The 62,909-nt window shown below is 37.4% G+C and overlaps 2 protein-coding genes across 12 annotated transcripts; one reads left to right on the top strand and one right to left on the bottom strand.

Annotated features, from left to right (window-relative positions):
* Nucleotides 1-2,352: 2,352 nt before the first annotated feature.
* Nucleotides 2,353-14,045, top strand: LOC107270536 (Down syndrome cell adhesion molecule-like protein Dscam2; the record flags this gene model as incomplete). 2 transcript variants are annotated; one of them, XM_015745629.1, is given in 17 exon segments in its annotated part: nucleotides 2,353-2,532; nucleotides 2,989-3,136; nucleotides 5,563-5,861; nucleotides 7,340-7,488; nucleotides 7,662-7,816; nucleotides 8,048-8,229; nucleotides 8,348-8,656; nucleotides 9,084-9,380; nucleotides 9,515-9,656; nucleotides 9,870-9,997; nucleotides 10,646-11,074; nucleotides 11,214-11,498; nucleotides 12,258-12,394; nucleotides 12,470-12,544; nucleotides 12,802-13,060; nucleotides 13,149-13,239; nucleotides 13,334-14,045. In XM_015745629.1, coding segments are annotated over 17 exon segments (3,740 nt in total), but the record flags the coding sequence as incomplete, so codon positions are not given.
* Nucleotides 14,046-15,328: 1,283 nt separating this feature from the next.
* On the bottom strand, nucleotides 15,329-53,572 carry LOC107270534 (tyrosine-protein phosphatase 99A). Of its 10 annotated transcripts, none has more exons than XM_025087899.1 (16): nucleotides 53,420-53,572; nucleotides 41,037-41,224; nucleotides 40,843-40,957; nucleotides 27,933-28,133; nucleotides 27,528-27,808; nucleotides 27,177-27,433; nucleotides 26,156-26,451; nucleotides 25,170-25,390; nucleotides 24,942-25,067; nucleotides 24,650-24,822; nucleotides 24,165-24,456; nucleotides 23,902-24,073; nucleotides 23,674-23,798; nucleotides 23,312-23,589; nucleotides 23,101-23,236; nucleotides 15,329-22,992 (listed from the first exon to the last, which is right to left on the bottom strand). In XM_025087899.1, exons 1-16 carry the CDS (start codon nucleotides 53,472-53,474, stop codon nucleotides 22,543-22,545), a joined length of 3,366 nt encoding a protein of 1,121 aa, XP_024943667.1. In that variant the 5' UTR covers nucleotides 53,475-53,572; the 3' UTR covers nucleotides 15,329-22,542. The 10 variants fall into 10 exon arrangements, with proteins under 10 accessions (XP_024943667.1, XP_015601109.1, XP_015601110.1 ...); XM_015745623.2 differs by having other exon boundaries at nucleotides 24,650-24,825; nucleotides 26,156-26,439; XM_015745624.2 differs by having other exon boundaries at nucleotides 26,156-26,439.
* Nucleotides 53,573-62,909: the final 9,337 nt, after the last annotated feature.

The raw sequence follows: 62,909 nt of genomic DNA, 5'->3' as shown, positions 1-62,909 counted from the left end.
GTTCTTCTTAAGATTCGGTAAGACCGCGAATACAATATTCGCGGCATGGCACATAGCAAAAATCAAACAACAAAATCAGAAATCAACAAATTCGCAACTTCGTTAGCCCTTGAGGTGGTGGTATCTTGCCTGGATTCTTCTCTAATACGCGTTTTCCCGCGTAACACGACAGTTCCCGCCGAGGACCTGACGGGGTAAAATCTACCACGTCACAACATATATCTGAAATGAATTTGAAATATATGTTACATGTGCGTAAAATGTACAACACCTACATACGATATATATTTTTTATATATGATACATTTATTGCATATATACATATACTTGATACACGTTACATATATTGCATAGATATACTTGATATTCGTTAGTTATATTGCATATATACGCTTGATAGACGTTACATTTATTTTATATATATATTATATATGTATATAATATATATGTAAAATAGCGATTAAAAATATTCTGTTTGACGATATGCAGAACCTGGAAAATCAGAATAAATTCAGGGGAAATTGTAATTCGCCCAATTGCATCGTCTACACGAGTCGACAACGTCATGGGTTTCTCACGAGGACGATGGTATTGCTCTGTACAATATTTCCTCCGATTTGTCTGTCTAAATAAAAACCATTTAATTACCTTTTTTCATTTTTATTGGAAACATTTATAACATTATTGTAGAACGTTTATAACAAGTGTTGATAACATTTATAGAATGACATTATAAATTATAGTTAAAGTCACATATTAAAAATCTTATGGGCTTGCAAATAGAACTGAAAAAGCTTACAGCATTTAATGATTGAAAATCGCGGATTGCAAAATTAAAGGTTTATCTTTGGAAGTGTCTTATTGGCAATACTTTTTTTTAAGATCTTTTTTTTCCCCATCAACACTCTTTGTAGTATAATTACTACAATGTAACTTGAAGATAGCCAAAAGAAAAACTCATAGACACTTGAAAATCTAAAAAACAAAACAAAAAAGTACTCTGCAATTTGCCCTACAGGATATGCCTCGAGATCATTTTTTGACACTACAAAGAATCGACGCCTATGTTGAACAGCTGACCTGTGTACGATACTATAAACGAGCTATTATCAATGAGGAAATTATACAGACAGCTCATTATTGTAAAGTACTTTAAAGGTCTAGCAATTTTGTAATTCTGATTGACAGAGAAATATTTGAGATCCTTATATTCATTGTTCTACAAGTAAAAGGTGATCTGAAGTGCTATGCTATTGGAAATTATTACGAACAAAATAATGTGTCTTTGGTAAAAGAGCGCCGTTTAGATCATATGATTTACATTAAACAAAAAATTGATAAATTAGCTGCTGTGGAAGTACCGGCAATTTGAGAAAAAATTACTTTTGTTGAGATCCGTCAAATATATGTATATGTAGGCTACAATTTAAAAAGACGAGGATATGAGTATAAAATATGTATATATGGCATATATCTAACTTATGTGAAGCGTATACGTCACATATATCAAACAGATAGGTCACGTATATGTTGATTTACATTTGGGCAGTATATGTCGAATACTTATAGCGTATATTTAATATATAAGCCTGATATATGATAAAATATATTCACTACATACTGGATATCATAGAAATTGGTTCACTCGTGCATGTATTTGTGCAATTGTGCATATATCAAAAATATTAATCATTTATACATACATAATATACTGCACATACATCTGATGTATGTTGTTAGAGAATATAAAATTACATGTATTCCCCATACATTCTGCATGTATTTCCAATATATGTCTATATGTTTACAACATATATAGATGGATGTAGAATATATCTACATATATTTCAAATATATTGAGATATATTTCACATACAAACAAAATATATACATATATTTCCGTGTGGGAGGAAACAAATAAAACTCTAATATAGAGAATCCGTATGAGTTCCGAGCCCTTCGTTCATATTTATTTTAATTGAACGTCAAGGCAAGAAATGTGCTTTGAAATGCTTTTGTCACATTAATGTCATTTCACGTTATACATAAATTTATATGCATACAAGCGTCAGGGTACATTTTTCACGTTTTGCCAAAGGTATCCGCAGCGTGAGCCTTTAATAATTTCAGCAGTCATGTGCACCCTGCAATTTTTAAAATTGAATCGTATCGCCCGGGCCTTTAAAACATACAAAGACAGATAATAAAATACTTTATCGCTCCTTACTATGCGTCAAGACCGTCAGACAGTGCAAAGGGAAAATGTATAGCAAAATGCCACAAGACTGCCAAATATTAATTCGGATTATCCAACTGCCTACATTCCTTTGACGTTCCATTGGTATGTTCAAGGTGAGACTCCTGGTGACTACAGGGAGCTCGGTTACGGGGGCACAGAAGGTGCTGGAATAGCTGGAAATGGCTCTTTGGTGATCCCACGGGTGTCCCGGGAACATGGCGGCTTCTATCTTTGCCAAGCAAGCAATGGCATTGGTCCCGGCCTCAGCAAACTCATTCGGCTAACAGTCCATGGTAAAATATTCAGCCACTTTCCCATTTACCCCTCACTGCGAAATATATATATCGTGAATGTTCGTGGACCAGGTGAAATACGCATTGTGTTTACATATAGCCAACACAGTTTCCTGACGTGACAAAAAATGGACTATTAACTGCTATGCGAACGTGTACCTACCGCCATTATAATCCATCGAACCATCTATCATAGCATGGAACACATGGTAACCTGGTATTTTGAAATTTTAAAGATCAGTTGGGAATACTTGAAAACAGTTACTTAGAAAGCACTGGCGTAAGTCTGGAATATAAAAAAGACTCCATGGACGTCAGGGTACGATAGCGTTTCATAAACAATATAGAGACTGTAAGGGAAAGGGGTTGAAGAAATATCTCGTAAAAATGTTGAGGTTACATAGATGTACGACTTGTAATTGAATATACATATAATATTTTTATTTTTATTCATAGCTGGACCAACCGTGAGAGTGAGGACTAGACAAGAATCTGTGAGAAGGGGTGAAAGTGTAATTTTACGCTGCGAAGCCGAGGGTGATGCACCCCTTGATCTCAGTTGGCGAGCCCGTGGCAGCAGAATTGACCCCACTTATGACGTTAGGTTGGTATCCAATCCACTCACGTTCCCACTGTGACAGATACCTTCATATATTATTATATTATGTGCTCTATCTATATCTATGCCCATATACTCGTATGGTGTATGATATACATATATATGTATATAATATATTACACCCTGAAACGCCTATTGATACAGTCAGAATCCACTCGGCAAACCATAAATCACGCTGCTGCTTTACTATACTATGAAACTTAATGGGAGGATATTATTATTTTATTTTTTTTATCAATCCCAAGACATATTCGATCAGATTGTTATGGTGGATTATACGTGTATCATTATCTCCTCAGGAATGCTTACATGTATAGGCGGATATTCAATTTAATCTGTTGGTATATACTTGATAGGTATTACGTTGTTAATATCCTATTTGTTATATTATTTTTAGTAGTTTGTTAATATGATTTATGTATTAAATACTGTAATATATTTATGCTAGATAATCTGTCACACTGTACCTTGGTGAAGGCAGGAATGGTGGAGCTTAATTTTTTGAATTATAAGGAAATATATAATTTTTTATAAACTAGGGTGGGAATCTAGTCCCTTGCAGTAAAATCATGCAACTATGCTATGTCTTTAAGCTGTGCAGGATTACGTATCATGGGGTATTGGCTATTGGATATAATATTACTCACGTAAATGTCTGTGCAATGTTGTGCGTTTCGCCAATAAATCTCTATGTATTTTTTTTACATCCTTTATGATTTTGCATAGTGCTAATGATAAAAGCGATTTTTTTTTAATGAAACGCACAATGCATAATATTAAAAGAGACGAACGAGAAAAGGAAATTTATATTCATTTGAAGGAATCGTCGACGAGGAAACTGTAATTTTTTGTAAAAATTATGGCACTTCCTATATAGAGAGTTTATGGGGGTTATTAGTGATTTCAGTATATGTATTACTCTTGATGAATTCTACCTACAATTATATCTCAAGGTATTGAACCATGACCAGCAGATATACATATGTATAAATGTTAACAATAGAAATATATAAAGTCGTTCAGAAGAAAGTAGATAGTAGTATTCCCATAGAATGATATAAACGGTATCAGCTAAGGTATTGAAAAGGTTTACGTAAAAAACATTTTTAATATTATTTGCCACACTTATTTTTCTTCTTGGTCGTCAGAATTCTACTCTGCGCTGTCAAAAGATTCCTGGTACTATTAATATCTTAGCCCTAAAGGCAATTTACGTTCAGGGGTGCACAGTGGATATAAGAAGAGCCAGCCACACGGGTACCGGATAGAGGGAGTATCAAGATAGTCCTTAAACGCATTTGTCGAGAAAACGGTAACTGCGTTATCTCAAATAACTTTAGCGTCCACGTAAACCTACGCAGAGAGTCACGATCTTCGTCTTAGCGATATGTCGAGAACGAAGCTTTTACGCCTGCGCGATAGTCCCTTTATTTTAACAAACTTTGGAAAGTACTTTATTTCATTCCCTATCCAGTTAAAGGACTCAGTTCCCGGCTACCTTTGTGTAATCCCTTTAGACTTGAAACGAAAAAAAAGGTATTATCGCGGAGCTTTTATCGAATTTTACACTGGTCGTTTGCTGAAAAATATATTTATCCCTGAAGACCAGAAAAAAATTCGGACCCGCAGATGTTTTTCTTTCGACGTTTGTAGAACCCAGTTTCACATGAGTTTACGTTCGGTTGGCTTTTATTGCCCGGACCTATGGGACTCCTTCAAAGTGGACCACATCTCTGTATACATTTATCTTACGACTCTGGAAACGCTCGCTCTTCGCCCGAAGATCGACGCCAATTTCCGATTTCATAATAAAGCATCCTCGCGATTTATTCTTATACCGACGAGATGGGAATAAAGTTAAACAAATTTTTTTTTTTTTTTTTTTTTTTTTTTTTTTATAATCCTGGAGGATTCTCAATATTAGAGTATATTTCTGAATAGGAATCATGTAACAAAACATGCTCTTCATTGTGGAAGATTTTAGGTTCCCGTAAAATAGAAGTTGTTTCATTTTATCTAACGGATGTTTCGCCATCACTTATATGGTCAAGTTTATTTCACGTCGAATGCCTCTGGCATTTTCTTCTGAATGAGCGAGGGGAGTGAAAAGGAAAAATAATAAAAATATATCCCATCACGCAATAGGATGTTCCTTCAATCGTAAAACAAGGCATGCCAATGTTATGTCTTCTTGTGGTGGTGGATACCGTTCTTCTGGTTATTACAGCCATAAGTAAACATGGACCATTACGTTTCACATGGCAAGAACGATATTACGTTTTTCATGTTATTTCTAATAGACGTAACGAATACCAAGAGTGACAACGGATAGCATATCCTTGTTATTCCCATTCGCAGTGGCCTCTTACATTTCCTAACTAATGTTCTGCTTATTGGAATTCTGTGAACAGGTACTCTCTGGATAATTCGCCAATCCCGCGTGGAATGGTATCGGAATTGCGAATCAACGAGGCTGGACATGCCGATCGTGGTGAATACGTTTGCGTAGCCGGAAATGCGTACGGACATGATAGAGCGACGATACATCTGCTTGTACAGGAACCACCGAATTTTCCACGTAACTTGCACGTGTCCGAGCAGGGTAGTCGCTCCATACTTTTAGCCTGGATGCCACCGACTGGTGATTCTGATCCGGCTCATCCGGATTCGCCTATAACCAAATACGTCGTGCAGTATAAGGAGGCTCAAGGTATGTTTTTCAAGATGTTCAATGAAACAGATAAATATTTTGAAACTTTAATAATCTATATTTGGCGCTTCAAAAGATTTATATATGGATAGTTGAATTTTTTTTTTGATTTTGATAACCTATCAAGATATTTCATGGCATTTACACTTGGCATTTGAATAAATCGGCTTGTATTCTTTCATTCGATTCATTCCAATCGTTTCGCTTACATTTCATTCTCTGTTGTCGATAATGTGGGTTTCCCCATACGTACTTTTTCGTCTGATCTGTCTCTTTTATTTATAATGTCATCACAAGGACCGTGTGAATTAGGTATTTTTGAATTTATGCCCAGACGAAGGATTTTTATTCAGGACAGTACTGTTTGTTAAAGGGGAATAATATGCCTATGACACTTTTTCGCACTAATAAGAAAACCTATAGCGAATAGCGAAAGTCAGTTGTAGAAACAGGAATGCGTGCCAGACATTTCTTGGCTCTTTGGTCTAGAAAGATTCATCCAGGGTGGTGGTAGAGGCGGGCAAATTGTGCGAAATATGGATGAAATATGTGTGAGAGGTCACGTGAATCTTCTCTAGGTCTAGAAAGGAGGCTATTTTTAACGTGAAAACCAATGGAGGTTTTCAAAGGTGATTCCCGTGCTTTATGGGGGCTCGTAGAGCGAAAGTACTCTACCGTAAGGAAATACACTCTATTACAAAGAAAGCATCGTTTCACTTTTCTTTTTTCTTCCTCTCTCTCTCTCTCTCTCTCTCTCTCTCTCTCTCTCTCTCTCTCTACCCTAACTAAAACGGCCGTGTTGGGGAGAAATTTCTGACGTCCATTGGGTGCGAATACCGCACGAGGAAAAGAAAATTTCTTTCAGCAACCCTTATAGTCATTTCGTGAGAATGGCGTATCCAGGAATATCGAGTGAAATAAGAGAGATTCTCTCTCTCCCTCTCTCTCTCTCTCTCTCTCTCTCTCTCTCTCTCTCTCTCTCTCTACCCTAACTAAAACGGCCGTGTTGGGGAGAAATTTCTGACGTCCATTGGGTGCGAATACCGCACGAGGAAAAGAAAATTTCTTTCAGCAACCCTTATAGTCATTTCGTGAGAATGGCGTATCCAGGAATATCGAGTGAAATAAGAGAGATGAAAATAGTTGGTATGAAAGAAACGCCGAGAGGGAAAAGAGGACGTTCACACAAAAAAAAAGAAAAATTTTGTATCTACTATAGCCCAGACGTCGGACTTATCAGAATCGTCTAAGTTTCTCGAATGACGTATTCTTTTAGTTTTCCCTAACAGTTTCGTATCAATAATGAAATCAGTATACTCACCTGTCTACTGCTTAACACTGTTCTGAATAATATTCGTATGGGCGTTAAAGTGATGATTTAAAGTAAACAGATTAAGTTAATAAAAAAAATAAATATAAAAAAGCTGCGTACATAACAATTGATCATTTCTAAGTCCTGTGTTGTATGTACTGAAAAGATGTGTGGCATGAACACAACACTCAGCAGACGGTCGCAGGGGACAACACGGTAGCCCTGGTATCGCCTCTAAAACCAGCCACAACCTACCACTTTCGTGTCTTTGCGGAAAATCATCTCGGGACTTCAGCCCCAAGCGACACACTTCATGTCAGTATCCTAAAGTCATTAGATAACAAATCGCTTCTTACATTAATCATTCGACGAAAGTCATACATGTAATATAAAAGACATTCCATGCTGTCTCTAACCTGTATCGCTCGCCACCAATCAAGGGAAACATGTGGAAAATTGGCAAACTAGAATTACTCTCGATTACCTAGGCTCAAACTGACGGCGAAGTGCCTAGCGGTCCTCCGAAGCAGATCTCGGTCGAGCCACTGGGAGCTCAACAACTTAGAATCACATGGCAACCACCTGATCGATCCCTATGGAACGGCGAACTCCTTGGTTACACTATAGGCTATCGAAATTTGGGGTGGGTATATTAATTCCTTTGATCTTTATTTAATTAACCGGTCACAATGTATTTACTTAAACCGGTCTTTGCATGTTGTTATCCCATAATGCCAAAGGCTCGAGACGATGTTTAAGAATTTGTTGTCACTAAAAATACACACCTCTTAGGACGATATAACGTGAACGTGTATACAGACAAGATTTATTAGGATGCTTGTATAACTGTCGCTGAATGAAATCTTTCTTGTAGACACGATGACGAGACCATTAATACTACTAGAGTGGGAATTACTGGAAATGGCGACGGTTCCTACGATTACAGACTAACCGGATTACGTAAATACACCCAATACAGTATTGTTATTAAAGCATTTAACAGTAAAGGGGATGGTCCAGGTTCTGATCCTGTTGTGGCACAAACTTTGGAAGACGGTAAATGATTATACCAATAATTGTTAAAATCATATAAGACTGTTATTATACGTGGCTTGATTTTATATAATTTTCTTAACACGCCCAATTAATTTAATTTAAATATTTCTCTATTAAGTTCCAAGCGCACCGCCGCAAAACGTCGCGTGTGCCGCCCTTACCGGACAGAGTATACAGATAACCTGGAAGCCGCCACCGTCTGACAAATTGCACGGTATAGTGCAAGGTTACAAGCTCCTCTACGAAGCTGCCAATGATGGAGCTACTGAAATGCAGGGTTCTCGGGAGACCAAGATATCCCATGCACTTAGCACAGTGTTGCACGGTCTCAACCCTTACACTAATTACACGGTTCAAGTGTTGGCGTATACGCGCGCTGGGGAGGGTGTCAGTAGTAATCCGGTATCCTGCACCACCGAGGAAACGGGTAATTGAAAGTACACTAAGCACTAAGAGCTAGCTCACTATGTGCAAACATATTTTTTGCACGAGCGTGAATAAAGTTCATGCGTAAAGTTCGATTTTCAGTGCGTAAAGTGCTACTTTTCTTCATACTGTGTGTAATGTGAAAAGTACACTTTACGCACTGAAAATCGAACTTTACACATGAACTTTATTCACGGCTGCGCCAAAAAAGCGTGTGCAACTGGTGCGTGACTGTTTTTCACTTTACGCGCTAGTTGCATAATATACTATACTTAAAAACAGCTCATTAGTACAGACTGCATTGCATAATATGTGTCATAATATACCATAAGTTTTATTACAATATTTTGCAGTAATTTTGCGATGGCTGTCTAAGAAAAGAGTTACTGGTACTAAATGCTTGTATTGTTTCTTTTATATTTGAACAGTGCCAGATGCACCTGAAAAACTTAAAGCTGTCGCAAGTGCTGAGGACACTGTAGTGATATCCTGGTTGCCACCAAGACGGCCGAACGGTATCCTTACCAAGTATACCGTTTATATTAGGGTGTTGGACAAGGGCCAGGAAGTAAAGATCATTAAAGGCAGTCTGCCTGCGCAGAATTTGCACTATGATGCGGTGGGCTTAAAGCTACGCGAGTCCTACGAAGCTTGGGTGACAGCCTCGACTAAAGTAGGACAGGGGCCAAGCACATCAGTGATAAAACTTCATCCTAGCACCACCAGTAAGTGATAAGGGACGGAGGAATCCTATAAATAAAGCTAAGGGAGCCATGCTATTCTAAATTGAAAGTTGAACAAGAGCAAACAGAGTATTTTCTGTTTAATAGAATTGTTCTTTGTTTTTTGTTCCATCAAGTTCCGGCTGCCATCATATCCTTTGGCGTTCCTGTTCTTGTACCATGGCGCGTGGACGTGAGCCTCGCTTGCCTTTTTGTTGGGAATCCGAAACCTACTGTTGAGTGGTGGTTGGGCGATGTGAAGTTGCAGAAACAGCAGAGGTAAGCCCCCTATTCCTTGGGGTACAGTCAAGGCTCGTTTTAACGTTAAGGGAGGGAATGGTGAAGGCCGCTTTCTTTCTCGTGAGTCTTGAACTCTGGCTAAGATAAATGACTCGTGCGGTTTCGACTTTGTTTTACAAAATTATAATATATCCTACAATTTACTTATATTGTATATATATTTTTATTAGTAAAATTTGTCGTTTGTTTCAGGTTGGATATAGGTTCTGATAATACGCTAATTTTGCGGAATGTACAAAGGAGTCACGAGGGAAACTATTCCTGTCATGTCAGAAATTCCCTTGGATCCGATCGGATAGATTACATGCTTCAGGTACAAGGTATGTGGGTGAAAAGAATTTCGTCCGGATTGTTATTAAATGTATCTTTCCTTCTTTTTAAATTTAATTAACGAGTACTTCCTACGTTTGATTTTTTTAACGATGCTCACATTTTTATTATAATTTATAACATTGTTGTGCATATCGGTTTGGGATGTCTGCTGAAAATGTTTTCAGTTGCACCAGGACCCGGGAGAAGTCACTGAAATGCAAAGCATCTTTATGTGCTGCAAAATATAGGACAAGTGCTATATTAAAATTCTTGAAACTGTTTCAGCAGTCGAGTTCACTCTTCGAATATAATACACTTTACATTATATAGGTATAGAGACTCGAAGAGGGAGAAAGAGAACAAAAGATGTTGACTATAAGAGTCGCTGAAAGCATTGACCGAAAGACTAAAAGATTTTGTGCAATATGTCTATCCACATAGAACATAGTATAAACGTATAATAAAAATAAAAAAATAATAAAGAAGTGAAAATCTTATGTAAAATCGTCGGGCTGCTTATGGATCATAATCGTGGACTCTTTAACCCTTGCAGTTGTATATTTACTGTGAAAGACTCGAATGATATCTCGACGAAGTATCCGGCCTGTTTTTCCGGTCGAACTTGCAAGTTTCTAATTGGTAAACTTTCAACATAGTTCCACCAACGCCGCCCACGCTTCTCGCAACCGGCACCACGACAGATGCAGTTCAACTACAATGGAAACAGGGAGACAACGGGGGTGCGCCCATTAAAGGATTCCTATTGGCTTACCGGCGAGAATTTGCTGAATGGGAAGAGGTTCTTCTCGATCGCAGAGCTACCACCCACTTGCTAGAAGGGCTGCAATGCGGGACGAGATACCAATTCACTTTAGCCGCTTTCAATCGAATTGGCAGTGGCAGCGCCAGTAAGATGGAAACTGCAAGAACCAAAGGGTCGAAGCCCATACCGCCTACCAAGCAGCATCTCATTAGAGCCAACCTGACATCTGTTATACTGGAACTGGCGTCGTGGCAAGATGGTGGTTGTCCTTTGCTTTACTTCGTTGTGGAGTATAAGAGGTTGCCAGGCGATTGGCTTCTGGGTAATTATATTTTCCATTTCTTTGTAATATGTTATAAAGCCTGATTCTTGTTCTAATAATTTATTTTTTAACTCTCGCCTGATTGAAATCTGTAATAACATCCTAATAGAGATTCTTTATGTTTGTGTCCTTCATATAGTGTCCAATAACGTTCCACCTCAGTCGCGATTCCCAATAGTCGATCTAGAGCGTGGAACCAGCTATGAGCTGAGGGTTACTGGTTATAATAATGCTGGCTCAACTCAGGAGGAGTATTTATTCACTACTTTGAGCCCCAATGGCAACACTAGGATGCAAGAGGGACCTTCAAACGGTATGGAAGACACGCCGCTCTATCTTGACGCACAAGTTCTAGCGCCTAGTGTTATTTCACTCCTTGCCGTCATTCTGGCTGTCGCCGGAGTCTGCTTTTGCCTCAGGACCCGTAAGTACCTTATAATTCTTGACATTGACATTGCCTATTGTGTCTATTTTACAATTGCATTTAGGCAAAGCCAATGCGATCTTATAATCATTACCTACTCCCATGCATGTGCATAGATTAGTAATACCTTATTGGCAAATGATACGTGGTTATCTAACTATGTATTACTGTGCTAATATTCATGAAAAGAAGTATGTTTGAAAGCTTTTCCAAAAGCTTGTTGACAGCATCCCACTGGCGTGCAGTATTGAAGCCAGTGAGAGTTGAGTAAATTTACCTTCGTTAAGTCATTCCCACCACTCATCTACTTCTTGTCGTATCTTAACACTCAAGACGCCGTACTCCAATTATAACTTGAAAGTGTCCTCAAGAAGACGATGCCACCCTGCACTGGGTGGTTACTATGTAAAATAATGTAGCGCTTGAATCCGTGCATAATATTCACGGTGGCGAAAGATTAAATGAATTTACTAAAGAAATTTACACATACCACAGGGGCTATTCAGTAGCTGAAACAGCTTGCAAAACGTTGAGACTTTTATATCATTCACCACCGGTCAATTGTACGAAGCGCTTTATAAAATCTGAGCAACTCTTGGGCAAACTTGAAGAGGGACACTGTTGTTTTTTTCGTCTCAAAAAGGAGTCGGTGCTAAGGATTTTTTTTTGTCTTTGTCAATTTTTATGCACGTGGCAAGGAAATTCGTACTTTATTCCAATTTAAAATTTCCTAATGCTTTGCCGTGTTTACTTTTGAAGATCCAGGGAGATCGGGTTCCGCTAACGATCCGAGTTCCCAAACCCAAGCAGCGCTAGATAACAAGCACAACATGGAACAACGGGAACAGTATTATGCTACTGTAAGGAAACCGGGTCAGCAGTCACCTTGCCGAGAGGTGAGCGCGCTGGAACGCATTCCCGAATATTCCGAAGACATTTATCCGTACGCTACATTCCATCTGCCCGAGCAGGAAAACCTTTCCGCGAACCCGATACGTCAGGCCTTCTTCTACGAGCGTAGCGAGACAATGCTCCAGGGAGCGCAGGTGAGTAACAAGCAGAAAGACACGGTGCAAATAAATTTTCATGCACGTGAACAGATTTACGTCTGTTACGTAATAAAAGATAACACGAATATTTTTCGAACTTTGCCAAACTATCTTTTATGTCATGTCATTGAATTTTCTTGAAATTAATTTTTCTTATGTTTTAGTGTATCATATCTTTTGATGGTTTTAGACAAAGCGAATTAGAAAAATGGAGTAGAGGAGAGTATAAAAAATGTATCAATTGTTTATTGCAGTGCGATGTAGATCAATATACAAAAGTGCGCGGTCGCGCGCGTCGCAAATCGAAGTCATTCAAGTCCGAGTCCGAGGAATACGACACTCTAGGGTCGGATAGCGACACGGAGGTTGGGACGAGTAGCAGAACCGAATCATCTAATCATTTGGATGATTCTGCACCCACTTCGATAATGGCTAGGTCACCGGGTACTAATTCTGGTGGACCGCGCGGTCGGGAACAACGACTTGCCCTGGTGCCGAGGCCGGTTCATCATAGTAAGTTAGTATTCAGTTTTCTGTGTCGACCTAAGCGCAGCTGACAATCCACTAATCATCGTCATCTTTTGCTAATTGCTTCTGACAGATGTCCTGTACCACACGCAAGAATCAAGTACATCAACCGAGCCGTCACCAATTTCTGAAAGGAAGACATTTCCTAGAATGGAGAAGCAGAGGTGCGTAGCAGTCGATAAAGACCAATACGAGCATTACATAATTCCATAGTTTAGAAAAAAAAGAGAGAGACGCTCTTCCCTTTATTGTCTTCAGGAGTCGTGGCGCTGCGCCAGACGTTTCCATCGACCCGGGTCGGTTGGGCATACTGCGACCGGCCCTGAAGCTCTCAGAGTCCGGTTTGCGTGCGTTTTCGACGACAACGTCACCAAGTCATCCGACAACCACGCGGCCAGGAAGCGTCACGTGTGAGAGATCATCCGTGAAAGAGACTGGTTCGAGAAAGTCCGTGGAGTCACTCTGTCTTTTGGAGGAGACTCCTAGGACGGGATTGGTACGAAACTTGAATCGCGTATCTCGTAATGGCAAGACGCGCGGCAGGCTCGAGGATTGGGGTAGCGAGCTGTCGACCCTGGAACTTAAGCCGCCTTCCGGTTTCATGGACGCGCACGAGACCAGCGAAGCTGAGTGCGATATCGACATGAAGCTTAAGGTTCATCGCAAAAAGGGATTGATGGCTGCGACAAACTCTCTTTCAAAATCTCCTAAAGACTTTACCATCACTGTTTAAATGTACTCGAAGAAGATATCAAAATGACGGGAGTAAGAGGTGAGCGAGAGGGGGAGAGGGGGGGGGGGAGAACGATGAGCATGAAAAAAGAAGAAAAATAACAAGGAAAAATATGCATAGATATCTCAATTCGTTATTGCCAATAAGCTCGAACTTTACGTAAACGATGACTGTCTCCATTAAGATTAATTCGTTGATTACTGCTACGTGTACAATAAAGACATATTTTTTTAGCAATATCGTAGAATATTTTTCTTGTCGTCAAACACCATTTTTGTTGATCACGAGTTTTTCTTCAAGATGATATTTATTTAACACGTGTCCAGATATGTCTTGGACTTTTTGGATGCAGCTTTTTTAAGAATAAGGTTTCACATTTTGACTTGTTTTCGTATTACTTTTTTATCTTTCGAGCTGTTCTGCTGGTGGGAAAAATAGATTTTTTCTTTTTTCTGGAAACAGGACAGATCATTCCGGTAAAGTCATCCCGCGAAAGCTCGTACCGGACAAGTTATCCTGATCCCAAATTCGGTCGTTCGCCGACAATTTTCATTTATCTAGGAAACCATCAGAGTCATTGACAGTTAGGGCAGTACAGTTCCAACCTAATCTAACTAAGCCTGGCTATTTGCAATCTCATCACGGCAGTGATCTCCGGGTGGAAAATTTTTATTTATTTAAAACTCCATCCTCGATGAATTCATTCCAAGTGAGAGTTTCAAGAAACAAAAGCTTAATGAAATAAACAGTAGAACTTGTTCGTTTTTCAGAATTTGCCGAAATATATTGAATAAATGAATGTATGAAAAATTCTACATGTATCTCCCCTTGTTTCCTTTTCTTAAACCCTACTTTTTTTTCATTGAGTTTTTCTTTCTTGTGACTCGCACTTGGGATGAATTGAACGAGGTTGGAGTTTTAAATAAATACAAATTATCCACACGGAGATCACTGCCGTAATGGGCTTGTAACTGACTAGGCTTGGTTAGGTGACCTTAGACTAGCTTAGCACTGTATTACCCCAACATAGATAAATACAAATCTTTGACTATCGAGCGCATTCCCAGCGAATTCGGGATCGGAACAAGTTGTCCGGGACGAGATGTCGAGAGTTGACTTTATCGGGATGTCATGACGGATTTTTTTTTATATTATTTAATCATAACTTCTTAATTTTTGTATCATAAGAAATAATACGTACTTTTTCATACACACAGGAACGTACTATGTTTCATGTTATTTATATTTATCTTGTAAGAGAAGCATACCGACACATCAGTATGATTTTTTGTGATTGGGATTACCATTCACTATCTATTTATATTACGGGTAAGTATTTGCATATCATTTTCTTTAGTAATACTAAGCATGTAAAGTATATTCAGTATGCATTACATACAGTGCCTGGGTGTATACATGAATTTCGAAAATGATTAGAAAAATTGAGGCGACTGTATTCATAATTACCGCGAGGAAAATGGGAAGCATTCAGGCAGCCACGAAAAGAATGAATAGAGCCATGACCGTGTTTTATTACATCATTTTTTATTGTTACAAGAACGTAATACGCTGCTGCTGGACCTATCGGTAATTCTGTAATCATTAACAATACGAGAGTGTACATTTATACAAAATGTCGGTTTTCGTACGCAGGGTGAGCATTTTTTTTATTACAGTTCGGTGCTCATGATTGGCAGTCCTTGCTGAATTTCCAACGTGCGTAAAAAGCTCGAGCGACTGTACGTTTTTACATCTCATATGAAATCACCGCAGGATTTTGTTAAGGATGATTGATAAAAATATTCCAGTAAAATTCCGCGCGCTTACCACACGTCGCTCGAAACGATGTTCGTTGAAAAAAGCAGCTGGAAACGCAGGGAATTTAAACGAAATAGTCAGTTCCGCAAAAGCCTCTCGTTTCATCGAGAACTTCGAAATATCTGAATCGCAACGTTATTCTCATTTTAGTAAGAGAATATACGATTTAATATAATTATAATGGCAGGGCAGTGTGTATAGACGGCAATGCGACATTTTCATTTCAATTTTTTTTTTTTTTCGAAATTCCTTGTAACACTGTGTGAGAGGCTCGTCGTTAAAATGACCGCAATGAGACGAAAAGTATATATGAAAATGCACAAGGAAAAATAAAATAATGGGCAGGAAATGACTTATGAAAAATTATTTTCAGTAATTTGCTTCACCGATGAAATTCGAAAAATTCTACTAGTTACACATATTACACCGTTTAACTGCAATGATGCATCATATATTCTCTTCCGCCATCTTACTTTATTCGTATTACGCTTAATGATTAATGCGCGCTGATAGCAGGCAAACGGGGCTCGTGTCGTCACTCGCATTGATTTAATATTTACTTTCTTCTCACACGATACTCCTATATCAATAATCGCGTAGAAGGTGAAATCGTAAAATTTTACGGAATAGCCGATCGAGTTTGAGTTTAGGACTAGTTCGAAAGGTCGAAGGTCACAGAAAATCAGAAACGTCGTTCGGCTTCGTTTGACCGTCGATTGGACTCGATACAAACTACTTCTTATATCGTCACAGACATTCAAAGCCACACGCAGCTTAATTCATCAATTTCTTTTATCAAGTCATTATAATATATATCTTCATATATATATAATACATATATATTAATATATCTTGTATATCGCTTACGAAGTGTGCTCGATCTCTATACTTCTCTCTTATCATTTATTCATTTTCATACAGTTAAATCGTCGTCTTATATATTATATATAAATCGCATCTTGCTTCCGTTAATAATTAGATACTTTAAAATTCTATCACTTTTCTATATCATTCTTTGCTTCTTTTACGTTTTCCTTTCTCCCTATCCTTCATGAAACTCGGCCTCTCGCGCTGTCAGTTAATAATTATCGCTGTCTCTGCATTCCCTGTTTCGTTAATCTTTCACTAAAATGCTCAATGTAATATTTACAATGTCTATTTACAAAATTCATACCGTACTTGGAATGGCAAAAATACCTTCCATTGTTATCAATTGTTATCAAAATGATTATAAATGGTCTCGCGTGAAGATGCTAATCAACTTTGTCTCGATTCTTATTCCCTACGTACGTACGTACACGAATCACATATCTAAGCGTGTATTTCAGTGCACGTATAAATAAAAAGTATAGCAGAAAATATCGCCTAACAAAACTGGTGAAGCTGACAGAATGCACGTGCACAATAATACATATTTAGAAATCGGATCTCCGCGTGTACCCACATAGTTAATAGGACGCAAATAAAATTACAAAACTATTATAGTATAGATACAATATCATTTTCTGCCGGCATCTGTCTCTCGACTGATGTACTATCATAGCTGTCTTTCTTTTTTTTGCGCTCCGATCGTCTTGATATCTTGGCACAGCATAATATCAACAAGTAAAAGATATAATACACATTTTCCGTTCCTCTTCTTATTTTTCTTAAAATAGAATGTTGATGCGATTCGAAAAAGGAATTCTCGAAAGATTTAAATACATTTTTTTTTAGTTCTTTCTCTTTCCCCTTTCTTCCTTACAGACTCTCGCACTCGCGTTCTTACGGATTATATAAAATTGTAGAAACTTGGAAATCATTTTTCGGGTCTCATCGTAAGTTGACTTTTTTTTTCAATTTTCTTGCGAACAATCTCACTCGCATGAACTTAGCTCTTTTCTTTTAAGCTGCGTCTTCCCATCCCCTCTATACCGTCTAATTCTTGTTATATATCGGCGATTGATGTGACAGTAAAAAATTAAGCTACTAAATGCAAAATGGTAAAAATATTCTTAGTCTGCCTTTTGACACAGACCAGATAGGTACAGAACGGCCATCGTGAGTTTCGTTGTTAATCGCTTGCTTTTTCTTGCGATTGTACGCATCAGGAAATAATGGTCTGATAATCATGGAATAGATATATGTGTATATATATTTTTAAATTAAACAGAATTTCATCAGGATGGATTCGATATAATTGCCAAGACTTTGCGTGTCCCCGTTTCCTATTCTCGCTCATTTTCTTTGTTTTTAATGCTAGCTTAGCTTTAATTGGTCGTGACGATTCTGCACGAGAGTTATTTTTACTTAGTAATAGCTGTGGCAGATTCGCGAGTATACAGTAATAAGTGGTCAGGGAAATACAAAAAAAAATTATTAAATCTTGACTGATATCTTCTTCGCTCGTTATTTTATGAATTTTTCAAAATCACGTATCACATGAATGTTAAACATGCAAATAATGAAAAAATAAAAATCCTACTAAGAAAACAGCTTCTCGAAGGTGACGATCATTAGCGTTCGAGGACTCGATACTGATTTAACACTGTTAGGTATTTACAATATATGCTACAGGAGACATAATACGCCAAATGGTTACTTCACATAGACCGTGTCGGTTGATTGAATGAAAAATATTACAGATACTTTTTATTAAAGTTTTAGTCATGATAGTGGGAGAGTGTCTAATACAACACACATATCCTTATTAAAAAATCAAATTGACTGTTTGATTGAATTCTCACTAGAAATTGTATGGTTTAGATATTAATTTTATTATAGCAAGATGCTATTCGCCCGTCTTACGCATTATGAAAAACACCGAATTTCCTTTTGTTTCTACATTTACTTTTTTCTCTTCTACAACTTCGCTGCTTTTCAGTAAGAAATTCTATCAAACGAAACGTTAATGGAATAATTGGTACCTACGTGTTCTGATAATAGGTAAATCTTCTGAATAACGTATTTACATACATATATTCGTTAGTAGTAAAAATAATAAAAAATCATTACGTAATGATAGTCATAATTATAATAACAATTGTCATCCCTTTCCCGACTCGCAAACCGTGTGATACTATACGCGTTGATTTCAGCAAAACACTTGTGTGCACCACATCACAAACAATATTCTCTTGACTAGATCTCTAAGATGCACGTCTACACGTGCCTACAGATAATTTAACATTAAACTGTACTTTTTTTTTCTAACATACGCCAATTTCGTTCTTCTCGTTTACTACTCGTAATTTTATATATGTATATTATACATATAAGGTTTTCCAGGACTATTGCATCAACTGACGTTGACTTCTCATCTATCAGAGTTTTGTCGTACAAACCAATTTCAGGTTATGCAATGGTTCTGAGTGACTCTGTACAAGTATCTTATAAGGTTGTTCAGAATATATTAACTACCTGAAGTTTATGCTTCTATTTGATTCTTCCTATGGTATAGATAACTTCAGGTTGCATATTTTCCACGAATAAGTCATATTCATTAGTAATATAATAATAGTCTATATAGTTCTACTTGACAGAGCTCTGTTTTAACATTTCCTTCTTTGCAGAACAATTGACCAGGTTTAATGCTCACCTTCTTGTCTTTACTTTCTTACGTGAATTTAACGTGTCAATTTTGATGTTGCAGAAATCATGTCGCAACTAATCTACATAAATTTCTCATTTGCGTCTTTCGATTCGTTCGTAACTAGTAAAACATCTATGTTAATTTGATACTAATTATAATATATCATTTTTTTTCCATTATGAATAACCTGTAGTGTGTGTGTTTGCACAGTAATAATAATAATTGTAATAATAATTATGTGTTTGTGTATGTATATGGATAACGGACATGAGTGTGCTTACTATGTACCCAGGATTATCACGCATATACAGTCTTATGAAACACGCGTGATGACATTTAGTTATTTTCTTTTCTGATTAGTTCGCCTTAATTTACATTTTAGTTATCATTCCTTTCGCACTTTTTCCTGTAGTAATCGTATCGTACATGTATATTTGTAATGAATTTATTTATATGTTTTTATATACTCGTTGACAATTATGCGATTTTTATATTTGTTAAGATGATATATTATACAAATGTCCGATGATAAGGAGGGATTGATTGATTAAATCGTTCTTGTACACGCCTAATGAGAAGAATTCGAAATATGTTTTTCGATTTCCTTCTTTTCTTTTTATCCATTCGACTATCGTTTGTTCGGCTCTCTTACTTTATCACGTCTTTTACCCATTTGTTTTAATCCTGTCTAATAATTTACTCGCCTTCATTAGTCTTAATGCTTATCTTTTATCGTAGATAATCTTATTTTGCCTAATTAGCACAATCAAACACACTAGTGACGCACTGGCAAGGAACATCATTTTTGTATTCCCTTATGATGTTGGTGAAACTTAATTATGTCATAGATCTTGAAAAACTAAGTGACACGTTTTGTTTTTAACTGCTAGGAAAACAGGTTTAAGGGGTGAAATCACCCTCTAAAGTTGAGCATGTCATAGAGTGCAATGCTGTTTCAGATAACAAGCTTTTCCATAATCATCGATAAGAATATCGTTACTGATAAAAGTGTAGTCCCGCAGTAACGGTTATTGCCCATTTACTGGTAGCATATAACTAAAAACTGTATTTAATTAATGAAAGGAAATTATTAATCTACAAGAAATAGAAAGTATTTTCCTAATTATTAATGAAATACGTCCAATACATAAAATAACAATCCATGTAAGATGATTAAAGATATTTAAATTTTTAAAACACAAAAAGAAAGGTAAATTCGAGCAGGCAGTTTACCTCTTTAAAGATCGGTAATAGATGGTTCAAGTACAAAATCTTGAATTTGCACTTCACAGAACTATTTTGAATTAATGTAGACTTTTGAATTGTGAGAAAAAAGATTCTGTATGAAAGTCAATGTATTTATATGTAAGAGGTAAAAGTTTACTCTCCTAAACTCGGTTTCCTATAATAAATATGCAATTATAAATACCTCAAATGTAATTTTACTTTCCTTTTTAAATATCGACAGCGTTTCATTTATATCGCTTGATACATTTTTTATACAGGGTGAAAAACAGAAAAATGCAGGAGCTGATCACCCCCGCAACATACTCTTTTTTTAAATTCAATGCGAATATTTCATTGCTTCTCGTGACAACTATTTTAGTTTTTGTTTCACTAAAATTGGTCGATTTCTTCTAGGTGAAATTGCATTATCACCCTTCGACATGCACGACTTTGAAGACTAATTTCATCCCTTAAAAGCATTTTTCCGCAGATAAAAAAATCTACGTCTCCTAATTTTTCAAGCTCTACAATACATATAGTTTAGTCTCACAAAAATTGGAAGGGGACGCCACAGTGATGTTCCTTCGAAGTTCTAAGACGCATTTTCGCACAATCAGCCTTTTTTTTTTCTTCATCCTGCTCTACTAATTTCTAGAGCATTTTCACTCTCTAATATTTATAATAGCAAGAGTTATATTTTTTTTCAGTCTTCAAAAGCACCTCCCATCGTTCGCGAGTAATAATGTCCAACGTATGTCACACATATGCCATGCGTTTCTATGAATATTTCGCATAATAAATGTCGCGATGGAAAGTATAAAGAGTCTGTTGAGAGCGCGGTGATTGTGTGCGAAATGATGAAAGTCGTTTAAAAGGCGTTGGAGAATGGATAAAGGAAACAATAACTTAAAACAATAGCCAATTATTGCGAAGTTCGATGCACAACTTTTCTTTCCTTTTCTTTTCAATGGCGATCGGCAGTGGATTTTGATTTTTCTTTTTCATTCCCCTTTAAACGCAGCAATAGCGAAAAGTGACGAAGTTTTATTCCCTTTTTCGTGCATTCTTTCCTTCCGGTTTTGGATATTTTGTGATAAGATGATAATAAAAACAATTATCCGGCTAATGAATGTTCTAAAAATTTCAAGAACGCGCTGAGCGTGTTCGATGATTTCTTTTGTAAATAAAAATACTTTACATGCGATTGCTGCAAGGAATGTCACGCAACCTGTGCGGCAATGCGTATTTCTGTGTATAAAATTTAAAAAAATTTCATTCCTTCGTTCTCGGTTTCTTCCCGGTTTTTTAAAAATTATTATTATGTTCTATTATTTTAGAATCGTAAAACAAGTCGTCAATTTTTCGACTGTCCCATCACTATATGGGATTCGTATTTTTTCTATTTCGCAGAATTACGAATTATTCAATGAAATTATCATTCCCACAGTACTATACGCTTCCTCTTGGAGAATATTTCACAGCACGTTCAAACGTAGGATTCGCACAGCAGTCATTCATCGTGTATACTATGGTATAGTATAGTGTAAGATCCCTATTTACATAATTTAACATCTAATGGTTAAAATTACAAATTTATCAGCTAACTCTTTGGCAACTAGTGCATTTGGATGGTCCGTACGATTATTTACAATAATATGGGAGAGGAGTTTCATGGTGTCGACTATGAATCTCAGTGATTTTTCCCGTAAAGGAATTATCAAGAAGTGGCTTGTAAATATGATTGTTTTTACCTTCTAAATTCGCAGATTCGTCGCTTTCGCACCAAGAACTTACAAACAAATAAAATAGAAAGTTACAAAAAAAAAAAATCCATCCACAAATATCTCCAGGAATTCATCATTGGAACACTTTCACTACTATATGATCCATCAATAGGCTGCACACTTGAAATGCATTTTTAACTTTTTTTACTCATTTGTTATTAATTGGTACCATGGTTCAAACGTAAACCAAATACCAAATCGCACATAACGTGGATTATAGCAATAATCTATCACCAATTCTTTCCAAAGAATTCCTAATGTAAGTTCAATCGGTCTTTCAAAGAGGTCCAGAATGTTGGGTAGCTTGAACTTTGTAACAGAGAAACGACCTGGATCATTGAGGCGCGATCGCATAAGTTGCCTCCTTACCTTCTGGTGGAATTCTCATATTTCCATTGGTCACATAACCGTTAGTATCGATGGTTACATGACTACCGGCGTGAATCGGATAACCGGTATTGCGTATCGGATTAACGCCACCAGATGGCAGCATGTGTTCAGTTCTTGTTATGCGATTTCCTGTAGTGGTGGCACCAGTCCTATCCAGATGGACGGTCATTGAATAGTCAGGCTCGTAATCGGTACCCAATTCTACTGTTGCATATTCCCTCATTCCTGGAGATTTTATCGCGAAATCCATTGGTACTTGTTCTGTTGTTTGAATCGAATTCGTCTCGTTCATGGTGTTCACGTGACCGTTAGTCATTGAGTACAAATCTGGTTCCGTTCGTGTTTTAGGTGACAGCAGCGATTCCAGACATTGATATACGAGTATATAGTCCTCCTGTAATTCAGTAATTTATTATGAATAGTTCATTAATGGTTCAGATGTTATTACTGGATTTATTCTCCTACTCTATGAATTACTGATATGGCTTTATTAATGACATACCTTTGATCGAAATATGCCAGGCCTCTTCATATATAATAATTTAGCGAACATATATATATCTACACTTTGCTCGAATTCCAATTGTTTATTCAATGTTGTTAAAAGAACGAATAGACCTGCTTCTATTCCGCCGAACCTGTAAAAGGTTTTAACAGTTTTTAATTTCATTGTCTAGAATTTTGTCGATTGGTTTCTCGAATATAAAGCCTACCTATCCATTACGACTATTGGACCATTTTGATAGTCTCTATGGAAGTCCTGTATCACGTTGACAAATACTTTTGGATTGTTATTGTGTGGCCAGGGTCTTTCCTGATTCAATGGTCCCTGCACAATTCTGGCACTGAGCTCATAATCATCTTGCAGAGATCTGACTGCTACTTCGCGGAGAACAATTCCGCTTACGGTTTCCTTGACTCCGCACAAACGAACGCGGAACGTATCCGACTCTAAATCCTTTCCCTCGGTGGGCCAAAATTCTGGATACTCCTGAAATAATGTAATTTCCTATTTATTGACATTATTCCATGTATCAAACTACTTGTCATTGTATACAATTTCTATGGGACTTACTTTATCGCATTGGGTTAGCATGACTATCGTTTGGGCATTATGATCCCACATCATCTGCCAGAATTCCATTATAGTATTCTCCATTGGATGTTGAGTAAGAATGAATTCTCTGTTACGTTGAAATCCTTGATAGACAAAGTAAAAATATGTATCATTGCATTATATTATTAAAATGTTTATCATGGCTACGATTGTATATTATAGATTGAAACACAGGAAAAAACATACCGGAAAACCATGTAGCATTTATGTAGTCGCTGCCATCGATGCCAGGCTTTGGCGTAAGATGCACTCTAGCATTTTCAATTGGCACTATTTCTATATTGCGATTCTTTGCGACATTACAAGGTTTCGTGGAAGATACCAAGTGAAAGTCTTTAGGTTTCCAGGAAGTGACAAGCTATTTTGAGAAACAGGAGGATCAACCGCAATGTCGTTATAGTAATTAATACTTCATTTTTCTGCTTAGAAATAAAAAAAAATGTATTTACCTTATACTGGGCCTCGAGATTATTCCAAGGATCAGTCTTGTTGTTAGATGGGCATAACATATCCTGAATATGCTGCATCAAACGGCTGGACTCGATATTAGTCTCTCCACTTTCAATAGCTTCTTGCAGAGCATCATGAATGAATATGTACTGTTCCTCAGTTTGCACCAAAAAATTCCTCTGCGTACGAATGTGTTTTAGAAAGCCGAAAACATTGATCTCGCCTTTACTTTTGGCTTGCTTTAGCATGGCGTCAATCGCTATATAAGTTCCAGTACGTCCGACGCCAGCACTGTCAAAGAAAATGAATCGATCCAGTCAACTAAGAAGATTCAAATTCCATTACAGCAGTTCAATCAATTCCCGACGGTATCACCGAAACGATTCCATTTATAAGATTCCATTGATAAGATAATTAATTCTATTGGGTATTATTTATACTCGAGGTCAACTGATGTGAATATATCAATCTTAAAATATCCCACCTGCAGTGAACTATTATCGGTCCAGCATCCGGTCCATTAGCGTTTGATGATTTTCGAATGAAACTCAGAACTGGAAGTGGATGATCTGGCACACCATGATCTGGCCAACTCGTATAATGATATTGTAATACTGTACGCTCTCCCATGTTAGTGCCATTTTTCTTCTTCTTGATCTGCTTGAAATTGTAACATTATCTTTAAGTCGTTCTCAGAGAGATTAATTTATTATTTCTTATTCTTGAAGTCGATCATCCATTTCTAACGCGACATTCTTTCTTATTTAGATAAATACCTTTAGATGGCGGATGTGCAAAGTTCGTACGGTATAAGTGGCCATTATATCCTCCCTCATTAAAGTTACTTGAATGTGACCATAGGTTTCGGTCCCTTCCTTTGGCCAGTACATGTCGCATTTTTTCTAAAAATATTAAAATAAAACTCAAATACTTATTTAAATCATTTCACTTGAGAATCAATCTTGTATGTTCATTATGAATAAGAATACTTCATCTGAACTTACACGACCGCGTTCGACCAAATTAGTTATCATGACAATTATGGAAACACGTTGCTCCCAAACCATTCGCCAGAAACCGTCGAATGTTGGTGGCAGGGGTCCTTGAGTCCCAATGTAAGCTCTGGCTCTTTGCCAACCATCGATATAATTTGCGTTTACGTAATCCTGACCTTTTTTAGGTGGACCTCCTCCACATGATAAAAGTTGTACCCTCGTGTGATCGTCTGACAAATAATAAATTAGTTTTATAATCATATCGCCAGTGCAGATGTCAGATATTAACTACATACAATTCTAAAACACAACGTTACTAAGAATATATTATTCTCACTTATAATTTTTAGCATGGCAGAAACTTCTTAGGCGTGACTATGTAAGATTATGTAACAGTTTTATTTTCTTTAATGCGACGAAGATTAATCAAATGAAGGAAATCCTTTTTTTGTAAAACTTTTCATATAAAGAAGGGGGGTAGAAGTGACTAAACAGAGCTATGATGGAAAATTTGAAAATTACGAATTCGTCCTTGAATTTCTATGAGCGACATTATGAATGCAAGGTGACTCGCACTTGACTGTAAATTACATATTAACGTTAACCGTCAGTGTGTAGTATACATATTTACTAATGTTTTTTATGTATTATTGTACGCTGTTCAGAACGGGCAAGATGATGCACGCTGATTCATCACAAGTGTTATTGACAGACAGTCAATGACAAAACACTAAAATTACTCGACTTTAGTTACATGTTTCTCAGAAATCAATGTGACATCTTTATGTAAAAAAAAAGTAAAGACATTACACCTACGAGTGAAGCAGTTGCACATAAGTAAAACGATTTTTGTTCTAAATTACAAAAGTCACATAAGACCAACGCTAAGTCTGGTAATAATATTAAGTTGCAAACAAAAGATAGAGACATCCATATAATGAAACAAGAAATGTGTCTGATTATCTGGATTTTGGATTTCAGTTTCATTTACTCACAAGCAAGTATATTTTGATAGCGATTCTTCAACTTGTTTTCAGCGGACTCCGAGTTTTCAACTGTATAATCACCAGTTTCAGACTGGATTAGTTCGTATTCCTTGGAGAAGCCTATGTCCCCGTCGGCATGCAATGCCGCAACATGTTGTGCGAAATGCTGCACAGCCACAGCTGTTCTCTCACCATCCTGTTCACTGTTTTCCCAATCCTGCAAGGTTGGTACATTGCGCGGCGGATAATCCAGATAGTAGTAAGCGGTGTGGAAGCACTTTCTGAAAATGGGCCTGAAGCACGGCCTTATAAGTACACATAATGGATATACATTCAAGATTAAACTAAATGGCTATTGATAACTCTAAAACTAACAAGTGGCCAGTGTATTTAACGGTAACAATAGAAAGAAAAAAACGAACTGCGTATACGGAATAGCTAATAGCCATTTCTCAATAAATGAGCAAATGGATTTACTAATTACATTGCGGATTTGACACTGATTATTAGATAGATCCCCCAGTTTTCATTATCGGGATAGTCACAACACACCTAACTCATAAAATTCTCTTACGGTAAGTAACGTTGCACTACCCCAAAGACACCATGCGATTCTAATCGAAAATCATTGTCAAAATTCATGACTGATTATTTCCACGGTACACATGTGCCGTTTGAGACGTCGTGCGTAGCATGAACTAGAAACGAATCTCCTCCACGACTAAGCGACGAGTCAAGTATATAAAATATTATTCTGTGTTATCACGCCGATAACGAGGCGTGATAAGAGAAGGCCCCGGTTAAGGAATATCGTACTATACACGTTCGTAGTTGTCTGCTGGCCATATGTTTTATATTGTTGTCGTCTTCAATAACATTAGTCAAATTAAGATTTTCAGGTTGTGTACATAACATTCGCGATTGTAAATATTACGTCTTACGTATGTAATCGCTTATGAAACACTTTCAATTGGGATTTTTTGGTTTGTTTCTTTATTTTCTCTGTCAAATCTTTACTGCCAAATCTCACCTCCATAATACGAAGGATGCTATAGCCAGCATTACTGCAAAGCACGCGCACACCATACCGGCTATTACACCAGCACTGAATTCTTTGCTGCTTCTTCGCATTAACGGTGGAATCTTGTCGCAATTTGGTGCCACAAGTACTTTTCGGGGCACAGTAGGCTCACCCTGAATAATTAGGCTGCTATCGATTGTACTCCTCGTAGCAGCTTGTAAAGTGATTTCATACATGGTGTTCATGGTGAGATTCTCTATAGGTATCTGTAAATCGAACAAAGAAATTATAAAGAATGTCGACATTTTTCACCAAATTACTCAGATCTTCACTTGTTTTATATCTACTTTAAGTACTCACTTCAATCTCGAGCTGCCTTTTGTCGGTTGTTATTTCGACATTTTTATATTCGTTGGAACTTTCGCTTCGATAATTGATATAATAATAATCGATGGTATTCCAGAAAACGCCAGGACGTGCCCATTTTAAATAAATTGCATTCTGCGACTGGCAGGTAAGATTCAAAATGGTGGGTGCGCTCGGACCGGCTACATCAGTCTTATGAATAATGTGATCCGATGGTTCACCTTCGTTCTTCCAAGTGAAAGCTTTCACCCATATATTGTATTCCTGGAAGGGTTCTAGAAGAAAATAAATAATAGGTATTAGATCCGTATAAAATTAATGTTATACAAATTTCATGCATTTTTTTCACCATCAATGATTCTCTGCTATTAAACTCATTGAACTCTATGTTATACTCACTCAGATCACTTAGACTGAATCTAATGAAGGGTGTGCCCGGTTCGTAGATCTTGTGCGTTTTAACGTCGGTATAATTGGAATGCATGTAGTAGACTCTGTAACCATGTATCTCGCCGTTGACTTTCTCGGGCTTCAACCATGACAATTCGATGGTGGAGGAGGTGACACCGTGAACCGTGAGATTCAGAGGTTTGGTCGGTACTGCAATCAATCCAATAACAAGAAAGTAGATTAAACATTAGAAAACGTTATGAAAAAGTTATAGATTAAAATTTCGCGTCGCAATAAGCTGCCATAAATTCATGAAAACTTACGAGGGTAATAAAATTCTTTTTTAAGGGATCGCGAATAAACTAAGAGATTTTACTAAAATTACAGAAATATTTTTACATCTTATACATTGCATGTAAATAAAAAATTAGACAAACATATTGAAAAATTACGGAGACCAAGCCTATTGAGTGAAGGTCCATTTTTTTCGACGGAGACAAACGGATGACATGCATATCGCGGAACCAGTAGTCAGATAAAAAATGTAAGATATGCATTATCTTTCGCATGACTGCAGTTTCCCGGTAAGCCATCGAAATTAACTTGTCAAAAAAACTGGTCAAAAAGATTGGTAAAAGAGGGCTTCAAGTTTGAGCACAAGTACTCGCAAACTCATGTCAACGTTTGAAACTGTAACTTCTAAAATTGTCAATATTTCCTGATGCAATCAGGCTTAAAACACCTTTAAAAAACGTGGCCACAAAATTATGTAAAAAAGATAATTTTTTTGGAGGGTAAATACACTGTTAAGAGATCTTAGAGTTCGAAAATTATCGCATAGAAATACATCGTTAGGCGGGAGTTTTCGAGTTGAATTTTTTGTCTTTTTTCTCTTATCTACCAGAAGCACAACCTCTCAAGCAACTTGAGACGTGAAAACTACAAGGAGATTTTCTCGAGGATGATCTTTCGTGGTTATACGTAGAGGGCGGAGTCTTCGCAAGCTCTGACGCAGGTAGAGATTTCCGTGTATAATAGCGTCGCTAAGGATTGGAGGTAGAAGCTTCTGGCGAGTAGAAAAGTGGAGGTGAGGTCAAAGTGTGAATACTTAATATCCTCTCTCAAGTGACACCGCAGACTCCTCCAGTGACAAAAAGCTCGGAATAGCACAGCCCCGCGCGTCCTCAGACTTAAAGCTGCTCGACGACGCAGCTTCATCCATACTGCGTCAAAGAAAAAACGCTCGACACAGGTATCTTTCTTCTTCGTTCCCCAACGCGCTTTCTTTCTTTTAATAACGATTCAAAAGTTGCGCCTAAGCAAATATTGTTCGCCAAACAGTTTAATGGGTAACAATGAAACGACCGCAGGATATTGCGAATTACTTTAGCCTATCGGTGCAATCATCGTTTTCGAAATATCGTGGTTATTTACAACAGGCCGGAAATGTTCCGTTGCATCGCAAGCATTAATTGTCAATTGTGTAATTATTTAATGCAAATGCACGATGATCTTTATCATTGATATGAAGAATTGCAAAGTGGAGACTGGCAAATTATTTAATTAAAAATATGTATTTTCTCGTTTTACATTCTTCATTCTCAATTCATTGATTTATTGGTTTACCTTATTAAATTTTTCGTAGTTTGGTAATACAATATCTGTAAAAATATGTATTATTCTTGTGCTAGTCTGGCCAAGTCTTCAGGTTCCTTCTAATGGTCTACACCATTAAACCAGGATCCAAACCGTTAAGAGCACAAGGAAGACTGTGCGATCCCACCAGTCTATTTCACGTGGACGTCGGCATCATTGACAGGAGAGGCAGCAGGTGCATCCTAATGAGTCTGGCTTTTTTTTCTTGCGTTACATAGGTCCACTCTGACTCGAAGTGAGTTACAATACGAATTGTTTCAGAGTATATTCATGTTTAGTATAACCTTTCTGAACCTTTAGAGGATTATTATGATTATCAAAAAAAAAAAAAATAATATGCTCTTCTAAGTTACAACCTATAAAATTGTTTTGAAACTCTTTCGGATACACCTTTTATGTATTCTCATGAGTTTTCTCCGGGCCAGTCCTTGTTCGCAATGTAATTTCAAAACATAAAAGGTTTTTACAAGGAAGGACTTCCAAAGAAGAGAACAATTTTGCTATTTAAAAAAGCGAAATGGCGCCTGCTCTTCTTCTCATTGCCATAATGGTCACGTATTATCCTTCATAAAGGTCTGATATAATTTGTAGCTACGACGTGACGCATCGTTTGATTTAGCATTGGCAAAAGACCGTATGTTATTGTATCGCTGGAAGGATAGACAATTTTTTGAACCATATGCACAAGTTTACTGTAGAATATATATTTTTCTAATTGTGTACAAGGATGTAGAGAAACTTGATATTTCTAGTTTGCCCTGTGTCGAATGGAAAGGAAATGGAACGCGACAGACTCGATCAGGAATCGCGTAACGTTCCTTATTGCGTAACGCAGCTATACCTGTGCGTATGTGTAAATGAAATCACGCGCACCACGGAGTATGTCACGCCTTGTTTGAAAATCTCATTAGACGCAATGTGGACACGTGGGTGGAATCCTGCATTTGTAAGACGCGAACGCGACTCCATGCATCACGAGAATTAATGTAATATATTGGCCAATCGAGTTTTACGAGTTGAGATGAATTCACGGCTGCTAACGTCGTCGATCGATACTAAAATAGAGCATTGCCTATAATGGGAAAAATAGTAATTCTTCACTTTGGAGAAAGTGCTTTAAGTTTCTGCAGTGCCGTAACGGTTCTCTCGAATGAAGCAAACATTTGTACTATACGATTTGACTATTTAAAACTCGGTCTCAAAATACTTTTCATCCGGAGAAAGCGTTAATAATTTTAAGATCCTTTCCGTAGACGAATTCCAAAATCAATTCTTTATACAAACGATTTTTAACACTCGCTCCGTACCGAATGATTATTTTTGTCAATACAGTTTCTAACGGTAACGATTATTCGAAAATTAAAGATCGGAGGTTCGCGGTATCCTTATCTAAATTTTATTAAATCTATTATTCTAATTTAATTTAAAAAGATCAAAGAAAGAGTATAAATTGAAAAAAAAATGTTAAATACTTTTACCCCTTGAAAAAACACGTCGGACCTTAATGACCTATCTGTACGGTTTAAGGGTGCACAAAATAGTAATACGGAATAAGAGTTAATTATTTAGCCCAAAGGTGCGACTGTAAGGCTTTGTTAATGAGTAATTTAACGCACTGCTAATTGCTCATTATGCTCGATTTACTTTATCGACCTTTACCTTCAATGATTCCTACTGACACAGAGCATCGGCTTAACTCGCTGGTCATTAAACTTTCCAGACAAGTATTTTCTCTCTATGAATTTAGGAAGTATTCCTCGAAAACAAATAGCTCATTTTATTGTGAAACATTGACGAAACTTCGAGATTGATTGTATTTATTTTCCCATATCAAAGGTCCGAGCGAAAAGTCGACTTACAAATTCTTTGCTTGTATCGTGAGTAAAAATGACGTAATATCCAGAAAAAATACGATTTTTCTTGATACAAATGTCCATGCATCGTGAGCAATTAATTGATTCCTGAGTTACCTTGCGGAAAATCCTGTATCATCTCGAAGATATTATTGTTCATTTTTTTTAAATAAATATATGCGTGCTATTGCGCACAAATTGTTTTAGATAGTCCGCGTGATATTTTCCACTTTTTTTTTTTTCCATGAACACGTCACTCAAGGTTAACTAGTAGCCGTCGCAACTTCATCATTCAGGAAGGTTCAAGGATTCACTGAGAATTCTTATGAAATAATATGGAACGCACAAGATATACATATAGTCATCTAGTTGCACCTATACATTTTTATTAATCACGACGAACGAGTAGCAAGACTTTGTTATCCCACAAAAATCCGTCGCAAGGAAAAAGCTTTATAACATTTCATTATGAAAATGAAAAGTAACTGGAGTAACCCCATAAAGACATTCGATCAGTCTTAGGCTTTCTTTTGGCTAACGGGTTGGAGAATACCGAACCAAAATGACAGAGTTAAACGTACGGGGCGGCACGCGATAGAAATAGAACGTCTTTAATGTAAAGGGTATTTCTTTATTCCTGTGTTCATGCATCGGTATCGCCCTCTGTATTTCTCGCAATTAAAATGCATATACATATATATCTATATATATTTCATATAGATATAAGTAATATGAAATATAAGCATGTACAAATGTATACGGGCAACGCCTAATTCTCTAAACCTACCTCTGAGTTTGTGCATCTTCTTTACAACTACCTAGTACCATTGCCAGTACGTCTACTATTTCAACTTGTCTGTTGTTCTGGCGCTAAGTAGTTTTTCCACTCTGTCCGAGCAAAGCTCTTTGCTTTGTTCGTTCTCGCAAGTCTTCTCACCGCCCAATATCACATTTATGGTATTGTATATCTGTATATCTGTGTAGGTAGTAGTGCAGTAGTAGCAGTAGTAGTAGGCATTGTGAGTGAGGACAATAAACGGTCTATCGTCGTTAGCTATATGTATATAACTATAGTTACTGGTATACTCATGACGCATCCTAAAGTGCTTTTTCATATTTTATTCTACGAGTATATAGTTACTGTAACATTTTATCGAGCCGAACACGTGTAACATTGTGCGAATGCGTAACTCAGCATTTCGGTTGATAGTGATAAAATATTAAAGATAAAAAGAACAAAGGAACCAGTCCTCGTAGTTTGATTTTGCCTATTTGCAAGACTTCGAGAGGTCTTTGAAATGTTTTATATTCTTGTATACGTTGCAAGTTATCATTATTCTTTTATATTCTATTATTATCGTGCTTCTGCTTCTCTGTTAAGAAGGTTAATTTACTCATTTTATTAATATATTCCTGAAGTGCTTGATGTTTTTTTTTTTGAAATTTACTCGATTCTCAAGAGACGATCGTTTGTCAATTTTGTTTTGTAGAGATGCGACGTTTATGATTCTCTTGTTGCAAAAGAAATACAAGATATAGATAAGAAGAATTTATTTCTGGCCGTTGTCGTAATTTCTCAGAGACTCGCGCATGTTGTGACCATCGAATTTCCGTAAGATTATTGTCACGGCATTGTGTCACGGGCGTGGCGCGGAACTTAAATAGAGTCGACACTAGGATGTAATTGTATACCAGAGAGGAATACGGAGATAGAAATTAAAGAAAAAAAGAATAATATAAATAGTTAAAGCGAAATGGTTACTAGCGCCTGGGAGTCTTCATGAATTGAACTGTGACTCAGGTACGCCGAAGAGAGAAAGAGAAAAAAAATATTTTAAGGGTAATCCATTAATGTAAGCATGAAAGAATAACCATGACCCCCCTTTAAATATTTCATTGTCAGTTAACGACCCTAACATCATTTCAGTACTGATGACTAAGATCCTACGGAATGGTAAAAATGCCTAAAGTACTCTTCTATAGATGATAATCAGGGTTCAGGTCCTTTCTGTTTTCTGACCCCTTCCCCCCCCCCCCCCCCCCAAGGAAATTGACCCCAGCTTATAACCCCCTTAGATTTCTTAGAGGGTTGGTGACTCGACACCCTGTAATTGACCTATTTACGCAAGGGGAAGGGAAAGGGGGGCCCCTTCCCCCCCCCCCGCCCCCCAAGGAAATTGACCCCAGCTTATAACCCCCTTAGATTTCTTAGAGGGTTGGTGACTCGACACCCTGTAATTGACCTATTTACGCAAGGGGAAGGGAAAGGGGGGCACGTTAGCTGCTCGCGCAACTCCATTCAATAAATTAACTTCGGCTAACTCGACCAGTAAACTTTCTCATAACCGGTTTACCTGCGTAAACCAAGGAACCTGGTATACAGGTATATGCCAATTTGAAGAAACAGTCGAATTTGAAAATCCAATGGTATTGTGTAATTATCGTCATGATGAAACGTAAAAAGAACGTTCTATCGAATATCCCAAGTAGCAAGTATACCATGTACCTAGTCTCTCTCCCATCCGTCCAATAATTTCAATCAACCCTCGCCACGTCAGAATCCACCACGGTAACGCCATGATTACAGATATCCTGTAGGAGGACTGGCTGACGAGGGCACAGAAATGCCAATTCGAAATAACGGGACAGTCGTTAAACGTTAAACGTGACGTTTATCCCACGAGTGGCTGATACTAGGTACGTGCACGGGATAATGAATAATGAGTGTTGAGTCCCCTTAGGTATGGGTCTTATCGGCACGTGAATCGCTCTAATAACCCTAATCTTCTCTTTGATCCAGATCGGAAAGTGAATCGGTACTGACGGATCTGTCCCATGCACGAGTGGAGACCCGAGATGCGATTCTTCCTTGGTTCTACTCTAATCACGTGCTTCACTTACTGTACCATATTGTGGGTGTTGTACTGTAGTATATTATAGTATAGTGCATTACGATGCTGCTGCACCGTTTCGTCCACCTTCTCTTGCTCTTCCTATACAACACGGGATTACCTTTGACTGGGGCTTAATGTATCTATGCAATTGCTTTCTAACGGTACTGAGGTGGCATTTATCTCCGAAGCGAGGGCCCAAGTTAAAAAATTGAAAAAAGTCACGTGACATTTGTTAACGGAAAAATTATTTACTATTTTAATGCTTTGCAACTTTAATGCTAGCAAGGTATATAGCATTGAATTTTATTTACCGAAAATTTAAGCGTTTTAAAAGTAAAATTAATTTGGCCTTAAAGGGAATCGATTTTAATTTTCATTGTATAACTTTATTGGTATGTATTATTAATAAAAGTAGGATTCTGTCAATTGCATATAAAAGTTAAGTACTCGTCGATGAATAGGTAAAAAAAAAACATTTTTTTTCTTATTACTGATTTTCCTCATATGACAATTAGATTGCCGCGAATCGTTATCAATATCATTTTACAAGGAATATACTGAAAACGTGTATTATAGTCTTGAAATTGTATTACTGCCTGGGAAGTATCGCGCGTGTCGTTTGAACTGTATGTTTATTTTACACCGAAAACTCTCCATCTTTTTTTCTAATTTTAGATTTTCCCCATGCTGTATGCGTGAACCCAAAAATCCCACACGCATACTGTACATATTTAATAGGGGTTTCCAACTCCGTTACATAGCCGGAAATCATAGATTCTTGGTAACCACAAAGCAACAAAGATAATATTTTTAGAAGAGGAACACTGCATACCACAGTGCACATATTATATTCGTTACAAGACAAGACACGTTTATCTGGCTAAATAAGACTGAAAGAAATTTTCTTTATTTCTCTTTGTTATAGCATTCGATAGAATTATCAATTTACTGATTATTAATTGACCAATTAAAAGTAGGGAGGAAAATATTACGTTAGGCAGTCTGTAAAAATTGATTTATCAAATGAATGTCCTCGACACGTGTCACTAATCTAGATATATACAATTGTCAATACGTGCTTTATACGATGACGTTGAGATGATAAACTTACAGATCAGCCAAGTACATTAATTTGGCAATTACATACCAATTTAATAATCAATTTTCGAGATATTATCTATTTGAAGCCAGGGTTTAAGTCATCCAATTGTTAAGATATTTGAAGAGGATAAATATGATCCAGATACTTTTTTTGAATTTAGATTTAGTGTCAGTTTGGATTAATTATTTTTACACATTGTACGTTATTTTTTTATTGAATTAGAGTATCCGAGAATCTCCGTTTTATCTCGTCTTTGTTGTGTCTCTATCATTTCTCTTATCAATTGTCACACCTATTCACTCTTTGTTAGTCTCGTCACCCTGTATAATTTGATTGGACGTATGCTAGACTACAAAAGCTTATTTGCCATACGAACAAAATACCGAATGAGACATACATTTGCTTCATGTTGACATTGTTCATTAGATGTTTATATTGATGGTGATAATGTTCATGATAACGGTTCAATCGCTCAACAGGATTTATGATAAACGTACAAAGATAACGAAGACAATTTTCATAGTCTATTAGCAGTACCAGTAGTTTTCAATCTTGTAGGATGTTCTTTTTTTCGTTCATTGGAAATCCGCCAGTCTGATATACATATATTGATCGCTAAATAGTTTGGGCACTGTATCTACTGATGTAATATTGTATTTACATTCCAATGTCTTTTCCATAGCACGTTCAGTGCACAAAATTAGTATGAGTTGCGATGAACCGTGGTGGATGCAAATGACAATGAACAATGCACTACATTACATAGATCGAAAGGGTGTGGCATGATTCAAAGATACAAAATGCAAGAAAAACGATTGACTAATGTTAGCGATGCAGAATTTCGGTTGCATCGCAAATGTTCAATTTAAAATTGTCAGTTAGACTAAGATCGTTACAGGTGTAATGTTAAGTAGAAGTATTAGGATTTATTAATAAAGGCAGCATGCTGTTATTAATTTGTATCTCTCCACAATAAATATGTGGCACCACCTATGTGCAATAACGCGCAGGAGTGGCAGCTGTTTTCTAGATTTCTATACGTATAAAAGCCTCTTCAGGCCAGATGTACATACATACATGTGCACGGATTACGTAGAGATGGATCCGTATACGTACGTAAGACGTAGTATATGAAAAAACGGATTGAGAGAAGAGTAAATGGGGACAAAGAAAAAAAATAAAAAGAAAGAAAAATGAAAAGGGTTCAACGACCTGGCATCATATTAAAAAGATTTTTCCAGGACATCGAAACCAGGATCGTTACCCGTCAGTTGAAGCGCTGAAACCGGATCGATCCCCCGTGAAACCCGGGGATACAATTGCCCTACTTTTTACACCAGTCTCCGAGTTTCCTATACATACTACTTGTATGATGATATATATATATATACATATATGTGTCGTTTCAAGCTTTGTAATGGAGTAAAATTTTTATTTTATGGTAATTAAAGTACGACGTATTTGTCAAAAAAATAATTTGTTTACACAGTTTTGGACATTTACTCGTTGTGTATAAACGCACGTGCGCCGACTGACGGCAACGCATGCGTCATGATGCCCGCGTCGTGCGCGACACACACTCGGCACGTATTAAAAAGGGTCGAGGATTAAGCTCGTTGAGCTAGTTGAAATCCCTAATTATTTACCTCGGTACGTATCGTTGTCATTGTCGTTGTCGTTCTGCTCTGTGGTGATGATGCTGTTGGTAGAATTTTCAGTGATGGTTTCGTCGGTCGTTTGTTGCGCGTGGACACTGTTCATGCTGACCGGCAGCAACATGAGAATGAGAGCCGCTGTCGCGCCGAGATGAGCCCAGCAGCTCATCTTGGCTTGCGACATTTTGCTCCGCGTTTTCTCACTGATCTGGCAGTTGCCACGGAAACGCTTTATAAAAATCGGTGATCGTCTGACCACCCCTCTGCCACCTCCCTCGCACTACGTAAATTACTTAATAAATTCACCCATTTTTGAGAGATTTTTTTCTTTCTCTCGCTTCGTTTATGTTCTGATCTTTGGAATCGTTACTATACTTTCCCCTTTTTCTTCTTTCTCTTCCTGATCACATGGATGATCCTCAGCGACGTTTTATCGCTATGCTCCCCACCTCTGTATCATTCACTTCCACGATCTCTTTTATTGATCCTCTCTTTGATTCTCAGCTGCTGCCTTTCTCTTTGTCGGAATCGTAGCCAGCGCTCTTGGTTTATTTTCAATGTTCACTATAAATTCATTTAAATCTTTATACTGCGAACAGTCAGGAGCGCATGGCGAGATCGGCGAACATTCTTAGTTGTTTTGACAGTAGCAAGATGAAAAAAGATAGTCAAGTTGGTAAAATATACGAATGGGAAGGAGAAAGAGAAAACGATTGCAGCGCCCTCAGCAAACTCGACTCGAGGAGACTCGTTGCGAGGAGTCTAAGAGCTCGTTGAGGTAGGGAAAGGAATCGATAAATGGAGCGGTCGTTCGTGTTATTTTCTTTTTTTTTTAGATTTTCGGAAAGGTCGATAAAACTATGTTCCCTAATTTCGACAGTTTGATACCGATTGCTAGGGAACGCTGAAGCAGCTAATAAAATAGCAAGACTGGCTTGATACTGTAAACGATTTCATTTCGTAAGGTCTGCACAGGGACGTGTTAAATGGCGTCGTGTCAAAAGGGTGGAATTGAACAGCCGAACCCCTTTTTTCAAAGCAGCACGTCCCCTAGATAGAGGTATTGTGTGAATGGATCCCGGTATAGAATTATTTAGCACCATAACAAAGATGCGATCAACGAACTATTCCCGCTTGATGAGTAGTTATCGTTGCTGTCATTATTACCATCGTCCATGACGATATAGGCAGTGTTATCTGCACTGTGCACTAATGAATATTTATCAAATGGTACCGAATGCTTTAATTAAAAAGAACGAAATGACAATTGTCCTTGTCAGTTGTCACGTGAATCTTCACACAGAAACAAAATACACAAGACATACACCACACGATTGCAATTTCATACTTTTCTTATTTCCTTTTTGTTTTCAATCGCGTCTAATTGACGCCTTCCAGTATATCCAGTACTGCCTTCCAATGGCTCACAATTACCACTGTACTCCAGTGAATTTGGCAATGATCAATGATAACACTCAGTTTCACTGACAATAAAAATGATTACCGACCTCGCGTTGTGTATGCGTGACAGTATCGAAGCGCGAGTCACGAGCGCCCAGAGCGTAATGCACGAAGAAAGGTAGGTTGCTCGGTAGGCCGCTCCGGGTTGTACAGGGGTATTTGCATGAAACGTGCGCGTACACACAGTGTCGTATCAAGATGGTGTCTTTAGGGTTCCGTCCGTGCTGTCGTCCAATAATCGACCGCTTGAGGAAGTGAGACAGAGAGAGAGTGAAAGAAAGAGATGGAAAGAAGATTAGAAAGAGGAAGAGTGAGGGAGACCGAGGGAGAGAGATTCTGGAGTACTTAGAGTGAGTTGTAGAAGGAAGAGTGTTGAAGTAAGTAGGAGAGGAACGGAGAAATAACCCGAAGCCGGCAGAAGCACGCACTGGCAAAACCTTTCGATCAGTTCCTTTTCACTATGCGGCTTTCATCGCGTCAATCGCGGCTTTATATGTGTTTTCTCTGTTTATTTCTATTTAGTTAACACCCTGCGGATGTGAATTTTAATTAATGCGTATCGATCTATCGGTAGATTATGTTCTATGCTGTTTGAGAGTAATCGAAAGACCGGCCACGGTTCGACGACAGCGTTGGCCTCTGGAGCGCTCGAGTAACAATGACGGTTCGTAAGGTCGGCTGGAGAGGGACGTACCTAGTTTCAGGGGCGTACAGAAATAAATTTGGGCCCCGTTTATTGAAACTAGATTTCGCACGCATAGAATGGGAAATTATTACATTTAGATGTTCGTTTCTTATATTTGTATTTTCGTAACTATATTATTGCATCGTTTAACATAGAGGAATTTGCGGTTTGGCTGTGTTATTTTTGTGGGAGAGTGGGATTTATATGTTACAAGCTGGGCGACAGTCATTTGAAGTATAGCAATAGGATTTTATATAGGGACGGCTAGAAGGTTCCCAGGCTAGGTCAGGGACGTATTTGGAACCCGATGAACCCTGGGCAGAATGCCAATGAATTTCACAGAATGTATAGAGTATCCCTCAAGGCTAGTTGTTAACATACACCCCTAGATGTGCTACGGTATTGACGTAGGGTGTGGTTTATTTGGAAAAGCTTCTCTGGATTCTCATTTTAATTTACACTTGACCTTATTGAACCTGCACATATTGCAACGCGGTGTGCACGGCAATTCTATACTGATGGTCAAGACTCTATATGGTGTCCCATGGAAGTCTAGCCAAAGTGTTTGTACTTAATCGATCCGTCCAGGCTAAAGCCTTTGGCGGTATGTAACGTAAATGCTTTTACTAGAAATATGTCAATAATACAAGACAATATAAGCTTATCAGGAGAGTTTTAAACTAAACATTGATTATGATTTATCCAAAACTATTATGGAATAATCTGCTCCCTGACATTTTAAGCATTGTTCTACTTTGTATAAGATTATTTATTAATATTTATTGTTATGTTATTTTATTTAATGTAGTAATCGACTTAAAGGCTATCGAAGGCACTAATGCTGGACAAAGTTTTTGATATTAAGGTACAAAACCCGTGTTATCGTAAATGGAAATGGTTTAAAAATTAAATTGTCGTATTCTTACTTTTATAGTGGATTTACAGATTTATCAAGTATCCCGTTATCCGTTCAATAACGATTGATTAAAGTTATAAGTTAAAGTAGAACTTGGGATATCACAATCACAATCGTCATTTCTCTTGAACTTTATCATTCGTCGAATAAATTGTCGAGTTTCCATCGGAAGTTAATATTTGGTATATCATTCTGGAAGCGATCTACTCAGCACATTTTTGATTCATAGGAAAACTTTTTTACCACTGTGTTTTAATTAACTGTTGGTTACTCGAGAAATATCTGCAGATTTCTGTCGGTACATAATCTGTTTGTTTTATGTTCGGCTACCAAATGATAAGGTAGATTTCTTTAGCTATTACCGACGGCGTCATGTGTACACTTGACTAGCTTCACGATAGCGCCACAGTCATTTGATTAAATTATCGTGTAAACGCGTGAGTGATATTTTTGATTGTTTTTTAGCAAAAAAAATATTTGCCATTTGAATAAATTTAATTTTTGACTGAATATAAATAGACTAGATATGACCGCGTGTTCTGTGCCTCGAGATTCTGATATGTAGAATATATATCTATATAGAGCATTCCAATGGTTAAAGTCCATTGGTTTGTATTCAAAACACCCGGGCTCGCGTAACATTATATTCCTTACGATGTCCAGTCTATTGACTTCATAACTCAACGATTTAACTTACCTCCTTCATCCGTCATTACTAGAACCGTCATGGGAGGTCCATGGCCCTCAGGATTGAATACTTGAAGTGATATATGGTATTTCGTGAAAGTCTCCAGATTATTTATGTTGTGACTCTGTAATGGTAATAGAGTGTATATAATTTATCGTCATACCATATATAAAAAGTATATAAAGGTCATCAGTGGTACTCACTCGAATTCCTGGATCACGTATATAAATTTCTTTCATAGTTTCATTCTGCTTTCCGCTTTGCCTGTAAGCAATTCTGTAGCCAAGAAATTCACCGCGTATCGTATCCTTGCTTGGTGGCTCCCAGGTGATGAGGATGGAGTTGGCCGAGGTATTGTGCGCCATTATAATAGATGGTTTGCCTTTGGGTGCTGAAAGAAAGAAAAAAGGTTGCAATGAGTAAATAAGTCTTGTAATAAAATAAATGGCCATTATTATAAGCGAATTGAAAATGTTCATTAAGCATAATTTTTTGGCATCTAACACTGCGACACTATATTATGAAAATGTTGCCTATCCTAAAAGAAAATCGTGACAGTTGTATAATATTTTTTTCTTTTTAGCATCTTCCCTCTTTTCTTCGTTACACCTTTCCTTATTACCTCTTTCTCCTTATTTTCATTCTTATTCCTTTTCATTTCGCCCCTACCATACCATTCAATCGACTAATTACACCAGCATAAAGCTTTCGCCTCTAATTTTTATTCCGTGTAAAATGAGTTCGTAATTGGAATCCGTACTAACGTAGAAAACATTGATTTATTATGTACTAAAATATCGCAATTTATTGAATACCGAATTGAATGGCTATCAGACCAATATGACACGCTTTGACCTTATCGCGATATATCTAGTTAGTCTTGCTTTACGAAAGTCATTATTCCTTGTTTTGTTCATTCATAAAATATCGTAGGGTGTATTCGTCTTTAATAGTTACATTGTTTGATCTTATTTATGATTTTCATAGGAATATTAAATCTCGAATCCATTAGATTGCTGCTTTCAAATTTTTATTGTATAAGATTTTCTTGAAATTGGTTAAATATTAAGTGAAAAGCTTTACCCAAAAGTTTTCTCTCGCTTTCTCTTTCTCCGTGGAAATTATTATATTGCTGTCTGTGTATTTTTCATTATGCCCAGGAAAACATCCATCAATTTATTTGCAATATTTACCCAATTGAAAAATTCGAAGGGCAAGAAGAATTAGAGTAAATTTTAATAAAACTCGAGACCTAGGGAACATTTTTTTGGGTCACAGTTCGTGGAATTGTATTCAAGAAACAATAAATTATCTCCTCCGTTCGATATCTGTAATTTGAGGTTATGTACGTAAATTCTCCAAGCATAGATTTCTCTAGAGAATCAGCAGCTTTCAATAATCCACTATGATTTTCTGTTTCTTTGCAATGTTTTTTATAAGTAATATACGAACTGAAGGTAGTTCTACCATTGAAGCCTAATGGATGGACTTACTGAAATTAGTGCAATGTTCTTAAATAATCCTGTATGCTTAAGATTGTGTACTGTGACGTGATTTTTCGATTGACGGTCACAAGGCGACTCCGGCTACCGATTCAGATAACGTTCTCGCTTTCTGGTTCCCTTCGGGTCGCCACCCTGCTCAGAAGTTACGCTCGCGGGTTAATTCGTACAGTTACTGCCGTGGGGAGATGGTCTCGACGTAGCGAGTTGTCCCGCAGAGGAGAGTACCCAATGGAGACGTCTCCACGTACCTGCAGAAGCCCGGGTGAAATACCGGCGCCCCGCTGGAGAGAGGAAAAGGGCTCTAGAGCGGGCGGAGGTAAGGTTTTGATACAGTTAAGGGCGGGGGGGGGGAACCCCTTGCCCGAGTTGCGGTACTGGTGCCCAGCTGTCACCCGATACTTTGGGGAAGCGGCCGTGGAAGATCTTCCGGTGTTATGTACCGATTCACTAAGAAACGCTCTCGACTTGGTTTAAAGGGACGACTCAAGGGAAAGCAAGAGTTATCGGCTATAAGGATCTCGACCAATCAGAATGATTAGTTCTCGAATTTGGCTATTGTCTAAGCAGTCTGTCTCGGGGCACCGATCGAGGTGTCACGAATTGGCTCGTGCTCTCGTGCTATCTGTTAATACTTTTTCTAGCTGAGTTTCGATACGGCATAGAAGGTTCTCGCCTGCGTAGTTCTCGCGTTGCTCTCGCGATATCCAGGAAATTCTATGGATTTTCTGTGAGTGTTCCGGAGCTGTAGTGCTGTGCCCCAGTGCAGTGCCCGCTTGAGTGTCCTCTGGATACAGTTCTCGGCTTTTACGAATTAGCTGCACTAGCTTCAGTGGGGACTCCCAATTTATTAATTGGTGAAGGGTATTCGATTTGATGGTTCAGATTCGTGTTGTTACGTTCTCGATCAGTTACTCTCTGTATCTCGCACTATTTGCCTGCCGCTTACTCCGGCCGTCTGTACCTCACTGCATTTCCGTAACCGTCCGCTCCCGTTTGTGCATCCAGTTGCGTTTGTCGATTTTACGCGTCAAGTTATCGTCTTTTCTGATAGGTTCCGTCAGAGCTCTCGTTTTGGCGGAGTTGGGCCTATTCCACCCCAACTCCCAGGTCATACCGGCTTTTGTCAGTTCCCGGTGACAAAAGAATTGGCTGGCGCCTGCCTGACTTGCGGGTGCATAAGCGAAAAATGGACGGCTGAAGGTAACGTAGATTGCTTCTTGGATTTTTCGCCATCGGTGTCGAGTTAAGAAAATACGTTACAGTACGTAATTTGTATCTCTTGAGGTTGCATCATAAATAAGCTAATACTCTTATCGCTATACCACACCTAATTATGTGTGTATCTTGCAGATATATCTCATTTAAATCTGCGGTTCTTCCATTTGACTTATTTTCATTTTGAAAATTTTATTTAGTGCATTCAGATTAAAATTTAGATCAAAGAAAAAAAATTTTAAAAAATAAAAAAAATAAAAAAATTTATCTTAGCAATCATATGAATAGTGTAAAATGCGACAATCTATGTTGTTTTCTCAATATAAATACATCTTAAGAAAATACATGATATACACTCGGAATCACTACGAAGTGTTACAAAGTATAAGATAGACGTTTTTCAATGTATCCTTTCACAAATATTTTGAAATTGGATATTTGCTTTAAAAAGAAATTTTTTTTTTCACTAGTTCTGCCACGTACAACACTAAATTGACAATGACACAAAATAAAATTGACACCAAATAAAAAAAGCTAAAATTGACTATCTTTTTGATTGCTTCCCAAATAAAAAAAGAAATTTTTTAATGTATTTTAGCTTCTTCTACATTTCATATGCAATATGGGCCCTAAAAATTCTTCGGGTATTTTGCTCCATGTATTCCGCAAGCTATTCATAATAAATGTTCCTTGACATGGGGTTGTAAAATTGTACGTATGATCAACTGCTCAAGAATGCTTCCAAAATCGAATATTTTCAGTATCGTATACTATTCTTGGCATCTGATAGACTTTAATAGAATAGACGACGATAGTTTTCAAAGTATTCATGGCGATAAATTGGGTCGAATCCCTTACGCGATTTCACGTAACCCCAATTCCAAGTCAATATCTAGTAGGGCAAGCAGGCATCCAGCCAGGACTACCAATCTACTTATAGCTATCTACCCACATACCTACATACCCCTCTGGGACTCTTCTCAGCCTCTCCGAAAGTTATTAAACCGTCAAACTCCCCTTGGTCGTCTTACCAATGAATACCTTTCGATAAACGCGGACGTAAATTGCTCTAAAAGTCTTGGGTAAGTTATAATAGAAGGGGTGTACTGTAATGTCTCCTTGTCAATGTAGTAGAGGCCAGAAGGATGCTGCCTAGGTGAATGGCAGAATAATATCGCGCTGTCGAAAATTTTATTATACGAGTTATTCACGCCTGCGAAGGGTTGGGAAGGTGATCGGAGGGTGTAAGGTGGAAGGTTGAGGAACCAGGAATAAGATCGGCTTAAGCGAAATTGCTATGACGGCTTTGTGGTCGAATTATTAATAAGCACCTTGTTATTCGAACAATTTGTTACAGCACTTGACTAGACCTCGAAAATATGGGGTTGATAACTATATACTGTTACTAAGGTACTTTGTTTAGTCTACAAAATTCACCCGTTTGTGCATACGCTTTTAAGTAAATGTGTATATTTAACAAATTATAGGGGTGATTGGAAAAGTTTGACCGTCTACCAATATGGATGTAAGGAAATCATTATAAAACAAAACTTTCAGTGCTATACTCGGTCCACGTGTTCGATGTGTCTTTTTGACAGAACGAAAACAATGAAGTCTCTTGCAAGCCACATTCGTGGGCTTTGCATACAATTCTTGTTGCAGAGTTATACGCGGGTATAATTTTTAATTGAATAATATTGTAGTAGTAATAAGGTCAACCTTATTTTTTGAAGATTTTCGTATACGTCGTATATACGAAGAATATATATCGAAAACGAAGAATATATTTCGTATATAGAAAAAATACATAAGAAATATTTTTGTCATATATGCGAAGTACAAAGATAATATAACAGAACGACGATATTTTTTCACCAAGAACTAGATGCTCGCAATGGGTCAACATACGATCTACGGGTACGTAGAGGACGTGATAGGAGCGTGGATGTATACATAGAGAGCTTATGGACATCCACTTTGCTGTTGAAGCTTTTGAAAACTGAGGCTGATTGAGGAAGGATTCGCCATGGATCTACGGTATTGTTTTTTTGTGAATTAGAAGAGGATGCCAGTAACTTCATACCAAGCAGAAATTTATTCGAGGTGGAATCCAAAACCGGCAACGCATCAGGCCCGGTGGTGGCATATCACGCGGATTTGACATTCGGCCCTGATCAGGTGACTGATTCGGTCTCGGTCAGGTGCCTGATCCGGCCCTATCGATGCCTGAACTGGCTAGGATGATGGTAATCTGACACTAACCTTATCAGGCATGCCTTATCGTTACCTAATTTGACCCTGACGTCACCCACATCCGGCTGTCCGGATTAGGAAAACCATCCCAGTACCTGATCCTGACAGTATCCGTCCATCCTGGTCAGACAGGCCATACTATTGTCTGATCTGGCCCGAATCTGATTAATGTGACGCAGACCTTGTAACGGCATGCCCTACAATTACCTGATATGGCTCTGAACCAGCGACGCCAGGCTGGATTCCAATTCTTAGGAATATTGGATGTGACCCGGATCAGGGTGGTATTCAGCCAGCCTGACCCGTCATGCCTTAGTGATATCTCAGCTGGTCCTGATGAGACATCAGGCAGCCTGACTAAATTCTGTCCGAGATACCGAGCCAATAGGAACCATCAATGTAAAGCACAATGGACCTCCTTTCGTCTCACCAGACGTTCTTAGAAACAGGACCTATGGAACATCCCAGAGTGGATAATTTGTCTTGGATCACCAGAATCTTGTGGAAGACAACCGTTCATGTTCAAAAAGTTATTGACCCCTCAATAGCTTGTGTCATTGAAAATTGCCACCCATGTTCTGTTGAAAATTAGTCAAATATCTCGATATTTGCATTAAGAATTTTGGCATAATGTGTATAGAGCTTACTGACCCTTCAGGTAAGAATGTTTGATTAAAGGAATTGATCTTGCAGCGTGGCTCTTGGTAAATATGTCACCCTTCTTGGTATGGAATTTAATGGTTATTATTTAAATAATCTTGCCATATATAGAATTATATTTATGGATATATTAAAGCTTTATATTAATGGATCTCAATTTCACGAATCCTCACCAGTTTCAATTAAATCTAGGACCTTCGGTATCGGAGCTGCTACCGAAATCGATCTTCGGGTTATAACCCGAAGACATTTCAGATATCCAAACAATTTCGAAATAGAAGGCGTATTGGGCTTACAAATTGTTTTTACTTATCTGTATCGTATTTATCTGATAAATAGTATATTACGACCCTAGGCCAGAAAGTTGGATTTCCTGGCGTATGTGATATAAAAGCCTCGGCTTCGCCTCGGCCTTTGCATCACATACGCCAGGGCATTTAACTTTGTGGCCATGTGTCGTATACTATTTTTCTTGCTCCCTAAGCCAAAAGTACCGTCTTCCCGTTTTTATTATTCAACTGACATTACAAATTTACGGTTATGAACAGTTAGAGTTTATGATTGAACATTCACTTGTTTACATTTGTTTATATGCAGGCAAGCAGGCCACAAAAGTGGCTCTTCCCGGACTCAAATGCGGCCGGCAAGACGGTACTTTCGGCTTAGGGAGCAAGAAAACATGTTTTATATTAATCAGTAATTTTTCATTCATTTTTTTCTCTATGACACATTCATAGTGATGGCTGTTGTTTTATCTGCGCACCCCCTTCACTCTGGATCGCTGTAAGGGTCCTCAATTCCGAAATCTTTCAACGATTTTTAACTCGCCTTTATGTATACTGAATAACATTTTTAATATCCAAAAGTTTCACTTTTTTTTACTTTTTGTCCAATCCTTATATTTATCTGATTCAAATAAGATTCAATCTTATTTGCTCTCTTTAGCGAAATTTATTATACGGGAGATCTGTTACCTCGGAAACTTTCTACCGGTTTTCCAGGGCATATTAATTTAACAATTATATCTTGTACTTTTCATTATCGTGCTTTGTCAGGATCCCTTTGTTATTTTGTTTATTAACCCGACCCTCTGCTTTTGCCTGCAGGCTGGACCAGCAAGTTACCTCTCTTTCTCCGAAGTTCCATTTTTATTCTTGTCGCCAATTTTGCTTTGTAGCTTTCTTTCTGATTAGTGCTCTTTCGATTAATGAGCGTTGATAGTAACGACTGACGTGTAGGAATTATTCGTTTTATCTTGGGAATTCTGGGAACATGTGTCTGTCATTAAGAAAAATGAAGTTTTGCTATACAATCACAGTAATAGTATAGTCTGGCATAACGAGCCAGAAATACATATATGAATATATGCATTTCATATGACTATTAATATTCGCAAATTATTGCCACAATCTTCACTCGTCTTCATTTTGTACTTTTTGTGCCTGAGATTGACATCTCATTGCTAACGCATTATTTCACATTATAACTGTGGCCTCAGTCATCATCGAGTGTAAATTACTGCTTTTCAATTTCCAAACGTATAATTTCTCTCATACGACGTCCTCTTATGCAATAGAAATGTCCTCCTCCACCCTCTCTTCGTCTCTACTGATATTGTGGCTGCGTATCGTGTTTCAGTCTAGATAAATCTGACGTCACACAGTACTCGCACCTGTTCACAAAACCGCATCGTCGTCGGCCCTCGTGAATATTGCTACCGAAAATGGCCAAGGAGCCAGGTTGTGGGTTCATACAGCAATTGTCAGTAAAATAATTTGGAAGGCATTAAAATGCAGCCGAGAGAAGCGACAGTAGTGTCGAGTTGCAGACTCATTTAAACTACCTCTGACTGGAACTCTCATATATAAATTTCTCCTGGCACATATCCTCTGTCCTCCTTCTCCACGAGCTTCCTGTCTACTCACATCCGCACAGCCAACCCTTGTATTCGTATAATTGCACTTTACGCTTCACTTCAAAGCTTCTCTCACAATCAGACAATCGTATTTCATTTTCAGCCGCATAATGCTGGGCCTCCTGGGTCTTGGGGTCGACGTCGACCTTTCGACATCCTGGACAGCCTGGATGCATTGTCAATTATTATTCCTGCAGTGCGGCGACAGAAGCTGGGAACCTCGCTGCGTCGCTCCGGCGCGACTGCAGCTGAAGTTGCAATTGCATATCAAGAAACGTTCGAACGTGGGATGAGATGTAATGAAAGTGAACAGTTCAATTGGACGCATCGATAATTCTGCACTTTGAATTGCTAAAGTTAATTGACTACGTATGAAAATGCAATTCGGACGATTCAGCATTGCCTCTCTGAGGGAATAACGAGTGCACGTTAATCGGCCGATTGGTTTACATTTTATTTATACCTACGCAACCCGCGTTCCATCCGTTTCATAATACTTTTTAAATTATTTTTTATTTTGATATGAGGTAACCTTAAATCATATTCACCATGAATTGGCAGAGTATGAACGAGATAAAGTTATCTTAGCACAATGAATTAAGCATCACGTATAACCAACAATACCGATTGTTCTTGCATTTTGATTTGATCGTGTAATTTAGCAAATATGACTGTCGGATGAGCGTTAATAAAACACACAACCCTGCTGTATTTCGTGATTCAACGTTGGGTAAAATTGCAGCAAAATTTACGTACATTTGTCTATCCAGATTATGTTATGAGAAGTTGTACTCGTTTGCAGGTCCGCTATTGTACCGTGAAAAGTGAAACATCCCAGATAGACTTGTATGATTGAATACAACATTCTGCCAGGTTGTGTGTCTTATGAGTACTCATCTGACAGTGATATTTGTTCGATTATGTGATTGCATAAAAATATGATATCGATCGTCACTTGTGATGCTTCTCATTCATCGTGCCGAAAAAGAGATAAATATTATCCCATTTATACTTAACCAAAATATACGGGTAGGTATGGTTTACGTTTACCTCATAGCATAATGAAGAAAAAAATTTGTATACGTCACATACAAAACAAATGTGAGGTATCAATAAGAATTATTTTTCATCATGTTATAAGGAAAATTTGAACCATGTATATTTTGATAGAGCATCGATGAAATAGTATTTATTTCATTTTTAGTACGATGAATGAAGCGTCGCACGTAACCAGCATTGACGATCGATGTCGCATTTTTATGCCATCATTTAATTTAGCAAATATCACGTTCAGGTGAGCACTTATGAGACATACAACCTTGTTGAACGTCCTGCTTAATCATACAAGTCTATATTGGATGAATTTATTTTTAAAAGTGATGACAATGATATGTCGTCATCGTAATACGCTGGCTCTATCTATACTGTATGACTCATTAAAAAATTGGTTCTACGTAAGAAATCAAATGGTAACTTCAGGTTATACATTTGGGCTGAATGATTCAATATGTTAGCAGCATTCACTAGACACTTGATTGTTTGAGCGTTTAACTGGAATTAATTTTTTAAAGCTGCTTTCTTACTCACAGTTTAAGGCTTAGTTTGTTTTTTTCAATGGTTTAATAAGCGTAAACCGTTGTTTTTACTTGCACTTAATCCGGGTTAACATGTTATTACCGCGCTACTGCTTTACGAGCCAGTAGCCATTGCTTTTATGAAGCCTTGCGCCGTTCCTCTCCCGACGCGATGTCTCACTAACGCACCAACCATCTATAAACTTCAGGCGTTTATCTGATAAATTGATTAAAACACTTAATAACGAATTACGTTACGAATTTCTCTTCGCATCCTGAATCAGATTATGAATATATGTTATTTCATTATTTGTCATTGTTATTTTCGTATTTCGATAAACGTTCTCTTTAAAGGTTTGTTTTTCTCTTTTGAATTTACTCGGAGAACTTGGGAAAATATGATATCGTTACATATAACTATCGAAGCTGAATAATACTTTCGTCTAATCGACTGATCTTGCCGTTTCTGCAGACCTTTTCAAATCCGAATCCAGATGTCCAGGATCCATGGAACACACGAGCCTTATTCTTTTTTTACCTCTTTTACCACTTTTATCCCATTCTGGAAACCGCTCTCTTGCTGTTCCACCTTCTTCGATGCTGACGTCTGCGAGCTTCGGATTCGCAAAGTTTTAAATCCGAGTCTCGATACGTTTCTCGGATACTCCCAAGACTTTTTCCAGAGTTCTAATGGCGTCTCTGTTACTGCAGCCATGGGCGCTCGCATATACGCTCCCTTATGACCTCTATCTGTCGGCTTCTTCTACATTCTACTAGATTCGATGATCCAATTATATTTATTCCTTGTCTTGGAGTGACTGTTGAATGCGGGTTTGTGGTATCACGTGCGTCTGCGTATCGTCTTGACATGCATGTTTTCATTATGAAAGTGACAAAGAAATAAATTTAATGTTCAATTCTATTACGATAATTCCTAGAGAATTTAATTGTTACTATGGTTTTTCAACAATGTTTATTGGGTTTCTTTTAAGTGCATATTCAGAGAATTAACAAAAAAAAATTTCGTTGATTAAAAAATAAGGCGAGAATATATATAATCACTCTCTGTTGGCTCTATATCCACATTCATATGTATAATCACTTATGGGAACTTAAAAGCAGAATGGCTCACTTTTGTGTGTTTAATAATAAAATTGGCGCAAAGGGGGAATCACTATTTGATCGATTTTATTCCCTTTACCGGAAAAGGCATTAGTAGAATTTTTAATCAGAATTCGAACGGCAGATGAATATTCTGTTTTGAAAACTTTAATATGGATAACTGCCTCTGATGGACGAAAAAGTTTTAGCTTCGCTCTATAATCGTAACGAAGATACTCGTGCGAATAGGTGTGTGTAAAATTTAGTGATCCTTAAGGTTAAACGACTTCTGAGCTTTAAGGGCGTCATGCACATGGTAACTTCCTTATTCCCAACGGGACTAATTTCGCTGCCATTAATTCCGGACGATTATCCCGGTAGGTACCTGCTCTCGAGGGCAGCTGTTTGCGATAGTGGCGCCGCCAAGCTTGATACACGGAGAGTCGTGGCAACTCGTAGAGGCGCTCGTAAATCACTTCCTATCCTTAAGTCCGAACTTTAAGTTCTTGAAAAACCAAAAAGGATTGGGTGTCATGCCTTAGCCTTAACTATAATATGGTGGTGGAAATCTAAATGGCACGAGAGAATAAAAACATGGCGGACCCTACGTATCTGCAGTCAATGGCTTCGCTCTGTTCTATTCGGTATAGGTGCACCTTTTTTTGATTCTATTGAAATTCGTGAGAATGTTAGTCGTATGGCAGAACTGCTCTAGACTTCTGGGTATTTTTAGAGCAATCATAAAAAGCGAATAAATCAGGATAAAGCACTGCCCAAATTCAAGAGACTAGTGGAAATTTCTAAAGTGCTCGGTGCAGTTTATACTCAGGCAATGTAGTTTTGGCTGGTGCAATGTTCCAGTCCTGCTTCTATTGATCCATCGTAATACTCTGGGATTCTGTTAGAGCTATTGAGCTCCTATTTCTCTCTCCTATTGTATCCATGTGCATTGCCTACCTTTAGCTCAGTGATTCACGTTCGTATATGTATAGGTATCCTATGCATATAACCACGTGGCTCTGTGTTCGCAGTACGTTTTAGCACCTTTCCACGGTATGCCTATAGATACGTTTGTAACCGTAACACGTGACGTGTTGTGCATTTTGTTAACATTGCAAATTAGAAACCTGTAGATCATATATATATATATATATATATTGCCTTGACAGAAACGTTCAATTGCGTGTTCAATAAACTCGATTTGCACGTGTCAATATTGGCATTTATACTGTATGCAGATATTGCCTGCGAGTCATTTGGCAGAGAAATATTGCAATCAATATAACATTGTATATCAAGAGATATGTTATTATTTATTACTTTTATTTGTCAAAATTCAGAAATCCTTGAAAAATGCAATACATTTCATTTCTCATTACTACAATCATTTCTGTCGCTCTTGCATTCACCTATTTTTTTCCCCTTTAATTGTCGACTCGCAGGCTTTTAATTTATTTTGCGCACCACATTCTTTTTCAAGAATCTTAAGTATTCCTTTCCGTTTAATTACCAGGAACCGCAGCCACCCGTCTACGAGGAACACCAGTTCCTGAGCCTAGTCAACCCGTACGTTGGGACTAGGCCGACTCAACCTACTTTTAGACGCACTTCTAAAGTGCGATGCTCGAGTTTAGCGTCAACGACGTCATCGTAGTCATCGTCTTTCTCCTACGCCGGTGTTAATAGTGGATGTCTGGGAACTTTATGCTACTCTGAGTTCTACTGCAATTAGTGCACCTTTATTTATAGGCCCTCCTTTTCCTTTTCTTTACAAAGCATTCTCTTATTTCGAGTTGGACACAGAGATAACTTTTTACTTTACGGTTCTTTTTTTTTGTTTTCCTTCTTAATTGCTTCATTACACATCTAAAACTGCTTATTCAGCACTGCCAAGAATGGCAGACTATCGCACTCTAAAATTTCTCCCTTCGGCTCTAACATTTTTCAAGAATTTCTCTTTGTTGTTCAGTACACCCGTTTGAGCAACATTTTACTGTCTTTTATTTTTTGTACGACCGAAAATTCTCGTGCGTATGATTGCCACGCGTATACTTCATCATTTAGGACTCGTTTCTGATACGTTGGCAAACATTTGGCCTATATTTATTACCCTTAAAGAAATCGCTCCAGGCATTCGAGTTGATTTGAATTTTATGAGCGTCAGTATCTTACAGCGTCTTTCGCTCATATCGTCTTCCGGTATCTTGTATTATCTTCCCTATAAAGCAGAAAGGCCGTGAAAAGAACTTCTCGCTTTTTCTTTTTGAGCGTAGAATGAAAAAAAAATGAAAGACAGATACCTTAAATCTAGTTGTTCGTTTACAACTTTTTTTTTGACATTTACGTATTACGTTATATCGTACCTTCGCGCAGCGTTACTGTGAAGTAGGATTCAGTGCTTGGCTTGCTCTTTCCCATGGAGTTGACTGCTATCACTCGAAAACTGTATACCGTGAATGGCTCAAGATTTTCTATGGTGTAAAATGTCTCGTTTGTTGGAGTAACGATGCTCTTACTCTCTTCCCATGGACCCTGTTCGCCGATTCTGAAAACACACAAAGACTTATTTAGATTTATTTTTTTGTAATTATTATCACACTGTTTCGCTTCTTTTCATACTACATACAATGGCGATAAAAAGTAATCATCCAATGTACAAGAAGGTTAAAATCAAATTAGTTGTAAATTTCCAGATTAACTTTTTTTTTTAATTCAAACACGCGTAATATATTTATTTATATTAGAGTGTAAGTGTAACATAACATTGCCATATGTTTGAGTAAAAAAATTAATCTAGAAATTGACACTTTATCTTCGGTTTTTTTGTTTTATGAATATTGCCTTCTATTGTACATACATAGATTACACCTTATAGAGTCAATCGTTACCATTAAGGAATCGAATGTTTTAATGAAAAAACGAATGTTTGTACTTTCCTTTGGTATACGGTATAAAAATAGTAAGATGTAGTGGTATCGTTGTTTTCTTTTTAAACAGTTTCCTCTCTTTCAACGGTTTTCTATAATACTATATATGTTTATCTCTTTATTTTTTCCTCATCTTTTCTACCACTAAAGCGTTTCATCTACTTTAAGGATTTCTTGACGATATGGTAAGAATATTAAGAAATTTTTCTTGTGACGGTACAGTTACTCAATTTTAGGGGAATATTGTTATCTAGCTTGATACAAATTTTATTCATTTGCGAATAATTACGTCACCTCTTACACATAGACAAAAATACAAAGTCTGGATAAGTGATTAAGATTAGTGAAAAATATATTGGTTCCTATCATCGATGATGAATTTACGCACAATGAATCGAAATATTGTAGGAATACAAGGTAAAAGGAATATTTGAAGAAAACTCGCTAGCAATATTCCCACTTATTGCTCGTCCATCAATAATAATGCCAGGATCTTTTTCTTCGGAAAGTATTGCAATTCGTAATATCACACAACAAGTCCATTTATACCGAATCGAATTCGCGTTAGAATGATGATCATGGTGATAGCCAAATAAAACTGTCAGTTGGGCAATCATATAGCTAATGCCCAAGTTTTCTACTGTTGTTTTCTTATGTACAGGGTATTACATGGGAAAACGCTGAATCTAATCAGTAATCACCTATCATTTTCAAAAAGCTGCAGGGAATGCGAAAAGAAAAATAGGTTTAAGTAGAGGAAGTTTGTCAATTTTATTCATACGTAGACTAAACACAATCATTTATATTTATACATTTTTATTGCATTTTTTAAGGATTTCCTGCAGAGATACGTAAAAGACTATTGCTATGGTAAAAAAAAAACGGAAAAAGAGAATCAATTGGAGATACTCAAAAAATGGTAGACGGTATCCCAGGAGAGTATTTTTAGATCGTGTTCTTGATATTTTTCGAAAATGACTTGATTATTGCGCGAATTTTGACGGTGTACACTTTCAAAATGTCTACAATGGAGATAAATGACTTTTAACGTTTTTAGAATAAAATAATATAGGCATAATTACTTCTGGTTGTGTTTAATTTACATGCGAATGAAATTGACAAAAACTTTCTCTATTTAAAACTATTTTACTTTTCTTGTTTCTGCATGTGTATCAAAATAACCGTTAATTAGTTTCAGTAATTGTTCATGGGACACACTTTATATGGAACGGTTCTTGTTGACCCAGGTGTTCATGTTGAAGGTATGTAACGATATAACGTCCTGCCGCTTAAATAAAAAAGTACAGGTTAATATTTCAGTAACGACACGATGATTCTATGATGTAAATATATCATCAAAGCTAAATTGATATATTGATACATGTTAGACGTTCTAAGTATATTATTAAACTGCTGTAAGGCTCGAAGAGCTCTCCAAGGGTGGTAGTGGGGTTGATACCTTCGGGCAGTCCAAGTCTGAGATATATTATATTTTATGATCTATCCCCCAAGATCTTTAAAGAAAATCAGAGGTAGAGACTAGGACTGACTCTGAAATAATGTAACTGAAACGGTGTGAAAACTCAGTGCCTGCCTTTCCTCTCTTGAGGGGCCTAATGCACCCAAACAGGTTAAAGATGTTATGTTACATAATTTATTTTCAAAATTTACATCTGCCACAGAAATTATCTGAAATCACATAACCACCAAAATTCTTAAAGCAGATAGATATCTAGGGATCACCGGAGCGGATTTATTTTCTGATTTATTTCTAGTACCGATTTTGAAAATGTAGTTTTGAGAAAAACGCGATTAAAGTTTCACAATATGTTCAAAATAAAGGAATCTATTGCTTTTAACTTACACTGACTCATCGAATTCTGGACCACATAAAAAATTCTCAGCAAAGCAGGCTGTTATCAAAATATTAATTTGTTCCTGTTAGTGACGTGTTCTTGATTTCTTCGTCGCTTCTTCCGCGATGCTCTGCCAAACTCACTAGCGTCCTCTAATGCAATGTATTGACGAATATTTTTGTCCAATGAAATTTCTATTGTATTCATAGTTCTTAAATTAATGTTATTCTGAAATACCAGCAAGTGTATCATTATCTGGCCCGGTGTAAATTACTATCAGTGAATGTATCTTCGATGTCTTTAAAGTAATACTAAAAAGAAGTAATAAAAAAAAATCATTTAAGGGAACCTTGAAAATTTACACTAATTTATATACTGTAATCTGCATATACCAGCATGGAGAGATTACGTTGCTTCATTTGAAAATAGCTTAGACCTATGAAACCCGATGAAAGGTCGATTTGCTTTACAAATTTGTATTTAAATTTTGTATACCTTTCTGTTGCTTCAGACTGATATGCTTGTGTAATTCATACCAAATCCGAATTTATCTTCTTTCCGCTTATTGAAATTGACCCATTCTTAAACCAGCATTTGAAAATATATGTATATTTGGGTAGCATAAAAAAAAACGATTTGGCTCATATCAAATGTTCAAAATGAAAATAGGTGTTATACATATGTCAATCCCACTTGTACTTGATCGAACCTTTGTGCAACTTACGGGAAAGAGAAAAAAGGAGAGCCTGTCATACATTTTTTGACGATTAAATTCAAATCGTGTCATCGCGACGTCAGTTTCGAATTCATTGTTCACTTTTTGCTTGACCTTATTCGACGTCATGCTGTTTCCAATGGTAATCTCGTTGGTTTGGTGTTGCTGAATGTCAGAAAACTCGCGGCCCAACTACACCCTCATCAAAACGTGTTAGACACCGAAGCGCGTGCAGTGAATTTTACGGCTGTGACGTGGCAGAATGTTGGCTGCTTCGAATAGCCATTATACTCGTACTATGAAGTACGAGTAAAATGTTATTATTATTATACTCGTTTCGGATTTATCAGTTGTACGATAATGTGTTTTCTTTTAAACTCATTGAAATTTTACTTTCTCATACATTTTCTTATATCTAAGATTCTATCATTCTTCTGACGTCTTCCTGCTCCTTCTCCACAATTATCGAAAGACGCACAAACGGCGTTGACGCAGCGAACAAGTCGTTCCGGCTGGAGGCTTCCGTGTCGTAATTAATGACGCAGGAAAGCTGTAGGAAAATGGTGAGACTGGAAGCCACGGTTTGGAAATAAAAAAAGAAAAAGTAACTAACTACGCAACAAGGTTTCCTTTCGAAAGCTTGTAAGTGACCGACCTCTATTTTACCTTGTTTTCTTCTTATTCTTTTTTTTCATTATTTTTCTTCTTCTTCTTCTTCTTCTTCTTCTTCTTTATTACCATCTCACTTTCCTTCCTTCGTCTCTGCCCTCTACTTTCGATCATACTGCTTCCCTTTTTTACCCATTCTTTTCGCCCTTCACTCATTTTCCTCTCTCGGGAAAAGACGATTTCACGAGAACGTGCGGCTCGCCCAGAGTAGGAAATGCCCTGCATTTTTTGCAAATACCAAGCAGGTACAGAGAACAGGCTTATCCTACTCTTTTTCATCTTCGTTTCTCTTTCGGTAGAGCCTCCGCTAGTTCGATACAGCTGCAATACGTTGTCCTTGTTTTTCCAATATTATCCAGAACGAGTCAAAGTATATAATACAAAGCTGAAATTAGTCCAATAATGAAATATTTAATGAATCGAGTCGGCCAATTACGAATATGGTTACGAATGACTTTATTACTGCCAGTGACTGTAACAGTGTCTGTGTATAGATTTCGCACGGTTGAGAACATCCTTTCGGTGATCCAATGAGACATTGAAAATTCGTCACGCTGCTTGCAAATAAAGTTAATGAATTTCGATGGCATAACAAATAGCTTAAATAATCGGATCGATAATATTCTACTCGATAGATTTTCACTGAATCAATTATTCAATTAAACAATAATTTTAACTGGCAGATTTCGGTCACGGGTCACTAATCGTAAATTCAATGTGAACGTCGAATAAATTATTCGATGAAAAAAAACGATATTTGCCGCTACAAACTGTAGGTGATTTGCATGTATAGAGTCTTATCGTATTTTCACGCAGAACAAAGGTTGATCCAAAAAAAAAGGAATTCAACGTCGCACCATACACCTCTGTGTAATTCGGTAAACCACGTTTCTGTTTTTTTTTTGTCACAATTAATGCATATCATCCCTACAAAAAGTACTTGAAGAAATTCTTTCAGAACGAAGGAAAGCTCACGCCCGTGGCATAAGGATCTATGGGACAAAAACTAAAGGTTGATATACACGCCAACGTTAGAGGAAATGTAACAGCCCTTATAAAGGGATATACTGAATTCATCTCTAATTAGTCGTATACCGTAATTCGCAAGATCCCTCTTGCAAAGCCACCACTGCTGGTTGGTTTAGCCTACTGTACGTTCATATTCTCGTACTCTCGTAGTCTCTTAGCCTTGCAGTTGCATGAACTCGTAGTTGGGCAAGGCGTCGCACAGTGTTACGAAAATTTAACTATGTGGAGTCGTGAACAGGCACGAGTGTCCAGGATACTATGTCATTGCTGAATAGAGTTTGAGCAACGAATTCCTACTAGGATATACCCCACTCCCCTTCCCCGTCTGAAAGTTGCGCATATACATATATCTTTTCAACGTTATCTATATTGCATACGTTGCATAAAATAATTCATCAAAATACAATAAATTTTAAGGCAAATTTCACAGCAAATTCACTTTTACTGAAGTGCAATGGTAAAAGTTTTGTTACTTGAAAATATATCGAGTGGAATTTAAATTTATGCCTTGTTTAACGTGTAAGCTAGCTCATTTGGAAAAAGGAAAATTTTCACAGCTACTGTATTAAATTTTACTTTAGAGCATATTGCTTTACTCGCTTATTGAGATCAAACTAGAAAAAAATAGTGGATTTTCGTAGATCTTATTGGGAAATCCTAGAGTTTTTACGATGGTGTTCTTTGACAATTCATTTTTTTGCGGTTATATTTGGCAATTTTTTTACTTTTGCTGGTAGAACAGTGGACGCGCATCGTTCGCTTGTTTTGGCAGTTCCTCTTTTGGCTCTTTGGAAGCATATTTTTTAATGTGTATTAATAATCGATATAACTAATTTTAAATTATTGAAAGATATAAATCATTTCGGAGCATGAAAACAATGAATATCCAAAAAATGTCTTTATCATTTAGGTTATAACGTAAATGTGTATTACGTTATGCATATAAAGTAATGTCCACAAGTGAAATATGGTTTTTTTTTTTTGACAGATCGCAAATAGAATATGAAATAATAGTCTATCTTTGGATGGTACCATCAAAATATTATACAATCGTTAAAAATTGAAACGTGAAACTCGGAAGAAAATTTAACTTGGCTTGGATAAATTTTAACTAAGCTTAGTAAAATTTTGCGATTGAACACGATAGAAATATTCAATTCTAGAAATTACTGTGTATACCATAAAAGTTCTGTTTGCTCCCATTAAAAATATCCTATCTTATCGGTAAAGCATGATGAAATGGCAATATATTCCACAGTTTCTGTTTTTTACGCTAATTTTTACTATGAATTTCCTAAAAAAATTTATTTAAAAATGATCACCATGTAGGTCTAATTTCGTTCCTTTAACCTAGTTCTAAGTCTGCTCGTTCGATAAATATGTACAAGTTTAACCCCGATGAGCCTGATATCGTCCTTTTCATTCATATCTAGGCCGATACGTCGTGTATTGCGACCGGAAACAGCACTTATAAATGATATTCTCATACCATAAAGAAGAACGAAAAAGAGTCGAAACAAGATTTATTTTTGACTCGAGTTGGTAAAATGTCAAAGGCTTTATGCAAATTACAAGTTAAATATTCTTAGAGCATTTTGACTGGATGAAATTATAATCATATGCTTTATCTTTACATCTTATATATACTATATTGTACACATATATGTCGTGCATCTTGATAACGCGATAAGAATGAATGATTTCAAACAATAACGAAGGTAGGGTTTCAATAGGGAAGGTACGGCCCGACGCTAATAAAAACGGCGTGCATAAGTTTGATGATAGACTCCGAGGGATATTTTGCAACCTCAAACCGAGACTAGCTGGTATATTGAGCCAACGTTAGCTCAGTTAGCGATACGTCACCGCATACCTATGAGGTTATGTTCGAACTGCGAATTAAGCGAGGAGGTCTCGAGCATTTGATCTACAATTTTACGGGATGAAACAGCATCAATTAAAAGAGAAATACGTAGAGTTTGCCACTGACGTGCCAGTACGGGTACCAGGCGAAAAAAAAACCTGAAAACAAAGTAACGATATCTATTGATTTCTCTAAGAGACTAAAAACTATAATCTTAACCTCTTCGCTAATTTGCAATTGATTAGGATGCTTGAAGAATGAAATTCTGTATCCAATGTCGATGCCTGAGATTTGCCATATTTATTATATTCGACAACGTGCGAAAGTGATAATAGAAGTTTAACTTTCATGATTTCCTTTTCCTACTCTGCCCGTTTTCATTATTATGAACAGCCTACGTGCGTTGGCACGACCTCGACTTTTGGCGTCGGTCTGATATTAACATGCCAATACTGGCAGCGCACGTGACCTCCACGGATAATGAGTCTCGGACCAACACCAAAGCCCTGGCACCCAGTATTGTCCAAGAGTTAGACTAGTTGTAAATCCCAGCTGGTAACTGTGCATTTATCCAGCCTAGAGAATTGATCGGTATGACGTCACAAAAAGGCGAGTAGGGTACTAAAAAAATATTTAAAGATCAGCCCGTAAACTAGTAAACTACACGTTAACCACGTTGCGGCTTGCGGCACGTACCTAGTTTATAGTTAAACAACATGGCGGAAGATTATTCCTATCTGGCACGAAAGCCTCGTAATGAAATCTGATATCCGAGCTTTCATAATCACGCGTTGCGCCTGGCATTAAAAAAGCAATAATAAAACAAATAAAATAAAAAAAGCACACGGCGTTAACTTAAATCTCTGCAGTTTTCATGAACAATTTGATCTCGTTCATATCTGATATAATATAGTTCTCGCTCTTTATGTGGCCTACTGTTTAAGAGGCCATCTGGGTTGATAGCCCCCCCCCCCCAACCAGAAAATGATATGAGGGGAAATTGGTTCAGGTTCTCTTTATGTGGTTACTGCCACATTTTCTTATGTGCACAATTTGCACATCAAATTAACACGCTCCACATTATTTTATTCACGTATGTAGAAGTGGGGACATTAAGATTCTTGGAACTCTATCCACCTACATTCCTATGGATGGCCTTGTAAAGGGAGTCGACTGTGATTAATACTAATTTTCTTAAATTTTTTTAAGAAACGGCTCGACCGATTTTTATGAAGTTTTGTATGTATATTTGGTAGATATGAGAATAGATCTTAAAGTATATTTCATACCGCTAGGTGATTAGGGTGTCCCTATCCAGAAAAATTTTGTGTATTTTTTTGACAAACATTTTTTTTATATATTTTTTTATTTGGCATCAGAAAATACCTATAACTCCAAATTTTCACACTCTTACCCCCACCCTTCCATTTCTTAATACGCGATAATCTTATACGCGATTTTAGTATTTTTTTATAAACAATATCCAAATAATTTAATCGTCGTTCGTATTTCAAACAGAACGAAATTATTTATGTCGTTGAATGATAGATGGCGCCACGTCCGCCTCATCGAACTTTCATCCACGCATGCGTCACGCGCGCACGTCATTTTGACATTTCATCATGAAATGTCAATTTTGATTTATAAGCAACATATACGTATTTTATGATTGTAAAAAGGTTGGTAAAATACTATAAGAATAAATCCATTATCGGTATACCGTTTTTCATCAGTAAGTAAAACAATTTTGTATATTTGTGTGTGTATGTATTACAGTGAACAATGCCAGCAAGACGCAAAGGGGCCCATTTAGGCTGTCGAACGAATAAAGCAACAAACATGCGAAATAGTAGAGCAGAAAGAACAGACGAACAAATCCAACAAGATAACGAAAATATGCGTGTGAGCATGTCGCAATTGCGTGCATCTTAATCACAAGAGGCACGAGCTGAACGAAATCAACAACGACAATTGGAACGGAGACAATCGCGCCGGTTCGTAGTTAACACACGCAGAGCAAATGACCGACAACGCCAACAAGTACATCGAGCATTTACATCCGCTTCGTTTCTTCGTCTCGCATTCGAGTACCAGCCAGATATTGAGTATTCCGCTTATCCGAAAGTGCTGATTGGTGCTATGGGCAAAGAATGTCCCTATTGTCATGCGCTCAAATTCAAACATGAGTCAGCCGCGATGTGTTGCGCTTCAGGAAAAGTGCAACTACCAGAAATTGAGACACCACTAGAACCATTGAACGGCTTGCTCATCGGCATGGATCCAGATTCAAACCTGTTCCTGAAGTCCATTCGCACATTCAATCCATGCTTTGAAATTACTTCGTTCGGAGCAACAGAAATAGTTCACAATACTGCAGCAAGTGGTCAACAATACAATTCAACATTTAAAATCAAAGGCCAAGTGTACCACAAATTAGGCTCATTGCTACCAATGCCAAACGAATCACATAAATTTTTACAAATCTACTTCATGGGCACACATTTTGGCACACCATGTTTTTCCCACGGACAATTATACGTGGCATGTTCTCGCGTGGGCAAACCATCGAGTTTATTTGTGTTGGCTAAAGACGGACTGACAAAAAATATCGTACACTTAATTGCTCTTCGAAATTAATATTGATTTTCTTTATTTCATTTTCCTACTTTAGGATAAAAAATATATTACTTTTTTTCACTTTACATTTAACTTTGAAGAGATCAAACAATGAATATCTCCGTTACGTTAATGAAATACATTGAATTGAGAAAATGAATGGTTGGTGTTTTTTTT

Source organism: Cephus cinctus, unplaced genomic scaffold, assembly GCF_000341935.2.
Source record: "Cephus cinctus unplaced genomic scaffold, Ccin1 Ccin1_scaffold0802, whole genome shotgun sequence".
In the NCBI taxonomy this organism is placed as follows: domain Eukaryota; kingdom Metazoa; phylum Arthropoda; class Insecta; order Hymenoptera; family Cephidae; genus Cephus; species Cephus cinctus.
The sequence above is the reverse complement of the archived record's forward strand: the minus strand, read 5'-3'. Positions and strand labels throughout refer to the sequence as shown.

Coding starts and splice junctions, on each gene's coding strand:
- LOC107270534 (XM_025087899.1), bottom strand. CDS start 53,474: ATGGGAAAGAGCAAGCCAAGCACTGAATCCTACTTCACAGTAACGCTG. Junction 25,068..25,169: donor ATTTGGTCGAACGCGGTCGT/GTAAGTTCAGAT, acceptor TAATATTTTTAG/AAAAAATGCGACATGTACTG. Junction 24,457..24,649: donor CCGATAATAGTTCACTGCAG/GTGGGATATTTT, acceptor TTTCTTTGACAG/TGCTGGCGTCGGACGTACTG.